Source organism: Diabrotica virgifera, chromosome 1, assembly GCF_917563875.1.
Source record: "Diabrotica virgifera virgifera chromosome 1, PGI_DIABVI_V3a".
Lineage (NCBI taxonomy): Eukaryota > Metazoa > Arthropoda > Insecta > Coleoptera > Chrysomelidae > Diabrotica > Diabrotica virgifera.
In genome coordinates this window covers 252,990,755-253,062,682 of record NC_065443.1, presented here as the reverse complement: position 1 = coordinate 253,062,682, position 71,928 = coordinate 252,990,755, and the positions used below count along the sequence as shown (strand labels likewise).

At 33.5% G+C, this 71,928-nt stretch overlaps 2 protein-coding genes across 2 annotated transcripts in view; both read right to left on the bottom strand.

Annotated features, from left to right (window-relative positions):
- LOC126883378 (musculin-like) overlaps window positions 1-13,461 on the bottom strand; it is a 32,531-nt gene extending 19,070 nt beyond the window's left edge. Inside the window, exons 1-2 of the mRNA XM_050648876.1 lie at window positions 13,314-13,461; window positions 3,848-4,139 (exon numbers count right to left, since the gene is read on the bottom strand). Of these exons, the coding sequence (XP_050504833.1) occupies window positions 3,848-4,132 (285 nt within the window). The 5' untranslated portion in view covers window positions 4,133-4,139; window positions 13,314-13,461. The remainder of the gene's footprint in view (window positions 1-3,847; window positions 4,140-13,313) is intronic.
- A 32,367-nt stretch (window positions 13,462-45,828) lies between these two features.
- On the bottom strand, window positions 45,829-70,792 carry LOC126883374 (uncharacterized). The gene is made up of 4 exons (XM_050648861.1): window positions 70,531-70,792; window positions 66,969-67,070; window positions 56,446-56,594; window positions 45,829-46,123 (listed from the first exon to the last, which is right to left on the bottom strand). Exons 1-4 carry the CDS (start codon window positions 70,705-70,707, stop codon window positions 45,901-45,903), a joined length of 651 nt encoding a protein of 216 aa, XP_050504818.1. The 5' UTR covers window positions 70,708-70,792; the 3' UTR covers window positions 45,829-45,900.
- Between the last annotated feature and the right edge of the window lie 1,136 nt (window positions 70,793-71,928).

Here is a 71,928-nt window from a genome sequence, read left to right as displayed (position 1 = left end):
TGATCTGATTTTATTTTTTTCTCTTTATTTTTTGGTGTAATGAAAATAGGTTCCTCTGTAGATGTGCTAGTTGTTGGAGAGATTTGGGATATTGTGCGTTTGTTTTGTGCTTTATCTGTGTTTATATGCATTTCCCTATTTTCTAGATCAATTTTTTGTTCGTTTGTTGTTTGAGAATCTTCTTTGGTAGGGTGTAGGTGTGGTTCTTGCTGTTGGGTATTTAGAGATTGGGTTTTTTGTTGTACGTTTTCTTCTTTCGACTGTTGTTGATGAGTGTTTGTCTGGGTTTTTTGGATTGGTGGATTAGTTGTTTTTTCAATCAGGTTTGTATTTGGAAATGTATTATTTGATGTTGGATAATCCGTTGTATTTGCAGTAGACATTGGGCAGTTTTTTGTTAAGTGGTTGGTTTGCTTACATGTTTGACAAGCTTGGTTATCTAACGATAGGAAAATCCTGTATGTCGTTTCTTCATGTGTGATAAGGAATGAATCAGGTAGGGTCTGGTTAATTACTGGAGATATGTATATTTGGCGTCTGAAACTCAAAATATGCTGGAATTGTGGTGTTGATGTGCCTATTCTTAGGAATGTTAAGGGTGACAGAAGATTCAATCCATGTGATTTTAATGCAGATGTTAGGACTGAGTGTGGGATTGAGGGGCAGACACCGGACAATATCAACCGTTGACTAGGGCTAATCAGTCTACGAGCCTGTAGGAGTTGTTGGTTTATTTGAATTTTTTCATTTTTGTTTATAAAATCCTCAACTAGTTTTTCGTTTGCTAAATATATACATACTCTATTATTTGATAATTTTGAACAGAAGATAATGTGGGTTGGTTGTATATGAAGACTCAGAGCGGATAGGTAATCTTCTATTTTGGTATTTTCAATTGAATCGAATATAATTGCTTGTTTTCTTGATGGGAACATATTGGTTTGTGGTGCTTGATTGGCTATGGAAGAATATGTAGGTGATCCATTTAATTGATTTTGTGGAGGAGTTGTTTGGTATATTATTATCTGTAGGATTTTCATAGTGACTTGAATCATCCATTTTTAATAATCATTATTTGTGTACAGTTAATTGGAGTACGGTCCTGGCAAACCTCCGTAGACCGCTGTGGCGGTTTCGGAACAAGTTTACCAACTGGTTCTAGAGCTTTTGTAGGTTATCTGTTTATGTTTGAATATAGTATTGATAAAACTAAAAATTGTTATCGTTTAAAATAACTTACTGTTTTGCTGTTTAGTTTTTGGTACTACACTACTTTATATCACTATTTATTGAAATAATATTTAGTATTTCACTAGTTATTTAATTTATTGTCGCAGCTCGATTTTAAAACAGTATTCGCTACTATGTTCAGAGTCGGCCTCCAAGAATTTCTTTATATTAGCAAAAGTAATGATTTCAACAATTATTTTGAAGGTTTAGAATGCATATTTTTGAAAAACACTTATAATTTAAAAAAATCAGAAATTCTAAAATTTTTATTCTCTTTTGATACTCCAAAAATACTCAGTATACGTAAAAAGTGATATATGTATAACAAAATTTTAGTTTTTTCTGTATCAAATACTTATTTTATTTTAAATATTTTACCTTTTTACTATTTCTTTATGGTAAAAAATAACCGAGATAGAAACGTGTAAATCTTAAATTTTGCTGCGAGAACCATGTAACCGGGGCCTTTTATTTAAAAAAAAGTAAGGGGTTTAAAAGATTAGGTGGTTTAATAACCATTAAAATTAAGTTTCAAATGTTTTTAGGCAAACCTGATATCGTAAAAATTAACGTAGGTAATTAAAAAAACAATAACTTTTTTGTAAAAATTTTTAAAAGATAAATTCTGAAAAATATTTTCTGTATAAATTTTAATCCTATCAACTTGTCCGGAGGCTCATTTAATAGATATTTCTAAGTACTTTGACAAATGTTTAAGAAGTTTATGTAATAAAATGCATAATTTTCCCGTTATTTAAGCTTGAATACTTAGATTTGGGTACTCACCGAAAAAAATATACATTCAGTTACCTATGGCTATAACTCACTTTTAGTTAACATTAAAAGGTTTTTCCACTAAGGAGTTTATTTCGTTTTTTTATTAGCTTCAATTTTGGTAATAATAATTTTTTTGCAAAATCTTATAGTTTTTGAGTTATTTATGAAAAATCGGTTAAAAACATGCATTTTTCTCACGAAAAATGAAAATCTTTGATCTTGAATCACTCAAAAAGTTTTAAATTATTTTAATAACTTTATGAATGATGTATCTTAGTCGTCTTTATTTTGTATCAGATTTTCAGCTTGTTTAATAATTTCTTCATTGCTTCATTTTGGCAAATATGTTAATAACACGAAAACGTTGATAAATAAGTCGATAAGATTCCAGACGTCTACTCAGGTCTCTTATCCGAGTGTCGATTTTAATATAGAATGTGTGGATCTTCATCGGATCAGTAGTTGAAAAGTTTGGTTCATCATCGGCCCCCTCGTCAAATTGAATTTTTCTTTTTCGCTTTCTTATTTCTTTATATGTTTTATTTGAGCACAATTTTTTTGGCTTCCTTGCGGTAAAGTAATTTGAAAGAGCTTCATACTGTTTAATGACAGAACCCAGATCCATAATTTTTATATAAAAATATTTTTTTGTACAGTATTTTTGCCACCCTCTCATAATGTGCCGCCCTAGGCAACTGCCTATATTGCCTAATGGATAAAGCAGCCCTGCTCGTTCATCTTCAATACCATATTCAACATTATCGTGATAGTTTTGAAGATATCATGTAGTTTTGAAGCGCACTTCTTTATTTGACTATCACTCAGTTTTGGAAAACACACAGGACACCATATACTGAGTTCACTGACTCATACGCTGTCAACCGACGGTTGAGCTCATTAATCAGCTTATCCAAAATTGGTACATATTTTGAAATTAGCATTATCAAAATGTAGTTTTCTTGCTAGCTTTCTCTCGTCGGAATATTCAGAGTATTGTAGATCGCAGACTTTCTGCTTGTAGTAAGAAAAATAATTTCTTTGCGATTTTAAGAACTCAAAAAGGGAATTTAGAAGCTGAACTGCAGTTTGAAGGTCAATCTCTTTTCTCTGTAATGACTTATTGACAGCTTTCATGCGTTATGAAATTGTTGCCCAAAAGTAATTCATTATGAATGTTTCTTTTTTGACATTTGTTTCAACAAACACTTATCCCCATGAACTGTTTCAGATTTCTGATTAGTGTCTTCACTAATTAAGCGAGAGAGTGCGGCACAACGAATGCAAATTACAAGTTTGTTCTTAAAAAAATGAGCCTGGAGACCATTGAATTTGCCTGACATGTTTGTTGCATTGTCGTGTGATTCTACTCTCATTTAAAATCGGTCATTCTCTTCCAAAGAACAAAACCAAACTAAGAAGAAATAAAGGGCTAAATAATAAATTCCGTTGAAAACTAGAGCGAAAGGTATGGGTGTGTTCGTAGTTCTCTGGTACTCTTCTTTCTACAAAACGGCGTTCATTAGCGACTTCACAAGAATAGAAAGGCTTTCTATTCTCTATCACTTTTATGGAATTGCGCGATATTTGAATTCTTCAACATATGATTTATAATTTTTATTTAATTGTAATTATTATTTTTTCATTTTGGGCCCTGCGAGGCCCCCCTTGGCACCGAGGCCCCTAGGCAACTGCCTACTTTGCCTAATGATTAATCCGGCACTGATTATGAAGACAGATAGAGATAAATCAATCAGAAAATGAGACCTACATCGAGATTGGGATATAAAGAGCCACAAAGTAGAGTAATCAGTGTACTATCATTTTTATAAAATAAACTTACCAGAGTGAGGGGATGTTTTGGGAGATTATCACCGGAGACTGGTTCATCCATCAGTATCGCTCTAAGGTGAGCAATATAACTAGTAGCAAGTCGCAAAGTGTCCAGTTTTGACAATTTTGTATCCGCTGGTACCCACGGTAAAGTGGTTTTCAAACGGCAAAAGGCTTTACTAAGTACGCGCATGCGCGCCCTCTCGCGTTCATTGGCAGCGTTGCGTTGAGGACGTCTCGAATCGTCGTGTTCATCTTCAGAATCTGTGTCTTGCGAGCGACGCTTACGTGGCATCCTACATCTAGAAAATACAGAAATGGTGTAAAATTTTATGAGCAAGATGAGAAGAAGAAGAAAACAAAACTACAAACAACAATAAATTAACTCAATTGCCTAAGAGTAAAGGAACAAGGGTATAAACTCTAAGATAAAATAATAATTATAAAACAAATATGGTTCGAAAACTATTTTCTTGTTGCATTTCTGTTATTTACTATGAGAATAAATTTTAATTTTAAAATACGATACGTTTCACGTTTTGACGTTTTTCATTTTCATATCGGAAGTCGTTCTCAATATACGGTATTCACAGGTACGTAGCTAGGAAAAGTGCTTGAGGGGGGGGGGTACAAACTCAACTCAATTTTTTTGTTAGATTAGAATTAGAGGATTTTAGAATAAATTTTAGATATATATGCAAATTTGAAAAAAAAACTATTTTAATATTTTAAAAATTGTTTTTTGTTATTTTCTCATTTAATTAAAAAAGATTTTTAAATTTAATAAAATATTTTAACCATGTAAAACTTATATTTTAACAATTTTTTTCAAATTACTTTTACCAAGTTTTTATACCTACTACTCTACAATCTCACCCTAGTAAGTTATTTTTTTATCCTAATTTCACACATCTTTCATGTATCTTTAATATCATTTTAGCGTCCCTGATGATGTTATTGACTACTAACGAAATATAGGATTCCGTAGAAAAGACTACACCTGGTCTTCTATTCAGCCAATAAAATGTTCGTTTCCCATCTTGTTTCCGGGTAGTTTTCACTTAGATAACGAAATTGAAAATGGTTATTCATTTTTGATTTACATGTTTACTCTGATTGGAGTACGAAGGGAACCATTCTCGTTGCAACTTTACCGCGCTGAGCAGATGGTACGTGAATTATAAATTGTAAAATTCCGTCATCTTCCTTAGTCTCAGCATCCGTTATGGCTTGCAAATTGTAGAAGCCTCGGAGGTGTTACCAGAGAAGGTTCCCGTTGTTTTCAGTCTGGTAGGATGTAGAATAGCATTTATAAATGTTGTTTTATGTGCTGTTAGATTGAAAACTTAATTTTTTAATTAAATAACCTTTCAAATGAGTTACAACACGACCCCTATATTCTCATTTAAAGAAATCATCGATGACGTCATCACGCCCAGATGGATGACGTCACTCATATAATATGTACCTATGCAAAAATATCATAATTTAAAAATAAAAATTGACCTATTTCGGAATTTTTCCTTAAAGTCGCCGGTTTACGAAATAACGAATTTATTCGTTTCATTTGCACCATACTGTATGTAAAAGTAAGGAGGTATATAATAACACAAAGAATGTATTAGATAGGTGACTGAAACATTATAAGAGTTACTTTACACCATTAGAACCTCCTTTAATCCAAGAAGTACTGGATAGAATAAACCATCTACAACATGACAAAACTCCAGAAAGTGACAGTATACGTGCAGAACTTATTAAATTTGGGGGCGATAGTCTCACTATCCAGATACATAAAATAGCAGTAAGAGCTTGGAATGAGGAAAAAATCCAGGAAGAGTGGTGTACTTGAATTGTTTGTCCGTTACACAAAAAGGTTAATCAATTGGAATGCAGAAGCTATAGGGGTATAACCCTTCTTAACACAGTAGGTACCTATACAAAATATTTTTGAGTATCTTTTGGTCGCCTAAGTGCATATTTACAGGAGCTTCTTGACGAATATCAAAGTGGTTTTAGGTCTGGTCGATCAACAATGGACCCGATTTTTGTGCTGAGACAGATACTAAAAAAAAACAACCAATTCAATATCGATACCTCCCACCTCTTCATATATTTTAAATCAGCCTATGATAGTGTGCTACGAAGTAAATTGTATGAAATCATGAACGAATTGTTGTTTGCAGGAAGATGCGATGTCGTGCCTCCTTTTCAAAATAGTCTTGGAAAAGGCGCTTAGAGATGCCAGAATTGAAAACAGCTGAAAATTTTTTAATAAATCCTCACACATTATGGTTAATGTATACGATCTAGACCTAATTGCTGGCACAACAGCCAATATAGAAAAATGTACACCACTTTCTAAAGTGCCTCAAAGAATATGGGTCTACAAATAAATAAAGAAAAAAACAAAATGTTGGCATCAACAACCAATAACAGAGACAGAAACCTCGATCCCCAATTCACCACTGGTGAAGCGTCCATGTAACCACTGTTACCATTGGTAACAGTTAAAAATCTTGCAAATAAATATTTTATGACGATGAATTTTATTTATTTACTATTTAACTATTTACCAATATTTTTACCAATCTTCTTCTTCTTTAGGTGCCATGTCTGTATTCAGACGTTGGCCGTCATCATGTTTACAATTTCTTGAAATCTCTCTCTATCGGCTGCTGCGCGAAATAATTCTTCTACTGTGCAGCCACACCATTGTCTAATATTACGTAGCGATGAAAGTTTCTTTCGACAAATCCGTCTCTCTCCCTCCACTTTTCCTTGTATTATAAGGCGAAGCAGATGGTATTTAGGTCCTCTAATTATATGGCCGAATTATTCTGTTTTTCTCCTCTTTATGATGCTTATGAGCAGACGTTCTGAATTCAGCATTTGAAGAACATCTTCATTGGAAGTGTGCGAAATCCACGATATCTTTAGGATTCGTCGATAGCACCACAATTCGAATGCTTCTATTTTGTTTAGCATTGTGGTTTTTAACGTCCATGTCTCACAACTATACAATAGGATAGACCACACATAACATTTCAGCACCTTCTTTCGAATATTCATCGACAGGTTTCTGTTACATAAAACTGGTTTCCAGGTTTTTACCAATATAAATATATTATTATATTATGTGGTAATAGTACCTAACTCAGTAAATAGCCAACTACTCGTAGACACGAAAATATTGGCGAGTTTATGTGACTCAGTTGCATTTTATTATACTCTGTTACCAGACTCATTTCTGGTTACAATGGTAATATACCCACGCTGGCGCTCGGGACCGGCCAGTGACTGAAAATTTTGAAGAAGCGACGGCATAAGCGCGCTGTGTATCAGTAGCGCTGTTACCAGATTTAAAATTGGTGACAGTACCTATAAAAAGTGTGCGTGCAGTTAACCATGGATGAGTGTCGCTTCTTAATCGATCAACTACTTGAAAAGTAATTCTCCTTGTATAATTTTGAAGAAAAACATGAGATTAAAAATGAAAGACCTATTCTATACAATTTAAAAAAGGAATCAATAAAAGTAGTTTGATATTTTAAATTTAGTTGGTACAGTGAAAATTCTTGGTTATATTATGGTTGCAAGAAATATATACTGTATTGTTGGCCATGTCTTCTGGTTTCTACAGAAAAATGGGTGGACCAGGTTCACGATTTAAATAGTGTTAGATTTTTAAAAAGGAGACATGAGGCCGTTACCTACATGTAATATGTATACCCAATTTGATTTAGTTTGGCAAAACAAAAATCAAAAGTTCTCTTAACCAAGCTTTTAAAGCAAATATTGCTTAACATAATGAGTTTGTTAAAACAATAGATAGGTATATCCTTAGCACACTTATAATAGATACTGTATGTTTTTGGGCCAAACAAGAACTAGCGTTTCGTGGTCATTTTGAGTGCGACGACTCTGACAATCCAGGCAATTACAGGGAATTGTTAACATTAATTGCCAAAAAAGATCAAAAATTTTGTCAACATCTAGAAACATCTGTTTTTTTGAGAGTTTCAAGTGATATGCAAAATGATATTATTGAAGCTACACTAACCGGCACAAAATTCGGCCACCCAAAATTTTTTATTAAGTTTCACAATTTATATCATTATTATTTGTGCTCCGATTTTCAAGATTCTTACAGCAGTTTGTAGGTACATTTATTCATATTGTTTGGTATTATTCCGGTAACAAAAATTTTTGCTTGCATGTCATTGTATAGGGGTGAAAGGAAGCGTTGTATTTTCTCCCAATTTTAAAAAATTCTGTGGAAAAATGGAATAGCTGATTTTGTTTCATAGTTCTGTCATATTTTCCCGGAGGCATCACCAACATTTTGTTTTTTGAATTATCCGAATATCTTTTTTCTTGTTAGAGCTGTACCATTTTTTGTAAATAAAAACATTGATTGACTCATACAATTGAGGTTGGATTGATAAGATTAGAATGGCCCGCATGCAGCCCAGATCTCAATCATATTGAGCATTTATGGGATGAATAAAAAAGCTATTTGCCGTCATCCTAGGCCTCCAGAAAATTTGGTACAGTTATGGCCCCGGTAGAGGAATATCGGGCTATTCCCCAGGCAAGGAACAGATTGCGAGCAGTCGTTGGTGCAAGAGGTGGACATAACCGCTATTGATTTGTTTTTTTTGTTGTTAAATTTGTTTTGTTTTGTTAATTTTAGTGCGTTTGATATTTTTAATTAAATAAACCTTCAAAGCAGTGTTTTTAATTACAGCTCTTACAAGAAAAGAGATATTCAAATAATTCAAAAAACAAGACCTTAGTAATATCTCCAGAATAATACAAAAGGAGTATGAAATAAAATCAGCCCTCCAATTTTTCCACAGAATTTTTTAAAGTTAGGAGAAAAAACAACGCTTACATTCACCCCCGTATAATGCCATCTAAGCAAAAATTTTTTGTTACCGGAATAATAGCAATTGACATCAATATATGTACCTACAAACTCGTGCAAGAATCTTTAAAATCGAAGTACAAATAATAAAGTTATAGATTGTCAAACTTAATCAAAAATTTTGGGTGGCGGAATTTTGTGCCGGTGAGTGGTTATATACATTTAGCCATATTTTCATTTTTTTTAAATAAGATTTTTTGCATCTGGTTTTGGTAACACTTCAGAAAAAGTCACGCGTCGCCACTGCAATTCACTGTTAATAACTTTACTTTTAAAGTGGTGGACAAATTCATATACTTAGCTCACTGATCACCAATGACAACTCCATAACGAAAGATATCAGATGGAGAATAATTCTGCCAAACAAGAGCTATTTTGGGCTGCATAAACACATGAAAAATAGAAATAGTCAAAAAACAAAAATTACAATAAACAAAACCTTTATACTGCCAGTGCTGCCATATAGATCGGAAACATGGATCATCTCCAAAATAGGTGAAAATTTCTTGCTCATATTAGAACGAAGAATCTTGAGAGAAATATTCGATGGTATTTGTGAAAAAGGTATTTGGAGAAGGAGGTACAACTATCTAAATCTTAGATGGAAGAATAGTGTAGATAAAAATGCCAAAGAAAAAGGTGCAGAAAACTGGCAACGATTGGGAGTGGATAGAGCTGACTGGTGAAATAGACTTGGGAAGGTCAGGGTTACACTAATAGGGCTGTAGCACCAAAGATGATGATATCCTAAGCGTTAACGGTAAATTAGAGAAAATCTTAACACTATTTCAGTGAATATCTGAATACACAAAAACTGACCAAAAATAAAAGTACTTACAAAAGAAAATAAATAGTCAACTCTTAGTCAATAGTCAATAGTCAAGGTTTGTTCTAGCAAACAGTTAAACTAGTCAGAAACCGTCAGCAAACAGTTGGTCAGTGAGAGAACATAATACACACCAGTGCTATACCCTCTACTCCCGCTGGTCCGCTATTCGCTGATGGTTTCAAACCGTTTGAAACTGATGCTAGAACAAACCTAATATATTGTTCAATTTCTAAGATATTCACGATATTCACGTTCAATTTTAAACGAAGAAAGTTTAACTAGTGTGTCAGTCCTTTAAATACGTAGCCGAAACTCCAAACAGAAAAAGGAACACTGACAGACATTACAAGACTTAAATAAACTTATGCGGGGCATGGGGCACGGTTGCGGAATGGGAAATGGACAAAAGAAAATTTTGAAATAAAGGCCAAGTAGTGAAAAATGCAGCAGAATTAGATTGCAACAGCACAAAATAGAAATGGTGTGCACTGTATAATGATGACGGTGAGATAATCCTGAGAAAACCAATAAATATTCTTGAAAAATTTAAACGCAGAATGAAAGAATTCCGAGGGCCGAAAGACCCTTAGAATAAACAAAAAGTTTCTTTTTAATAAGATATTTAAAATTATAAATCACACTAAAAATAATTATCCCTTTTATTATAATAAATCCTTTTCTGCAACCAAAATTTATAGAATCCGGTGAATTATCAGTGTCCTTGTATACAAGTGACCATTTAATAAAAATAAAAATTTTAACTGAAAAACTAGTGAATACCACATAGCCTTTCTGGTAACATTGATCTACTTCGCGAAAGCTTTTGTTAGCATAAAGCACTTGGCGTTTAAAAGCGCTTTAAAGATAGGCAGAAAACCAATAACCGTATAAGAACAGTTAAATATATGAAAGACAAATACACAAGTAAACATAACTATTAGAATGTAACAACACATAATAACAAAGGTCAAGGTCAATAACTAGGTATTATTTTCTGGACAACTAATCAAAATAATCAAACAAAATCAAACTGCATACAAAGACAAACATAGGTTGCGTGGGTGGTGTGTATGATAAATGGGGTTATACTCTTAACATAAAAAAAAGCAATACTATAAACAAAAGACGGGTACATTTTAGAACAGGTCAACAAGTTTAAGTACCTGGGATGTTGGATCAATAGCTGCCTAAATCCTGATTTTGAAATCAGAGAGTAGAACGGGTCAAAAAATTAGACTGAAAATTAGAGATTTTTCGAAAAAATTAGACTGTTATGTTAATTAACTAGTTTTGATGCGGAATTAGTCACAATTTTACTGAAAAAATGCTTTTATTAACGTTTCGACGCCCAAATCGGGTGTCGTTGTCAAAATACAAAAAATATTTTTTGTATTTTGACAACGACACCCGATGTTGGCGTCGAAACGTTAATAAAATCATTTTTTTAGTAAAATTGTGGCTTATTTCCCATCAAAACTATTTAATTGCAAAAATGCCACAAGAAAAAGCTTCAGAACAACATGTTATGTTAATCTCGAATAAAACTTGATATTCGATTTAGTGCAGTCACTGAAGGTTTTCACCTCCGATTTCGTTGAACCTGCATTGATTTTCATGAAAGTTGGTGAGTAATTAGAGGATACCTCAAGGAACAAAGGTGACATGATGCCAACTTGCGCTTTTACCCTGGGGGTGGATGCCACCCCTTCTCGGGGGTGAAAATTATTTTATTAAAAATAATACCATAAGTCCATAGAGGGACAAATTATAAGCAAAATTTGTTATATAAAGTTATTAAAATAAATCAACACTTTTTGAGTTATTAAAGACCAAAAATTTTATTTTTTCGTAAAAAAATGCATGTTTTAAATCAGTTTTTCACGTATAAATCAAAAACTATAAGCTTTTACAAAAAAGTTATTATTACTGAAATTGAAGATAATAAAAAATTGAATACATTCCTTACATAAAAAACTAAACTAATGTTAGTTCAAAGTGAGTTATTGGCAATTGAATGTTAATTTTTTTCGACGAGTACTCAAACTATTCAAGCTTAAATAACGGGAAAACGATTCAATGTATAAAATATTCCTGCTTAACATTTGTCAAAGTACTTCGGAATACCTACCAAATGAGCTTCAGAACAAGGTAATAGCGTCAAAATAAGGCAAGTTATAATGAAAATAAAAGAACCGTTTCGAATTTTTTAGGAAAAAGTGAAAAATTAAACATACGCCATTTCCACAAAAATTAAAATTTATAGTAATCCTTACAAGAACTTTTTTTTATTAGCATAAGTAATGTTTTTGATAATTTTGACCGCTTTAGAATGTATATTTTTGAAAAAAAGATATAATTTAAAAGAATCATAATTTTTAAAATTCTTGTAATTCTCATATTCTTTTGATAATAACTCCAAAAATACTCGATATACGTAAAAAATTATATAAACTAAATTTTAGTTCTTTCTGTGCCAAATATTTTACCTGTTTTACTATTTCGATAGGGTAAAAAATCACCGAGATAGAAACGCTTAAATCTTAAATTTTGCTGTGGGAACCATGCAACCGGGGTCATTTAACCTTCTATTTTTAAAAAAGTAAGGAGTCTAAAAGATTAGGTTTAACGTGCTTAAATAGTACTTGGAATTAACTTTCAAACAGTTTTTAGAAGAACCTAATATCTTAACAAGGAACGGAGTTATTAAAAAAAAAACAATAACATTTTTTGGAAAAATTTTTAAAAGATAAATTTTGAAAACAGAGTTTTTTACTCGGCGAAAAAAATATACATTCAATTACCTATAACTCACTTTCAGTTAACACTAAAAGGTTTTTGTAGTAAGGGGTTTATTTCCTTTTTTATTAGCTTCAATTTTAATAATCATACCTTTTTTGTAAAAACTTACACTTTTTAAGTTATTGATGAAAAATTGGTTAAAAACATGCATTTTTCTCAAGAAAAATTAAAATCTTTGATCTTTAATAACTCAAAAAGTTTTGATTTATTTTAATAACTTTAAATAACAAATTTTGCTTGAAATTTGTCCCTCTATCGAATTATGGGGATATTTTTAATAGAATAATTTTCACCCGGCAAAATTTCGAGCCAATGCTTTTTAAATGCATTTATTTTTTTCGAATCCTGAGAAAATTAATACTTAAGTATTTTTGAAAAATTTAGATGCAGAATGAAAGATTACATTATTACGAAAGGCCGAAAGTCCCTGAAAACTTCTACGTCCATTTTAATAAGTTAGAGGGCCGAAAAGAAGAGAAGTGTGATTTTTAATTTTAAATATTTTATTAAAAAGAAACTTTTTGTTTGTTATAATGGACTTTCGGCCCTCTGTAAGAAATGTAACCTTTCATTCTGCGTTTAAATTTTTCAAACATAATTTTCAGGAGTTTTCTCAGGAGTCGAAAAAATAAATGCATTTAAAAAGCACTGGTCAGAAAAATGTTCACTACATAACATCAGATATGAAGATGAAAAGAGGAGTAATCTAATTGTGGAAAGGACAAAAAGACACGGATGCGATGGAAAAACGACCTCCAAAACATCGCAGGTGCAAATCATTAGAGGAGGCTCATTAGAGGAGCTTATATTGGGAGAATGAATTTGACGTAGATAGATATTTAGATTTCAATGAAGACACAATCGGAAAAAAATAAAATAATGATACAATATATACATTTTTATTAATGAGCTACTTACCGGGAAATCACTCACTTCACCCACAAAAACAAATCACAACATCCACTACAGCCTCATTAAACATCAATTAGTGTTTGTCTCTTGACAAATTGGGCGTTAAGTCCCGAAAACCCCCGGGGCGTGTGTGCTTATCATGTCCCGCCCATTTCTTCAGGAATTTCGGGAACACCAATCGCAGCTTTTCGAATTAAGTGTGTTTCGAATTCAGGACTGGAATGTTGTGTATTTTGGAACATATTCAGGATATTTGCGTTGAATTAAAGAATAAGGAGTTTAATATCAGATTTTTAAATCGATATTTTGAGATGTTTTTATTTTTTTAAAATAGGTTTTTAAACCTTTTAAAAAAAGTTAGGGTTAAATAGGGATAAATAAACAAAAATAAAAACATCGTTTACAAACAATTCTGACTTTATATTTGAGATTTCAAGTTTTAGTTCAAACCGAGCCGACGCCAACAATAGTTACACTGCAAGGCATAAGTTAGAGATATAGAAAATTACGCTAATTTTTTTTATTATTTTACATTTTTCTTTATTATTTACACAGTTGTGCAAAGGTTTACTCAAACTCTTTCTTTTGTACTTATACTGGGTGGAAGAAAATACATGTTAAGTCTGCGACACCCAGTAAGGAGAACGAGATACAAATATGACTATACATCGGAATCATATTAGTAGTCTTCTGTTTTGTGAATATTTTGTTTTCAACTGGAATTGGGAATTGAATCTCCCTGATATCTTTGGAAACAAAGAAAATATTTGGTTTTACTCTTTAACATGTGTGTTTTAACTGAAACAAAATTAAATTAACAATAAAAATAACAGTTAACAAAACTTTAAAAACAGAAAGGCACATAACGTAAAAGGCTGTTCTTATCGACAACTATAGAGTTATTTGTCTAACAGTAAGATGTATGCTCAGCGCAACATAAGAGAGACGAGATTGTTTAATGGAGGCTCTGTGATGTTTTGGGATGGAATTTCTTTGAGAGTAAGTACGGATTTGGTGTCTACATGGAGGCTCTTTAAATAGCGAGAGGTACATTACACATATTTTTTTCTTTGAACACTCTGTTGGAGATAATTTCATCTTAGTGGTATGATGAGACATGGCCTCCTCACGTATCGAATGCCGTCAGTTAAAACACATATTAAAGAATATAACCGTCTAGTTTCTCTGTTATTAAAGATACGTAGAGAGATTAAAAAATTAAAATGTTCACAAAATATAAGACTACAACATAATATCGATGTCTACCCACCTTTGTATCTTTCCCTCCCTACAGGGTGTCTCAAACTTTTGTTTCGGTTAAAACACAATGTTAAAGCACAAAAACGTAAAATTTCATTATTTCTAAAGATATCAGGGATATTCAAAAAACAAAATGTTCACAGAACATAAGACTACAATAGGATTTCGATCTATACTCACATTTTTACCTCGTCGTCCGTAGAGTGTGTCTCAAACTTAACATAATGACGTTTCTTTATTTCCACTCGGTATCAGTACAAAAAAGAAAATAATGAGATGAAATGAAAAATAGAATACAAAGTGTATTTTAATGTGTTAATTTACAAATTCTTCGTAGAGTAAGTATCTCATTCAATGATCGTTTTTAAGCGTGCATAAATGTGCTAGGAGGTAATTTTAAACACCTTATGTGATTAGATATTAAAAATATTTTATTAAAAGTAGCTTCTAATTTTTTCAAACATGTTTTTTTTTGCAAAATGTACTACTGATAAATTATTTTTCGTTCTTTATTTGTTACATTGTTACATTTACTTACAAAAGTAGTGTTTAATTGCCTTCACAAAATGTTGTATTTTGTGTTTGTGGGTTTTTTTGTAAAATTTATTACTAATTTTCTTTCTTTATTTGTTACATTTACATCAAAAAGTAGTTTTTATTGTTTCAAAAATGTTGCATGTTATGGTTGTGTTTTTCTTGTAAAATGTAATACTAATAAATTATTTTTATTTCTTTATTTGCTACATTGTTACATTGATTACCGGATTGATAATAATTAGTAATCGTCAATTGTCAATTCAATCATGGCTTACTTAAAATTTAGATAAATTTAGACACTTAAAATAGTTTGCTCTGAAAAATGAAAATATTTCGAAAACTAATAAATTTGGACATAGGCAATGTTATATAAAAATTAAGGTACGGTAATGTTACTTTTCAAAAATGATATAAAATGTAGGGTGTTCCATTTAACATAACTGAGAAAATAATGTACCTGCGTTTTGACTCACCCTGTATTTGATATAAAGAAAATTAGCAATGTTAATAATTCTTCAAAATTTTGACAATAAATAAAAAATATGGCATTAATAAACCATTGCTGTTGTGCTTATATTTATTTCTACAGGGAGTTGAACTTGTTACGATTTTCGTACAAAATTGGTTACTTTGTAAATACCTCGTATAACATAACAAACCTTTATATTTTTGTGATGGAGAAGTTAGCATGATTTGGAATATAAAATAAAATATAGGGTGTTCCATTTAAAAAAACATAAGTTTGGTTTGCCACTGTGTTATCGAACAACCTGTAACATTCTAACTAATTTTGTAATGTGAAGCTCAAATGTGGCTAAAATTTTTGTTATTAACTTTTATTGCTATCTATTACTATAGCGGATCTATTATTGAGCTTTACCCCACTAATCAATCACCCTGTAGAGTAGATTGTAAAAATGCAGTGTATCAAATAAAAAAAAATTACTTTTAAGTCGATTTTTTTGCTCGCAAGTGTATATCTCACTATATTTTCTTTTCCGGATAGAGGTTCTAACTCTTTGTGGTGTCTGCACCTCCGTTCGTTTATCACGCTATCTCTGCAAGAGTCATATTTTACACGTTCGCATGCTTTCGACTAGGGCTCTTTCTGCTGCCTCTGTAATACTTCTTTTTATGGAGTGCTATTGCTGATTTACATCTTCACTTTCATTTCAATTTATTTCCAAAACCTAACACCTATTTTTTATTTTTAGTTGATATTGTTGTAGGGTCGTAGGAAAATAAGTAGGATGGAAGGAAGAAATACGTGAAGCAACTAATAATCAAAAACGGCTTCAAGATGAATGAATTTTCTCTTTAAAAAAATATTCTATGGAAACAATCGGATATATGTATATTATAAATACATATGTAGAGTCAAAATGATCTACCAATTGTAACAAGATGAAAAAAAAGTGTGTGTACTTTGTACGAACGTAAGAAGTTATACTTCTGTTATTATGATTTCAACGAAATACATTTATTTTAAACAGTTTAATTGTATTTTTATTTACATAGCCTCATGTAGCCTTTCTGCAATTACTTTTCCCTTTATGAATCGTAGAAAATCTAAAAAACGCAAGATTTTTTACACAATTTTTTACTTTTCTTTTCATCATATTTTAATACTAAGTATCCTATTTCGAATGAAGACAAATCGAGAGACACATAATTATAATAAATATATTTACTAAAACACCAATATATTTTTTCATATTTTAGTTACATTGATACATACCTACGCAACTTGAAAATTTAGCAACTAACTTCATACTGTCGTTATGAGCGTACTTACTTCATATAGACGGAGGGGCAGCGCTGAAAAATCTATTTGAATTTACTGAGGCTAGATTTTTCACAGTTGATTACTGTGAGTGTGTAGAGAAACATACTGCGGTCGGTCAACCGAAACGTAGAACAGGGGTTACTGAGAGGGTATCAAAGTTTCTTTCCTACGAAGGTAATTATTTCCAAAAGACTAAGTTTTCACTCTAATGGCATATAACATATCCCACCAGAATGAAAACAATGGGAACCTTCTCTGGTTACACCTCCGAGACTTCTACAATTTGCAAGCCATACGGATGCTGAGACTAAGGAAGATGAGGGAATTCTACAATTTACAATTCACGTCACATCTGCTCAGCGCGGTAAAGTTCCAACGAGACTGGTTCCCTTCATACTCCACACAGAGTAAATGTAAATCAAAAATGAATAACCATTTTGAAAATGGTTATTCATTTTTGTAATTATTTCCATTTACTAAGGCTGAAAATCAGTACACACATTATAAATTAAATATAAATAAAAGCTATTATAGTCGGTCAGCTGTATGACGGGACAGAGCAGGTCGGTCGGCCCTAATAGTCGATTGAGAAAATAAAGCATTTTGGCTCGTAATTTTTTCGTCCAGCATCGATTTACTTGAAACTTTCACAGAAGGTAGGGAATAGTCCAAGGACCATTTTCTATATCATGACCCTATCATACGCTAAAACCTTGGGGGTGGTTGCCACCCCATCTCGGGGGTGAGAATTTTTTATTACATTTTAACTATGTAATTCGATGCAAAAAGTGATTCTAAGAAAAAAATGTTTTTCACATTTTCTTCGTAAAACTAATATTTTTCGAGTTATTCGCGCTTGAAAATAACAGTTTTTCGACGAAAAAATCGACTTTTTTAGAGGGTTTTTTAAGAATACCTCGAAAAATATGCATTTAATAAAAAAAAACTGTAGATATCAAAATTGTATCTTTTAGTAACACAAATCAAATTCTTTTCCAATAATATCTTTAAAGACCAATACAAACCGAGATACGCATGTTAAAGGTTAGCTTTTTTTTCGTCAAATAATAATAATAATAATAATAATAATAACCTGTGGGAGTTTCTTGTCAGTTCTTCTATCAGGCGCGGCCCCCTGCGAATGGGGGATGCTTTCTGGGTATTCGTAGCGCCAATACCCAGAGAGTAGCAGGGATACTTGCCGTGGAACAAAAACTGACACCTGGCAGTAGGTATAAAATGCACACCCATGAGAATGGAGAATCATAATTTATGTTTAGGATCGCTGCCTGGGGATCGCCAGGGCACGTCTGGAGCCGGCGCTGGACGTGACAGCATGCGGGACGTCGGTGGCAGGGTGTTGAGGAGGCGGGCCCCTGTCATACAATCAGCTACAGCCCAACCACAACCACAACCACAAGCGAGCCAAACAACAACAAGAGCTCCACCCGCCGAAGGTGCTGCGCTGGATCATCAGCCGGCGCTCACTCAAGCGGGACGACCGAGGCAGCGCATGAAATGGACTGTGTCCATCAATGAGAACATTTTGCGCTTCTACTACAAGGTGACAAACCTCGGTCAAGAAACAATCGGCTACCGACAACAGCTGTATGCCGAATTTTGCAGGACGTACCCAGATATTCAAGTATCGGAGCAACGAGTATCAGACCAATACCGGGTAATTATAAGAAACAACCTTATCCCAGAGACTAGACGCAATATCATCAGAAGCGAAGTCGAACGGGAGATTCATAACGATGTTGTAATTGAAGATCAAGTCCCCAATGAAGTGCATGAGCAGATTCCTGAGCTTGCCATACAAGAAACTCAACCTGACAATACAGAGCAGGAAAACAACGAGCTACATGATAAACTAGTAAGCGAAATGGCACGTTCTGTACAAGAGTTTAATGGAACAAACCCACTTAGCAGACCACCGCTACCACGAATAAACTCTTGTAAGAGACTAGGTGTGCTGTTACAAATTGTGAACACTGAAGTCCTACCCAATTATGTCGTAGAAGCCCACACATTAGAGTATCTGCACATGCTAATCTACTGTGCAGCAACAGCAATTGCTAATGTAATGGGCATTAAGATCAGAACACGACGCGGTTCTAATAACGGAAGGACTGGTAACAGAATTGCACCCTGGGAAAAAAGACTGCTCGGAAAGATTGAATTGCTGCGTAGGGATATTGGTCGAGTCACAGAATATATACGAGGTGTAAGAAGTACAAGAGTCATCAGGAGAGCTGAAGAAATAATACGGAATACTGCAAGACACTCAAGATACGATCCAGAAAACAACACAGCCCAACAGTGCCTGGATACGTTAAAACAAAGACTCTCAGTTTATTCAGGACGACTAAGAAGGTACAAAGTGAGTAACAACCGAAAATCCGACAATGCCCTTTTTGAGACTGCTGAGAAGGCGTTCTATCGAAAACTCAATTCCACCGTAGAAAATCTCGATAAGTCTTATCCAAGCCAAGAAGAAATTCATGAGTTTTGGGGAAATCAACTTTCCACACCAGCTGCTCTTAACAACAATGCTGGATGGATAGAAGATACGGCACAGAACTGCCAACACTACACTACTACTCTCTACGAACCCTTCACCACTGAAGAAGTCTCAAATATCATCAAAGAGCTTCATAACTGGAAATCTCCTGGACCAGACGGAGTTCAAAACTTTTGGCTCAAGAAGTTTTGGAGTGCTCATGAATGCTTATCAACACTAATTAATTATGTTATTTCTAATCCGCAGGATATACCATCATTCCTAACTCAGGGAACCACTTATTTAATACCGAAGGATCAAAATAACACCCAAGATCCAGCAAAATACCGCCCAATTACTTGTCTTCCAACTTTGTATAAATTGGTCACATCCTGTGTAGCCCGGCGTATCTACCAACACTGTGCGCTGAACAATATCATAGAGCCTCAACAGAAAGGATGCGCTAAGGGTTCCATGGGCTGCAAAGAACAACTTATCATCGACTCAGTCATTTCTAATCAAGCATATTCCAAAAAGAGGAACCTATTTACTGCTTTTATTGATTACAAGAAGGCCTTTGATTCAGTGCCGCATGAATGGCTTATAGATATATTGAGAATATATAAAGTCGATGATAATATAGTGACCTTTTTACAACATATAATGACAGAGTGGAAAACTAGAATTCACCTTCAAATACCTGGTGAAAGTAACATCGAAACTGAAAATATCGCAATCAGCCGGGGCCTGTTTCAAGGAGATTCGTTGAGTCCTCTGTGGTTCTGTCTAGCTATGAACCCACTATCTCAGCTATTGAACTCCACAGATGCAGGTTTTAGCATCAAAAATAACAACAATGTGGTGGCGAAGCTTAATCATTTATTGTACATGGATGATTTGAAATTAATGGCTTCCACTCGAAACCAACTCGACGAGATGCTAAAAACTGTATTCTTTTTCTCATGATCATCTTTCAGTGCGTCACAGTTTTTCGATTTCTTTCTAAAGCATTAAATTGTATGTGACAGAAAAAAAGGCACGTCGGCGATTACTTTTAGTTCTGTGATTATTCTAGTTGTCGATAGATGGCGCCATAATTAAAAAAAATATTTTTTTTAAATTAGATAATAATATTACAAATATAATCTGTATAATTTATAAGACTATACAAATCAAAGAAAATACCATTTTATAAATGCAAGAAACACATTTGATCTGTTTTTATTCTAAATTGAAAATAAAATGTGACAACTGTCAGATTTAACTAAAATGTCATGTTAGAATAAATGTCATAAATGTGTATTATCACGGACTTACCCTTTTTCCTATCATTTGTGACGCACTGAAAAATGATCATGAAAAGGACAATAGAAACTTTTTCTAATGATATTAGTATGCACTTCGGACTAGACAAGTGCCGTATTTTAAATATAGTCAGAGGAAAAGTACAGCCCGGAGGATTCGATATGCAAAATGGCCAGAACATCGAGGCCATGGGTGAAAACGATATGTACAAATATCTTGGAGTAAAGCAAGCGCGGAAAATTGACCATAAACAAATGAAAACAGAGATAACTACTGAGTTTATACGAAGGGTAAAACAGCTGCTTCGCTCACACCTTAACAGTAGAAATTTGTTTAAGGCACTAAACACCTACGCATGTTCCGCGCTTAGCTACTCATTTGGTATTGTTAAGTGGACAAAAACAGATATAGAAGCTCTTCAGCGAAAAGTGCGAACACACCTCACAAAGGCACAAAAACACCATCCTAAAAGTGCAGTAGAAAGAACGACATTACCCCGGTATTTAGGAGGAAGAGGACTTATGGATATAGGTGAGCAATTAGATAAACAAATTGCTAATTTAAGAACTTATTTTCAGATGCAGGCTGAAACATCTACTCTACATCGCGCTATCTGCGCAGTAGATGACACAACACCGATCAAACTGAGGGAACCAGAAATGCGCATAAACCACCTTACTAAGGACGAAAAAGTGCGCGCCTGGATGGGTAAACCTCTGCACGGGCGACATCCCAATGAGGTCAGCCAAGACTATGTCGACAATATAGCGTCGAACTACTGGTTGACATCAGGAAAGATGTTCCCTGAAACGGAGGGTTCATTACTGGCCATTCAGGATCAGGTTATACCAACCAGAAATTACCTGAAATATATCATCAAAGACCCTCAGGTTCAAAACGACAGATGCCGATATGGATGTCAGGCCCAAGAAACCATCCAACATCTTACAGGGGGCTGCCAGGCATTTGCTGCAACTGAATACAAGGAACGGCATGATGCAGTAGCAAAAATCCTTCATCAAGAGATAGCTATCAAGCTGGGACTTCTCCAAACAGACCATCTCCCGTATTATCAATACGTCCCTGAGAGTATGCTTGAGGATGGCAACTACAAGCTATACTGGGACCGCACTGTGCTCACAGACCAAACAGTGGCACATAATAGACCAGATCTCGTACTAGTTAATAAATTAACAAGACAAACAACACTAATTGATGTGGCGATACCTAACAACAATAATCTACGTAGTAAATTTACTGAAAAGATCGCCAAATACAGAGATCTAGAAATTCAAATACGAAGGCAATGGAGAATGCAAAGTACCCAGACGATACCGATTATTATTTCTACTACTGGAGTCATTCCGAAGACCCTCCTCGAAAGCATAAAAAAGCTGGGTCTGAATGAACATCTTTATAAGACCATGCAGAAAACTGTACTACTCGCGACGGCCAGATGCGTACGAAAATTTCTGGGAGATACACCTGCATTCCAAGTCACCTAGGGCTCGATAACACGGAAAGAGTCCCACCAGAGCTCAATCCTTTTGATACCGTAGGTATCTGGGATGAGTCAATTTTCCCCTTAGAGGGAGTGTGAGCCGTATGGCTAAATCTGATAATAATAATAATAACTAATTATTACTTCCACTCGAGACCAACTCGACGAGATGCTAAAAACTGTAGAAACTTTTTCTAATGATATTAGTATGCACTTTGGACTAGACAAGTGCCGTATTTTAAATATAGTCAGAGGAAAAGTACAGCCCGGAGGATTCGATATGCAAAATGGCCAGAACATCGAGGCCATGGGTGAAAACGATATGTATAAATATCTTGGAGTAAAGCAGGCGCGGAAAATTGACCATAAACAAATGAAAACAGAGATAACTACTGAGTTTTTACGAAGGGTAAAACAGCTGCTTCGCTCACACCTTAACAGTAGAAATTTGTTTAAGGCACTAAACACCTACGCATGTTCCGCGCTTAGCTACTCATTTGGTATTGTTAAGTGGACAAAAACAGATATAGATGCTCTTCAGCGAAAAGTGCGAACACACCTCACAAAGGCACAAAAACACCATCCTAAAAGTGCAGTAGAAAGAACAACATTACCACGGAATCTAGGAGGAAGAGGACTTATGGATATAGGTGAGCAATTAGATAAACAAATTGCTAATTTAAGAACTTATTTTCAGATGCAGGCTGAGACATCTACTCTTCATCGCGCTATCTGCGCAGTAGATGACACAACACCGATCAAACTGAGGGAACCAGAAATGCGCATAAACCACCTTACTAAGGACGAAAAAGTGCGCGCCTGGATGGGTAAACCTCTGCACGGGCGGCATCCCAATGAGGTCAGCCAAGATTACGTCGACAATATAGCGTCGAACTACTGGTTGACATCAGGAAAGATGTTCCCTGAAACGGAAGGTTCATTATTGGCCATTCAAGATCAGGTTATACCAACGAGAAATTACCTGAAATATATCATCAAAGACCCTCAGGTTCAAAACGACAGATGCCGATATGGATGTCAAGCCCAAGAAACCATCCAACATCTTACAGGGGGCTGCCAGGCATTTGCTGCAACTGAATACAAGGAACGGCATGACGCAGTGGGAAAAATCCTTCATCAAGAGATAGCTATCAAGCTTGGACTTCTTCAAACGGACCATCTCCCGTATTATCAATACGTCCCTGAGAGTATGCTTGAGGATGGCAACTACAAGCTATACTGGGACCGCACTGTGCTCACAGACCAAACAGTGGCACACAATAGACCAGATCTCGTACTAGTTAATAAATTAACAAGACAAACAACACTAATTGATGTGGCGATACCTAACAACAATAATCTACGTAGTAAATTCACTGAAAAGATCGCCAAGTACAGAGATCTAGAAATTCAAATACGAAGGCAATGGAGAATGCAAAGTACCCAGACGATACCGATTATCATGTCTACTACTGGAGTCATTCCGAAGACCCTCCTCGAAAGCATAAAAAAGCTGGGTCTGAATGAACATCTTTATAAGACCATGCAGAAAGCAGTACTACTCGCAACAGCCAGATGTGTACGGAAATTTTTGGGAGATACACCTGCATACCAAGTCACCTAGGGCTCGATAACACGGAAAGAGTCCCACCAGAGCTCAATCCTTTTGATACCGTAGGTATCTGGGATGAGTCAATTTTCCCCTTAGAGGGAGTGTAAGCCGTATGGCTAAATCTGGATAATAATAACTTTCCACACCAGCTGCTCTTAACAACAATGCTGGATGGATAGAAGATACGGCACAGAACTGCCAACACTACACTACTACTCTCTATGAACCTTTCACCACTGAAGAAGTCTCAAATATCATCAAAGAGCTTCATAACTGGAAATCTCCTGGACCAGACGGAGTTCAAAACTTTTGGCTCAAGAAGCTCTCGAGTGCTCATGAATGCTTATCAACACTAATTAATCATGTTATTTCTAATCCGCAGGATATACCATCATTCCTAACTCAGGGAACCACTTATTTAATACCGAAGGATCAAAATAACACCCAAGATCCAGCAAAATACCGCCCAATTACTTGCCTTCCAACTTTGTATAAATTGGTCACATCCTGTGTAGCCCGGCGTATCTACCAACACTGTGCTCTGAACAATAGCATAGAGCCTCAACAGAAAGGATGCGCTAAGGGTTCCATGGGTTGCAAAGAACAACTTATCATCGACTCAGTCATTTCTAATCAAGCATATTCCAAAAAGAGGAATCTATTTACTGCTTTTATTGATTACAAGAAGGCCTTTGATTCAGTGCCGCATGAATGGCTTATAGATATATTGAGAATATATAAAGTCGATGATAATATAGTGACCTTTTTACAACATATAATAACAGAGTGGAAAACTAGAATTCACCTTCAAATACCTGGTGAAAGTAACATCGAAACTGAAAATATCGTAATCAGCCGGGGCCTGTTTCAAGGAGATTCGTTGAGTCCTCTGTGGTTCTGTCTAGCTATGAACCCACTATCTCAGCTATTGAACTCCTCAGATGCAGGTTTTAGCATCAAAAATAACAACAATGTGGTGGCGAAGCTTAATCATTTATTGTACATGGATGATTTGAAATTAATGGCTTCCACTCGAAACCAACTCGACGAGATGCTAAAAACTGTAGAAACTTTTTCTAATGATATTAATATGCACTTCGGACTAGATAAGTGTCGTATTTTAAATATAGTCAGAGGAAAAGTACAGCCCGGAGGATTCGATATGCAAAATGGCCAGAACATCGAGGCCATGGGTGAAAACGATATGTATAAATATCTTGGAGTAAAGCAAGCGCGGAAAATTGACCATAAACAAATGAAAACAGAGATAACTACTGAGTTTATACGAAGGGTAAAACAGCTACTTCGCTCACACCTTAACAGTAGAAATTTGTTTAAGGCACTAAACACCTACGCATGTTCCGCGCTTAGCTACTCATTTGGTATTGTTAAGTGGACAAAAACAGATATAGAAGCTCTTCAGCGAAAAGTACGAACACACCTCACAAAGGCACAAAAACACCATCCTAAAAGTGCAGTAGAAAGAACAACATTACCACGGAATCTAGGAGGAAGAGGACTTATGGATATAGGTGAGCAATTAGATAAACAAATTGCTAATTTAAGAACTTATTTTCAGATGCAGGCTGAGACATCTACTCTACATCGCGCTATCTGCGCAGTAGATGACACAACACCGATCAAACTGAGGGAACCAGAAATGCGCATAAACCACCTTACTAAGGACGAAAAAGTGCGCGCCTGGATGGGTAAACCTCTGCACGGGCGACATCCCAGTGAGGTCAGCCAAAATTATGTCGACAATATAGCGTCGAACTACTGGTTGACATCAGGAAAGATGTTCCCTGAGACGGAGGGTTCATTACTGGCCATTCAGGATCAGGTTATACCAACCAGAAATTACCTGAAATATATCATCAAAGACCCTCAGGTTCAAAACGACAGATGCCGATATGGATGTCAAGCCCAAGAAACCATCCAACATCTTACAGGGGGCTGCCAGGCATTTGCTGCAACTGAATACAAGGAACGGCATGACGCAGTGGGAAAAATCCTTCATCAAGAGATAGCTATCAAGCTGGGACTTATCCAAACAGAGCATCTCCCGTATTATCAATACGTCCCTGAGAGTATGCTTGAGGATGGCAACTACAAGCTATACTGGGACCGCACTGTGCTCACAGACCAAACAGTGGCACATAATAGACCAGATCTCGTACTAGTTAATAAATTAACAAGACAAACAACACTAATTGATGTGGCGATACCTAACAACAATAATCTACGTAGTAAATTTACTGAAAAGATCGCCAAGTACAGAGATCTAGAAATTCAAATACGAAGGCAATGGAGAATGCAAAGTACCCAGACGATACCGATTATTATTTCTACTACTGGAGTCATTCCGAAGACCCTCCTCGAAAGCATAAAAAAGCTGGGTCTGAATGAACATCTTTATAAGACCATGCAGAAAACTGTACTACTCGCGACGGCCAGATGCGTACGAAAATTTCTGGGAGATACACCTGCATTCCAAGTCACCTAGGGCTCGATAACACGGAAAGAGTCCCACCAGAGCTCAATCCTTTTGATACCGTAGGTATCTGGGATGAGTCAATTTTCCCCTTAGAGGGAGTGTGAGCCGTATGGCTAAATCTGGATAATAATAATAGCTTTATTGCCCAACAGTTTCCCATTTATAGGACAAATACAGAAAAAAAATCACATAATTCATTAGTATAACATCTACAAAGTAATAGTAGAGACCTAATCTAAGTAAAGAGAAGCCATTTTTAACAAATCATTAAGTGAGCACGAAAAAATATCACAATGATTGCAAATACTATTATAATTCTTACACATGACAAAAAGAGGCGATTTAACTAATATATTTGTTCTTGTTCTTGGACACTTAAATAAAACGTTTGATCTAGATCTAACTCGAGGAACGTTGAAATTAATTTGTGCTAATAAATCACTACAGTCAATACTGTTATGTAATAATTTATACAAAAATGTTAATGAACTAATTTCTCTCCTTAATTCTAAACTAACCATGTCAACTCTACAACATAATGTATTATTATCACATCCACGGTTAGGATAGATTCCATCAATTTTAAATATCAGATATTTTATAAGTTTTCTCTGTACTTTTTCAATATCTTTTGTATAACAATTATATATAGGATACCAAACTAAACTGCAATATTCTAATTTTGGACGTACTAGAGAATAGTATAATAATTTTATTGGTGTTATGTTGATGAAGTTTCTGCAATTCCTAATAATGAAACCGTACATTCTCATAGCTTCAGAAACTTTTTGTTCAATATGCAAATTGAAAGTTAACTTGCAGTCAAAAATGACACCTAAGTCTTTGAGGCTATTACATTTTTCCAAAACAGAGTTCTGAATTATATAGTTAAAGTTAATTGTCGTCAATTTCCTGCAAAAACTCACTACTTTACATTTTGCAGAATTTAATAGTAGTTTGTTATTAGTACACCATGTATCAATAGCAGTTAAGTTACGCTGAAGTTCTAAACAATCGCCAATAGTGTCGATCTTACAGAAAATTTTCAAGTCGTCCGCAAAACACAATTTTTTACAGTTAATTTCTTGAAACAAATCATTAATATAAAGTAAAAATAATAACGGTCCTAGATTGGAGCCTTGCGGAACACCAGACTTAGACAGAATTAAATCTGACTTAAAGCCATTATAGAATACATACTGTCTCCTTCCTATTAAATAACTACCAAAGAATTTAATTAAATTAACAGAAAATCCTAAATTTGATAACTTGGATAATAAATACGGATGAACCACCTTATCAAATGCCTTCGATAAATCTGTATATACGACATCAATTTGTCCTTGTTCATCTAATACTTCAGAAATAAATTGTGTCATCACTACCAGGTTTGTGACGGTAGATCGTTTATCTATGAATCCGTGTTGAAAAGGTGCAATATAGCCGCGAACACACGGATATATACGATTATACAGAACAATCTCGAAAATCTTTGAGAAGTTACACAACAGAGAGACAGGTCTGTAATTAGATATATCAGATTTAACTCCATTTTTAAATATAGGACATACTTTTGACTCTTTCCATATTTCAGGATATTTTCCAGTTTCCAAAGACAAGTTAAACAGTTTTTGAAGCGGTTTGACAAATATTCGTGTACAATCTTTAACTAGAAATGCTGGAATCTTATCTGGACCAGTCGTCATTTTATTTTTTAATCTTTTAAAAGCTTCCAGAATTTCATTTTCTTCAAATTTCAAAAAATTAATGGTTGGTAAATTAAAACCCTGAACGCTGATGTCCTCTGGTTCATTATTGTCAGTAGATACATATACTTTTTTAAAAAATGTTTTAAAAGCGTTGACAATATCCTGGGGATTATCAAAAGTATTTCCCTCATAGCACATTTCACCTGGAATTCGCGATGACTTATTTTTAGTATGTACATAAGACCAAAATGATTTTGTTTCAATGGTAATACTGTCTTGAATGTTTTCAATGTAATTGTTATATGCAGTTTTAATTTGCTGTTTAATAACTTTGCGCAATCTTTTAAATTCTATGTGATATATTTCGTTTCCTGTTTTTCTATACTTTTGACGGTTTTTGGCTTTGAGTTTAATATTTTTAATAATATCTGAGTGATACCAATTTGGATACTTATGTTTATAATTTTTGTATACCGGAACATATCTATCAACTATTGTATACAATATATTATAAAATTGCTTTAATGCTATATTTACATCATCGTAATTATCTAAAAAGTCCCAATTAGTTTGTAATAGTTCAGAATACAGAGAAGTGAAATTTGCTTTCCGAAAATTATACATTTTCGAATTAGAATTTGGTAAAAACCTAATTTCCTTTTTTCCCAAATTATTAATCTTTATCATAAGTGCAGGATGATGACCATCTTCTTTAACCAGTGAAGAATTATCATGAATAATATCACATTTCTCTGATGACATTACTAAATCCAACAAACGACCTAAGTTATTAGGCACATTGAACTAAATTAAATAAACGTAAAAAATCTAATACAGTTGATGTTTTTTTATCTAATCTGCTTTGATCTACAAACTTGGGTACATTGAAGTCACCTAATATAACAATGGTTTCATTAAATATATCCAGTTGTTCTAAACATTCAAAAAAGTATTCGAAGTCTTCAGAACTTAACTTATCAATAATATAAAGAACTAAAACATAAAATTTTCTATAACCAACACAACATTTTACAGCTAACATATCGATTAGGGGAAACTGTAGATCGTATGTGGATACATCGATAACAGACGATTTAATCTCCGTCTTCAGCGCTAATAAGACGCCTCCCCCAGTGGTTTTATCTACAACATCAAATTTTCGATCCTTTCTATACACATCGTATTGATCAGGAAACAACTCTAGACTGGACACATCCTTGTTCAACCAGGTCTCACTTAAAGCAATAATGTCATATTCACCCTCACTTACACTAGTATAAAACTCTGAAACTTTAGAGTTAAGACCACGTACATTCTGGTAATAACATATAAGTTCACATCCTACAACACTGTCGGGCTCTATTGGTTTAAAGGCACTACCTTGGGTATACCATTCATATACTTGATTTTGAAAGATCCATTTCCACTCGCATTCATGTTGTTTAGTTCAACCTTTACATTGTTGTAATAATTAATTTGATGTCTAGTTCGATCAAATGACATTGACACATTTTTGTAGTTCCCATTTCTTAGAAATTTAGCTTGCCGTATTAAAGCAAATACATCATTTTCATCATCTAGTATGACCTTAATTGGTCGAATTCGCCCTTGGTTAACTTGCCCAAGTCTGAAGAGCTTAATGTTGGCAGTATTCACATTAGGACTTACGCTTGAGATTATTTTTTGAACTTCAGACTTATCGCTAATCTTACGATGATCCTCAGATAGTTGTTGATCCTGTTCCGGCACACCAAAGAAAATAACATTTCGTTTTCTTTTATTTCGTTCGTTGATTTCTTGTATTATTTCTTCCATTTCTAGTGGGTTCGAAGAAGATTTCAAAATCTGGTTATCATTTTTTAGGGCTTGTATTTCAGCCTGAAGTGAGAGAATTAATGATTTTAAGTCCTTAATCTGATTACCAATTTGTCTACAATTTATGCAAGACCAGTCACATCCCTTCTCTTCATCATTAATCAGTTCAAGCTCATTTGCACTAATGTTAACACAAGTATGTCTAAATACTTTAGTACACACCGAGCATTTTAACATTAAATTTGGTTTGTATGATTTGCTGCAGCAAGAACATATTAAATTTGACGGCATATTTCCGAAAATACAGCTAACGATACGCTTATGTTCCTCCAAATACTTTAAAAAACAACAAGAAACAAAAAACAGACTGGAATGTGTTACCTTACTTTATGAATTCTTGTAATTAGCAAGCAATTAAAAATTATAATATACCTGTTCCAAAACACTAATTGCAAATCACTTTTTAGACTAGTAAAAAGAAATCACAACAAATATCAAATATTAATACGTTGATTCGGTTATTAAAGAGATTCGATGTTGCTTCGATCGTGTCTCAACTACTACTGTGTCAAATGCATAATTTGAAATATTCAAAGCCAAATAATGGAAAAAATTTGCATTTTTCGAGAAAAACTTAAAAAATCTTTTTTCAAGTATACAATTAGACCTTTCAAAAAAAAAATATTAAAAAGTTTCTAGCATGAAAATTAAGCGACTTATAATCAAAAAAATGTCGGTACCTGTTTTTCTCTACGAAAAAATCAGTGAAAACAACCCCCTAACTACCTTCCTAATTCAAAATTGGTATTCACCTTTCTGTAGTTCCTTTATATTTATATTACCGATACACTCAAGGAGTTTGACCTATTTAAAATGCAAATCCACGAGGAAAAATTTCCTGTAGTTGGCTGTATACCATTACAAAAACATAAAATCCTTTATAAAAGGTATATTTATTAAAATCCCTATACAGGGCTACATCAAAGACAGAACTAGTTTTCAATCGGTTGACCGATCATCATCAGTGCAATCTTAGAATCTACATGCAAGCCACCAAAGTAAAAATAACAGGGTAAAAATGCGTATTTAAAATGCGTATTTTTGGAAAAATATTATATCTCACTGTGTACTGATTTTCAGCCTTAGTAAATGGATTTAATTACCTTCGTAGGAAAGCAACTTTGATACCCTCTAAGTAATGAGACCCTCAAAAACGATTTTGTAGCATTTTTAAAGAGCTATAAGACTGTGTAAATTAAATTCCGTAAGATGCCTTAGTTTTTAATTGGGGCGGGTTTAAAGAGCTCGAATAAGGGGGTGTTTGCTGGCAAATAGAGGCTTTAAACAGCTATATCTGGCTAACTACTCACTGTAATGAAAATATATGCACAGGGTAATTTTAGTTATTAAAAAATATACAATTTAGAGTTTATAATTTTTTTTATATCTTCAGTATTTTCGGAGGTATTTTGAAGTAAAAGGTGAAAAATACCAAATTTCAAAAAATCAATTTTTCTTTAAACTCCAAGTTGTCCAAAATTAGGCATTTTAAATAGGGCAAACTCCTTAAGTGTATTGATAATATAAATATAAAAGGAACTAAAGAAAGGTGAAGACCAATTTTGAATTAGGAAGGTAGTTAGGGGGTTGTTTTCACTGACTTTTTCGCAGAGAAAAGCAGGTACCGACATTTTTTTGTAAGTCGCTTAATTTTCAGCTAGAAACTTTCTATTATATTTTTTTAAAGGTATAATTGTATACTTAAGGATATTTAAGTAAAACAGATTATTTAAGTTTTCCTCGAAAAATGCAAATCTTTCCCAGTATTTGGTTTTGAATATTTCAAATTATGCATTTGACGAAAAAAGCTAAACTTTAACATGCCGTACCTCGGTTTGTATTGGTCTTTAAGATATTATAGGAAAAGAATTTGGTTTGTGTTACTAAAAGATACAATTTCGATATCTACAGTTTTTTTGATTAAATGCATATTTTTCGAGGTATTTTCAAAAAACCCTCTAAAAAAGTCGATTTTTTCGTCGAAAAACTATTATTTTCAAGCGCGAATAACTCGAAAAATATTAGTTTTACGAAGAAAATGTAAAAAAACATTTTTTTCTTAGAATCACCTTTTCCATCGAATTACATGGTTAAAATGTAATAAAAAATTCCAACCCCCCGAGATGGGGTGGCAACCACCCCCAAGGTTTTAGCGTATGATAGCGGCATGATATATAAAATGATCCTTGGACTATTCCCTACCTTCTGTGAAAGTTTCAAGTAAATACATGCTGGACGAAAAAATTGCGAGCCAAAATGCTTTATTTCCTCATCGACTATTGGGGCCGACCGACCGGCTCTGTCCCGTCATACAGCTGACCGACTATAATAACTTTTATTTATATTTAATTTAGAATGTGTATACTGATTTTCAGCTTTAGTAAATGGAAATAATTACCTTCGTAGGAAAGCAACTTTGATACCCTCTCAGTAACCCCTGTTCTAATTTCGCTTGACCGACCGCAGTATGTTTCTCTACACACTCACAGTAATCAACAAATCAACTGTGAAAAATCTAGCTTTAGTAAATTCAAATATATTTTTCAGCGCTGCCTCTTGGTCTAATGCTGTCGAATTCATTCTTAACATTTTTCCCAATCGGGCCTAAAGAAGTATAACTTAAAAACAGCTATTTTAAGACATTTACATTTTCTGGCTTTTAGTCATCTTTGGTGCCATAATTCCAATTAGAAAACTTTATGACAATCATAAAAACGTTACAAATTGCTACAAAAATCGCATCACGCTACATCCACACAGTTCTGCGGTTGGAAATGGAAACCAATCCTATTCTTAGCCTGGTCTGGTGTATTGTTTTTATTATGAAAATAAACACAACACCCGTGTGAATCGAAAATACTGCCTCGTCGTTGGGATTTTAAAGTATATTATTTCTACAAATCCTAAATAAACACCATGAGATTTTATTTTGATGGATTTTGAACTAATATTTTTAATTGGGTTATCTTTATTACCGTTGGAATGAGGTGGTATATCTGTCAAGAGGAATGTTTACTTTGTATTTGGGAATAAAGACTACAAATACTAATAAGTTGCAAATTATGTATGTTCAATAGACTTAATTAAATGTTATGTTAAAAAATCCTTAGGACCCTAAAGTCAACTTTACACTACATGATTTATCATATGACAAATCACACTGTGTACCTAAACATGTAAATTTCACTCCATGAGCAAATCGTATGACAAATCACATGATAAATCATGTAATGTAAAGTCGACTTTACACGGTCATTAATAATGACATTACTTTATCAGAATGATAATAATAATAATGATCGTAATAGCGAGCCGCTATAGGTGAAATTTGCTAATCATTTTAGGCACGATAAAACCCTATAACTTAAATAGTAGAACCTAAAAGAAAACGTATGAACACTGTGCCGTCACTTTTTAGTTGCACATGCGTCGACAGTGGCGCATCAAACTTTTCACTTATGGAAAGGATAAATAAATTAAAAGAATCCAAACCCTCACTCCCAGAATTCAATTTTTTTCATTTTTTAAGTTATATGTCATTATAAAATAAGACTCAGCGTAATTTTAACCCACCACCCCCTTCCCCCTTTCCCCACCATTAAAAATTTCATTTTTCGTTTTTATTTTTTTTTAGGTAGGATGCAATCAATTTTAAAATTTCAGAAAATTCATAGGCATAGTTGAGGCTTTTACAAAACACATCTATTTTTTATAGATCCGTAGGTTGGGTGTACATAACCTCAAAAAATGGTTTTATTTTTTTTGGAAAAAAGCGCATAACTTTTTTTTGGAGATGGCTAGAGGTCTAATTTTTTTCTATTTTGTGTATTTGTGTCAATTTGTGTATTTTGTATAAGAAATTTGTGTCATTAATGTATTACTAAGTTGTTATTTTTAATTATTAACAATGAGCAGTAAGATCGTACTGACGCGGCAATAAATGTGAGTGCGAGTAAGATGCAGCATTGGACTGCCGAAATGGCATTGACTCTGTCGCACTCACAATTGATATCCGCCTAATACCATGATATAATGAAACCGAAGATATGACACCACGCAGCTTCTGTCAAATGTCAAGTGACGTCAATACGTGACGATCCCGATATTTTTGTCATTTGTTGTTGTTTGTTTCTGCTATTTATATAACAGGTTAAACATTTGGAAAAACTGGTTGTCAGAAACGAGTTCAATTGCCTCTACAATATCTCCTTATAGAAAATAATTCTAAAAATGACCATCATTATACCGGGTGTCCACTTACATTTTCCCCCATTTTAACTGCCTATAACTTCTAAACGGCTCAAGATAGAAATATGCGATTTTCGGTGAAATGTTTTATTTTAGTAAAAGTTTTGTCTGAATGGATTGATTTTTTATATCACTTTCAAATACAAAAAAGAATGGCGGATTTTCGAAAGAAACGTTTTTGACTTTTTTTTAATGGAACACCCAGTATATTTTTTTGTAAGTTGAAAGAAAGGTCATTCACCTATCCAGTGATATAAAGTTTTTCAAAATCGGTTGTCAAATCACTGAGTAATTAATTTTTAAAATGAGGGGTGCAACGTGGATATCACATACCTAAATAACATAACTGAGCAAAATGATATTATGTTATGTAATTTCCACATTGCATCTCTCATTTTAAAAATTAATTGCTGTCATTTCGCAACCGATTAAAAAAATTTAATATCGCTGGATAGGTAAATGACCGTTTTTTCAAGATACAAAAAAAATATACTGGGTGTTTTAATAAAAAAAGTCAACAACGTTTTTTTTAAATCCGCCATTTTTTATTTAAAAGCGATATAAAAATGGTCACTTACCTAAAAACTTGAAAAAGCGGTCATTTATCTATCCAGCGATATAAAATTTTTTAAAATCGGTTGTCAAATGACTGAGCAATTAATTTTTAAAATGAGAGATGCAATGTGGAAATCACATAACTTGGTTAGTTATGTTATTTAGGTATGTAATATCCACGTTACACCTCTCATTTTAAAAATTAATTACTCAGTGACTTGACAACCGATTTTGAAAAACTTTATATCGCTGGATAGGTGAATGACCTTTCTTTCAATTTACAAAAAAAATACTGGGTGTTCTATTAAAAAAAAGTCAACAACGTTTTTTTTTCAAAAATCCGCTATATTTTATTTCGTATTTGAAAGCGATATAAAAAATTCAATCCATTCAGACAAAACTTTTACTAAAATAAAACATTGCAGTGAAAACCGCATATTTTTATCTTGAGCCGTTTAGAAGTTATAGGCAGTTAAAATGGGGGAAAATATAACTGGACACCCGGTATTATAGCTATTTCTCAATTAGAACAAAATGAGATCGATACTGAAATAATCTCACAGAATGGTGAAGATGACCAAAAAAGAATCGGTAGATATGGAAACAGGAAGATATAACCTAAGAAATTGTGATCAAACTAAAAAACCTTCACACAAATTTCCACTGCAGAACAAGTTTCCAACGAAAATAAGATTAACCAAGAAGGTATTAACAAGGTTTTTCTCATTGTATTCAGTGAATGTCATAATTACGTTAGTGTGATAATAATTTTAATGAAAACATCACTATTTTAAGTGCACATTTGCCTATTCTATCTTCAATAAATTCATAATTCACAAAAGTTTATATCTATTACTTTATCACTACGTTTCGTAAAAAGAAATTTAACATAAATAATCCGTAATTTTGTTACCAGAATGCTTCCACTCTTCATGTTATCATAGGTTATTTCAAATTGGCGCCGCTAACTAGTCACGTATTGACGTCATGCGCAGAACCGAACGAATTTGAAACACTTTGGTGTCATATCTCCTAAATTTATTGTATCATGGCCTAATACGTGGTACAAACAGCTTAGTAATTAAATAATGACAAACAATTTTTTCAGGATCTTTAAGGGGGGGTGGGCTTAAACTTCGATTTAATCACTTTCTGACTTTAATAATACTAACTTTTAACCGAGTTATTAAGACTTAAAAATCGTCATTTTTCGTTTTTTTCAATTTTAAATTGCTTATAACTCGAAAACGATCAACTTTAGAGAAAAATAATATCAAACTTTTTTATCCAGACTGGTTCAAAAAACCTAAAAAAATTGTCCGGGCCGAAAATATGGATTTTTGCAATCTGATTAAAAAAAATTTGGACCACTGTCAGCGTGTGCGACTTTTTGCCTTATTTTGGGATGTCTCACGAATGTGATTATGTAAAAAAATCTCATGGGAATATTTTTTCCAACGAACTCGCCGTTTTCGCCTTGTCTAAACGGGACAGAATACTGTCATTACTAATGATCTTGAACGGTGCGGTGAATCATTACCATATCATTATTCAGTACATCTGTCTGGGACAGTATGCAGTACTTATTTAAATATTCGATATCCCGGTAAAAGTAATTACACTTCTTCGTAAGAATTCGCTGTGGGAGCATACACTTATAATCAAGTTCAGCTTGGACTGAGATGTCACTAACTTTAATACCATTACTTTTTATGAGATGGGGAATAGCCTTCCATTACTCTATTAGATGGTACTAGATTAGATTCAACACGGTGCTGAATCATGGACCTTGAACGAAGATATGTGCCGGAAATTGGAAGCATTTGAGATGTGGCTATATCTGAGAATGCTTATGGTAGGGAAGCCCAAGCGGGCATTTTTGCAGTTTATCACATGGGGAGAAATCTTGTACCCTGTAAATGCAACTCTACCATATATTGGCTCTTAATATAGGGGAGTTCGTTAAGGGGGGACCGAAAAAAATATATATCCTTAGAAAAACTCGAAATTGTCAGATTAAGATAAGAAAAGTTAAGTACATGCAAAACAGTGTATATTTAAAAATCTGACGATTTGAGCGGGGCGTAAGGAAATGGGCGAGTCGCAAAGTTTCACAAAAAAAGCGAATATTTCGCGAAATGAACGTCAGATCGGAAACCTAAAAAATACTTGTTTAATGTTGTTCTGAAGCTATTTTCTTGTGGTATTTTTATAATCAAGTATATTCAAATGGGAAATAAGCCACAATTTTACCTAAAAATGATTTTATTAACGTTTCGACGCCCAAGTCGGGTGTCGTTGTCAAAATACAAAATAATACTAAATAAACAAAAATGTTGTTGCTTAGTAAAAAATTCTTCTAATAATTTATTTAATCTGACTCATTTATATCGGCAATTCAGACACGTATTATACATTTTAAAGTAGACGACTTTAAAATGATATTGCCAATATTGATGAGTTGCGTTCCTGGGACGACTTTACTAAAAGATAGTTCATTCGATTACATGAAATCAATCAAAACTCAAGAATATCCGCCACAAAAAATCATAGCATGTGATCTGTCTTTAAAAAGACAACCAAATGCAACGGTGGCACTGAAATTCTCGCGTTAGAGATTCCATAGTAAATCACGAGGGAAAACCAGGAAAAACCTCGTGATACTATCCCAACATCGTAAGTATTTGGGTTTACATTTAGTTTACTCTCAAAACTAATACCAAATTCTGACTTGATATTTTAAATTTTAAATAATACTAAAATACTAAATATGTACTAACTCGATATGTTACTGATTTACTAAATGTGGTATTTTATTTCTATTGACTTCCTCCTTTAATATGGATAACCACATCCTACTGCATTCTACCGAGGAATTTGCGACACAATTGGTTTCATTTAATAAATAAAAAAATAATAATAATTTAATAAAAATAATTTAAATAATAATAAAATTAATTAAAAAATTTAATAAATTTAATAACGTTAATAAAATCATTTTTAGGTAAAATTGTGGCTTATCTCCCATTTGAATATACTTGATTACTTGTTTAAAGTTTTTAAAATTTATCGAATGATACCAAACACTACCCCCCATGGAGAGGGGTGGAGGAAATTTAAAATTTTAAATACGAACCCCGCGATATTTCACGAAATGAACATCAGATCGAAAAACTGAAAATGATCAATATTTTTGAAAAACCTATTGAATGAAATTAAACACGACCCTCCACGGAGGTGGGGTGGGGGTTACTTTAAAATCTTAAATAGGAACCCCCATTTTTTATTACAGATTTGGATCCCTACGTAAAAATAAGTAACTTTTATTCTAGACATTTTTTCGAATTATGGAGAGATGGCGCTATAATCGGAAAAAACCATTGTTGGAAATGGAAAATTAAATTAAAAAATGGAAAGTCCCCCACTTTATGGAAAATGTTACTTACTTAACTTTTTTTGGTTTTAGAACCCAATAGGTCCTCATAACGCATAACGCAAGTAACTGCAAATTTAGCATACTTTCCTCCTCTACTATTAGAAGAATGGGGAAGAACCGAGTGGTGCTTCATCATCATAGTCATTAACATCTTAGTAGATGTGTTGAGGTTCATAATTGGGCTTCAGCAGCTCGGACAGTTTGATTGATAATATTTCTCCACTGGTCGCGGTCAACAGCATACTGTTTGTTGAGAAGCTTTTTAGTAATGTCCGCCCATCGCTGTGGAGATCTTCCGCGTTGGCGTTGAGTCTGAGGCCTTCCTTGGACCACCAACCGCTCCATTTTGTGATCACTTCGATGGATATGACCAAAGAACTTTAAAATTCTAGAGTAAACGGTACTGGAGAGACGCTGATCTGGTTTAATTTCATCCAGAACCGAGATATTTGTACGGCGAGCCGTCGATGGAATTCGAAGCAGGCGTCTCCATGTCCACATTTCAAAGGCGTCTATACGTCGTCTATCTGATTCTTTGACTGTCCATGTCTTGCATGCATAATAAAATATGGAAAAGACCAGAGTTGAAAACGAGTCTCTTTTTGTTTGTCATAGTAATGTGACGATCACGCCAGACCCCGTTTAGTTCACTCATTGCTGCTCTTGCTAGTTGAATGCGTCTTCTAATTTCGGGTTCACAACTGCCTGTGTTGTTAACTAGAGCTCCAAGATATATCATAGATGAGACTACCTCGCATCCCGCAATAGTTTGAGTTTCATGAAACTGTTGTTAAAGATCAATAACCATGATTTTGGTTTTGTTGTAGTTAAACATGAGTCCAAATTTAGCACTTTCTACCTCGAGTTTTTTTAATAATTCAGTAATTTCTTCTGGAGTAGAGGCTAGAAGTGTAGTGTCGTCTGCGAAACGCAAGTTAGATATCTTAACACCACCTAGGTTTACTCCTCCCTCCCAACCATCCAAGACTCTGCGCATTATGAACTCCGAATAGATGTTAAATAATAAGGGAGATAAAACGCATCCTTGGCGTACTCCCTTCTCCAAAGTGCATTTGTCAGACAGGTATCCGTCCATTCGAATATATGCCAGGTTATCTTGGTACAGTTTGCTAATAAGGTGAGTCAAGTGTTTAGGTACACCCATTGTCGTCAATATGCTCCATAGTTTGTCCCATCTAACATTATCAAAGGCCTTTGTATAATCGACGAAACATATAAATATCGGGATCTGGTATTCTCTGGCTTTTTCTATGATGTTTCTTACATTAAGGATTTGTTCTCTAGTACCTCTGCCCTTTACAAATCCAGCCTGCTCAGGTGCTATTTGCCAACTTATGAAGTTTTCTAGACGCCGTTGCAGTATGTAGAGGATCACCTTACTGGCGTGTGATATTAGAGCTAATAGCCTGCAGTTGTTACAATTATTTGTTGAACCTTTCTTATGAAGAGGTATGATTATGGTCTTTCTCTAATCCTCAGGCCAGACGCCTGTGTGCCATATTTCATTACACAATCGATGTAATATTTTCACTCACATTCCGGAAGATGCTTCAAGACGTCTGCAGTAATGAGATCATATCCCGCTGCTTTGTTTAACTTAAGTCTTTTTAAAGCGAATTCCACCTCGGAAAAAAGTATGTCAGGTTCAGATTCAAAACTAGTGTGGTGTGTCTCTGTTGAAGGAGAATGGAAAGTGGAGGTCTGGCAGTCAGGTACAAACGGGGTGTCCGCTGGCATCTGGTCCGTATTGGCGTATAAAGACTTACAATCCGCCCTCCAAACATCAATAACCTTGTCCAAATCCGTCTGTACATTACCTTCATCATCTTTGATAGACCAAGATTTCTGCTTGAATTTAAGTGTGAGTAGTCTGACTTTATCAAAGAGTTCTTTGGTGTTATTTGTGTCGGCATGTAGTTGAATTTCTCTGCAGATTTTCTCTATATGTTTGTTTTTGTCTCGTCTACAAGCAGCCTGAATAGCTCTAGATAGCTGTCGGTACTGGGAATTCCTGAGAGGGTTCTCGATTCCAGCAATTTTAAGTTTTCTACGTTCTTCAACGAGGTCAAAAGTATCTGCAGACATCCACACTTTTTTTGGTCCGGTTGAGACGGCATTAGACTGTGCCTCGCAGTCAGTCAAGGTCTGTATCAAGGTATTCTTAAAAGATAACCAAATCTTTTCGGAATCATGAGTGACGATAGTTGGTAAAATATTTTCGAATCTTTCATTACATTTGCTTTTAAATTGTTGTGTATCTTTTATTTTTGATATCCTCTTGTTTCGGATCCTAGCACATGCCTTGAATTTTTGCTTTAGCGTTGCAAAAAGAAGTTGGTGGTCAGAGCCGCAGTCAGCGCTAGGTCGTGTTTTAAATTGGCTAATAGATGTTTTCCAGCGATGTTTAATCATTATGTAATCGATTTGATTTCGGTGTCGTCCGTTAGGTGAGATCCAAGTGTACAATCTTCTGGGGCGGTGCTTATACATAGAGTTCATTATTGTCAAGTCATTGTCAACGCAGAACTGGATAAGGCGGTCTCCCCTTGAATTACGTTCACCTATTCCATATCTACCCACAATATTTCGTATATGTTCGTCAGCCATAGTAACTCCGATTTTTGAGTTTAAATCACCCATGATGATAGCGATTTCTTTATTTGGGATATTTTGCAGATATGATTCCAGTTCGTTGAAAAAAGATTCAGTTGTATCATCATCAGCAGTTGAGGTAGTCGCATAGACCTGAATCAAATGGACAATAAAGGGAGATCCATTTAGTTTTAAGGATACGATCACTGATAGCTTGATATCCCAGTATATAAGGAGAAAGAGATTTTGAAACCCAAAAGCCAACACCATTGATACTTTTGTTAGTGTTGCCGGAAAAGCACATGATATGTCCCAAACTAGTTATGTAGTGCCCCTCGTTACGGAAGTGAAGTTCAGAGAGCCCGGCCACAGAGATATTGGTTCGTTCCAGTTCCTTCTCCAGAATAGCTTGTTTGCCCGGTTGTAAAAGACCACGGACATTCCATGTAGCTATGTTGTATGGTTTGCGGTTATTAAGTTTTTGTTTTTCACCAGTAGCACATTTCGCATGTAAAGCCTGATGAGTCACGTCTACATGCCCGGTAACTGATTTCACACATTCCTCTTCGGACGAGAAGATGCGCCGGGTGCCATCCGGATCGCGAAGCTTATCATCCGAGGCCTCGCAGCTATTGCTCATATCATGAACTTTCGTGGGTGAAATAAAGGGGTGGTTTCCCGTTGCTTTCCCCTTTGGTTGGGAGTGCTAATAAGGAAATTTGTTTAAACAGGGTTAGTAGGAAAGGACAATGGTATCTACTGTTTGGACTTAGTAGATATACCAAGGCTCGCGTGGGCAGGGTCGCATACCTGAAGTAGGACTATCACCTATTGGGATTATAGACGAGTCTCTACCCGCTACCCTGAGAAAATTAGGAGTGTGTGAATGGGGAGAGGCGCAAGTTACGCAGTTTGTGTGTAGGGTGCGCGACATGTATATGCCACACACCCCCGCGCAAAAAGGACCTCTTCCACTCAAACACGGTCAAGAGGACTCATCCGACACTCGGGGTGTGGCTGAGATAGGTTCTTGGTAAATAAATGGGTATGGGACGAGATGGAATGTTGGGTAAGGACAGCGGTCAGCTGCTCCTGCGTTCGCCTCTTACGACCAGTAGGAGATACTGTGGGTGTATTCTTTTTAGCGGCCCGCATCCCACACGAGTGGTGCTAACCAGCATCAAATCTCGAAAGTTGCAATACTTTGTACACACTATGCGAAATGAATCTAGATATGTCCTCTTACAAGTCATCCTGCAAGGAAAAATATTTAGTTAACATCCTGGTTTAACATCCCGGTTAAACAACCTTAGAACCTGGTTCAACACAACATATTATGTGCATTTTTTCCGCGTTGCTGCAGATAAAATAAAGATTGCCATGACGATCGCCAACATTGGTCACTGATAGGCATATCAAGAAGAAGAAGAAAGATGACTCTATTAGATATTTCATTAATTGTTACTACCACGTCGTGTCTATGTTGGTTGTCCTCGATATCGGAAAAATATATTGTGACTTCATGTATTGAGAAACAACCTGAGTACCTATATTCACTGATACACAGTACATAAATATTCAACGTGTTCATTTCTTGACTAATACTGTGCCTCATATGATCATATGAGTGCAAATAATCATATCTAAAATATTGTCAGGTATAGACAACCCAACTAATGCATGAAGAATGTTCCGATTTTTTTATAGACCCATAGCTAATAAACACATTTCTTTATTTTGTTTAAATTCTTCGAAAATGCTACATATTTCTGTGTATCTACTTAGTCTGATATATTATCGTAGGATTCACTTTTGTCTGGAAGGAGTCTGCAAAGACTAGTCCACTGATTTAACATAGCAACAAAATTTGATATGACAATCTCATCTCAGAAAACTAAAACAATAGTAATCAGCAAAGAACCTATCAGATGCAAAATAAAAATTGACGGTATCAGTATTGAACAAGTAATGGGAATAAAATACCTTGAAATTACCCTGTCCAGCTATGGAGACCTGGATAAAGAAGTGAGAAATCAAGTACAATAAGCAAAGATACTGGCAGGATGCCTTAATAGTCCAGAAAAATAATAATAATAATAGGTCTCGACACTTAAGCAGCCCTGGTTGCAAATGGATTTTTGAGTATTTTATACCTAATCAGGGCCTCGCCAAGGCTTTCAAGCGCCCCGAGGCAAATAATTTTAGGCGCCCCTTTCCTCCTTCCTTTTTAAGTATTTTTTTGTAGCTTAGTGAATTGTTATACGGTATACCTACAAACTATTTTTTATGTGTTAGGAAAGTATAATCATCACCATAAACTAACCGTTATCGTCCACTGCTGAACATAGGTCTCCTCTAAGGTTCTCCATTTCTTCTTATCTTGAGCTACCAGCTATCCAGTTCCCGGCAGTTCTCTTTACATCGTCACTCCAGCGCGTTGGTGGTCGATCTCTGCTTCGTTTATACGATTGTCCGCCCGCGGTCGCTATTTCTTTTTTGCTACATGTTCTACTATGTCTTTGATTTTTGTTCTTTGCCTGATATTATTTGTTATTCTGTCTCCTTATGATTCTTAGCATGGTCCTCTGGGTAAAGGTACGATTCCGACATCGACGGCAGACGGCAGACGGCAACTGCAAACTGCAGTTACAGTTGTTACCATGACATACGTATTTACTTTGCATTAGTAACTTGTATAATTATTAGCAACTCACGTTCTGCCGGACAGCAATTGAAGTTGGATGTCGGAATCAGTCTCATACAAATTAATAGTGCAAAGTAGTGACGTCTGTCACGGCGACAACTGCAACTGCTGTCTTCAGTTGCAGTCTACCGCCTGCCGTCGATGTCGGAATCGTACCTTAACCCTTATTTTCTGCTCTTAGATTTTCAGCAGCAGGAAAGTAATATACTTACTGATAAGTTATTACGAAAAGTTATAAATATTTACAAAAAACAACGATTACATTATCAGAGAACAAATAAATTAGGTATATAATTACATATTATTATAGTCCATTTATTATTATAGCTAATTTTAACAAATAAAAAAAAATGATATTGCGTCGTCGGGGATGAAAAAATATACGTTAAAATTAAGTCCGGAAGTGGATAAACTGACTAATTCTAAGCAACTTTTGTTCCATAATAATATACAGTTTGTTCTACTAAGTCAATATTATTCCATTTATTTGCGAGTGAGCATATTGTTCATTTTTCAACATAAAAACTACAGTTTTAGACCGTTTCTCGCAACTATCACAAAAAGTGTGTATTTTATTGAAAACAATGTTCTTAGCAAAAATAGAGCTTATAAAAAAATTTAAAAAACTTGTGCACGCATGAAGTCAGTAGATCTAGTAGAAGAAGAGTTGTAGCTCGAGAAAAGTGGGTTCTTATTCGTCAAATTAGAAATCGACCATTTCAACGTAAAATAACCAAAAAATGAAGCACTTTTCGGGCAAAAATCATTACAACTTTTTTAAAATCTTTAGAAAAAGCTTTATTTTTGTTTTTTAAAAAAGTTTCTAGTAGCAAAAGTAAGCCGGTAACACTGAAAATAAAGTTGGTCCCTTCTTTTTAATAAAAAACATCGTAAACATCTCCGCTTAATTAGCATCCCAAATGAAATTAATCGTTACTGCTTTACAATTTACTTCACAATTATGTATATTTATATGATCTGGAAGTTTCACCATTTAAAAGTGCTTATTTTAAAAAAAAATTGCTTTTAAATAAACAAAAATAAATTTGAAATTTTTTGCTTTTAGAAAGAAAATGCTTTTTTTTCAAAATTTTTACTAAGAATATATTTTCGGTAAAATACTTACTTTTTGAGTAATTTGTTGGTGGAAAACGGTGGAAGACGAAAAACTGTCTAAAAACGTGGTTTTTTGTTGAAAAATGAACATATTCACTCGCAAATAACTCGAAAAGTAGATATTAACTTAAGTAATATAAAAACTTTATAGAACAACTTAACTTTATAGTTATGTACTTACAATTCGTCAGTTTATTCACTTCCGGACTTATTTTTAACGTAAGTATATTTTCCCCCGTGAAGGAGTGGTGTTCCCCTAAGACAAAAGCACACGTCGACACAATTGTTAGCTATGTGTATGCCAAATATGCTAATCGAAGCTGTTCCTTAAAATTCAGAGGTTTTGCAATATTTTACCGTGAGTGAATGGAGTAATAGTTTAGTTTAAGGGGAACTGAGAAAAATGCCGAAATTTTGACGCATGTCAAAATTTTCAATGTGTTTTAAATGTCTTCATTTTTTTCGAATCCTGAGAAAACTAATAAGTATTTTTGAAAAATTTAAAAGCAGAATGAAAGACTACCTTATTACCGAGGGCTGAAAGTCCATTAGAATCAATAAAAAGTTTCTTTTGAATGAAATATTTGCAATTAAAAATCACACTAAATTTTTCCTTTTATTTTCACCCAACTTTTCAATTTATTAAAATAAACATTATAGAAATTTTCAAGTACTTTCGGCACTCGGTAATAATGTAATCTTTCATTCTGCGTTTAAATTTTTCAAAAATATTTATTAGTTTTCTCAGGATTCGAAAAAAAAATGAATACATTTAAAACACATTGAAAATTTTGACATGCGTCAAAATTTTTTCATTTTGCTCCGTTGGTCTTTGAAAGAAATAACGGTTCGTACACTTAGGGGATCAAAGTAATATGTAATAACTGCTATTTTTATATCTACCTACGATTGGTAAATTTTCAATTTCAAAAGATAATAAAATATTATTAATATTTCTGGTAATTTCGGTATTGTCAAATTTTTTTTTCGGCACCTCCCGGCGCTTTTTCACTTGGGCGCCGGGGGGCACCGCCCCTCTCTGCCCTTATGGACTGCGCGGCCCTGTACCTAATAAATTAATACAAATGGCTTCTAAACAAACAATTAATTGACAGATTGTAATGAAACTTCACATACATTCATGTGAAGAGTGTACGAACATAAAAGAATTAGACTTGTAGCAACGCCCTCTTTTATCGAACATCAAAACTTATTGAAAAGCCTAGTGTACATACTTATGTAGTAAATAATAAAACTTGCGTGATTTGTACTTCAAAAAATAATTTATAAAATCAAGGTACAAATTTGATCGATATCCATCTTGCTTCTGTATATTTTATGTCATAGTTCCTCTTTGGACTGTCATCATAGACCTACTAATCCTCATAGCTGATACTTTTACACCACGTGCCACCGGATTGATAAAACTACTGGATATTTTCGACCGGTATGAAGCTGCAGACCGCTTGTGAGGTTGTTCCAAAATATTAGGAGGCCTTTCTAGGTATGGGATAGACGTGCCTATCTCAGTGTTATGTCTGATGTTGTCGTTAACAATCCTACAATAAACATATACAATTTACTATTTTTATTGGGAATGAGTCACAATTTTACTTTAAAATAAGTTTATTTTGACGTTTCGATTTCCACTTGGGAAATCGTTAAAACATTATCAACACAAACATAGGCCAGTAGACCAGGACGGATATGTTTTGAGGTAGATGTGAGAGGTGGCATTCGGATTTTTCCAGATAAAGTTAGGTGACAACTTCAATAATTATAATTTACTTATGCTCCTTCTTAAATATGCCCGGAACATTAATAAAAAAAAATTAAAATATTTAAATATTTCGAAAAACATTGATCTTTTTCTACTTTTATTACTTATAACTTTAAAACGATTCATTTTGGAACAAAGTCGTAGGGACATAAAATAAAGATAATTGAATTTTGTGTGATATACGACTAGTTTAAAATGTCATAAATTATTACCCCTTCTGCAAAATAGCACCAAATACAAAGTAAGTGGCGAAAAAAAGCCTGTTTTTATTCAACGTTTTTCAGCCACTTTGGTTGCACTTAGAACATCCGTAATTCGCTTAGAAAATTCTTACAACATACTTAAACCGTCCACCAAATTTCATTAAAATCGACTAAATAGATTTTGCATAATAATTTTGTGATCTAAATTTTTTTAAAAAAGTTCAAATTTTTTAAAAACTTTTTGAACAAAAATGTACCATTTAGAAGTTTACTAATATTTTTACATATAAAGAGTCTCCCCACCTATTTAATACACTTTACATAAATAAAATCGGATTATTTAAGCGGCCTCAGAACTGTTTTAAAGTTAGAAACAATTTTTGGCTTATAAACAAATACAGTGAGGACGTTTGAGTTGCAATAAATTAATTTTCTCGAGAATGGGCAACTCTGGAGATAAATCCCGAAACAGGTCAATTTTTATTTTTAATTTATAATTTTTTGGCATATAATCATACAAGTGACGTTATCCATCTGGGTGTGATGACATAATCGATGATTTTTTTAAATGAGAATAGGCGTCGTGTGATAGCTCATTCGAACGGTTATTCAATTATCTGTTCTTTAATATAAACATTAACATAATTATTTATACAGGGTGCCCAAAAAAGTTTTTTTAATTAAATTAATTGAGACAAAAAGAAGAATGTATTTAATTTATTTAATTCGAAATACATTTTACTGTTGTTCTAAAACAGACAAAAAAAATGTTTATTTGATAAATAACTATTGTTTTTCGCTTAAATTCAATATTAAAGTTGCCACCCACCACCCTCTTACAAGTTTGAACATTTAATTTAAGCGAAAAACAATGTATATTTTTCAAATTAACATTTTTTTTCTGTTTTCTGACTGCAGTAAAATGTATTTTTTATTAAATAAATTACCGACATTCTTTTTTTGTCTCAATTAATTTAATTCAAAAAAATGTTTTGGTCACCCTGTATAAATAATTATATTAACGTTTATATCAGTGAATACAAAATTGAATAGCCTTTCGAATGAGCAATCAAACGGCCCCTATTCTCATTTAAAAAAATCATCGATTACGTCATCACGCTCAGATGGATAACGTCACTAGTATGATATATATGCCAAAAAATTAGAATTTAAAAATAAAAATCGACCTGTTTCGGAATTTAACTCCACAGATGTCCACTCTCGAGTGAATTTGTTTATAAGCCAAAAAATTGTTTACAATTTTAAAACAGCTGAGGCCGCTTAAATAATCCGATTTTAATTCTGTAAAGTGTATTAGATAGGTAAAGAGCCCATTTATATGTACAAAAATTAGTAAACTTCTAAATACTCTACTTTTTGTTCAGAAAGCTTTTAAAAAAATTTAACATTAAAAAAAAATTAGATTGCAAAATTATTACGCAAAATCTATTAGGTCGATTTTAATCGAATTTGGTGGATGATTTAAGTATGTTGTAAGAATCTTCAAAGCGAATTACGAAGGTTCTAAATGCAACCAAAGTGGTTGAAAAATATTGAATAAAAACTGGCTTATTTTGCCCCCTTATTTTGTATTTATTGGTATTTTACAGAAAGGGTAATAATTTAAGACATTTTTAACCAGTCGTATATCATACAAAATTCAATTATCTTTATTTTATTTTTCTACGACCTTGTTAAAAAATGAATCGTTTTAAAGTTATAAGCAAAGAAAATAGAAAAAAAAATCGATGCTTTCCGAAATTTTTAAATATCTTAATTTTTTTATTAATGTTCCGGGCATATTTAAGGAGGAGCATAAGTCAATTATTATTACTGAAGGTGTCACCTAACTTTATCTGCAAAAATCCGAATGCCACCTCTCACAATCCAAAGATAGAGGTTTTTTCACAGATCCGCCCTGGTCTACAGTAAATGAGAGTTTCGGAGTGTAACGAAAACAATGGTGTAGGTATGTATAAAGTCTAAAGAGCCAATATAAGCAGAATTGTAACTCATAAATAGTAGGCTCTTATTCGTCAAATTCCCAATCGAATAGTTCGACGTGAGATAACCAAAAAATGAAGCACTTTTCGGGAAAAACTCATCAAAACTTTTTTAAAGTGTTTAAAAAAGCATTTTATAAAAGTTTCTCTTATCAATACTAAGCAAGTTAGGCTCAAAATAAAGTTTGTCCCTTGTTTTTTTTTTGTTAACAATATCGTGAAAATTACTCACTAATTATTACTTTTTTTTTTATAAATTACATTTTTGCAAGGAACATTTTTTGATAAAATACTTTCTTTTTGATTTATTTGCGAAGAACCGTCTAAAATCATGATTTCTTGTTGAAAAATATTTTCACTCGCAAATAACTCAAAAAGTATTGATTTAGTGAAACAACTCTATGGAACAAAAATTGCTTAGAATTAGTCAATTTATCCATTTCCGGACTTATTTTAAACGTATGTGGTGACACAGAAAACTACACGATATTGCCGCATTTCACATTCATTTACTAATCTAACAAAGATAGTTTTTATTATACTCGATTTGAAAATGCTTGCTAGGACAGTTTTTGAATGGCAGAATGGCATAACGATCTGTATATAGTCTGGGCTGATTATCGGAGAATAGGCCATTTTTGGGAAAAGTTATTTACCAGCAATTTTATTGCTGGAATCGAATCTGATGATTGTATATATTAATAATATAGGTATGCAAAGTCCGCAGATAGTGTGCTACTTTTTTTATAAACAAAATGGCGCCCGAAAATCGTGTTTTTTTCAATTTTTGCTCTATAACTCCAAAGATCGTAACTTTACACCAAAAACACTCAAATAAAAATTCACCGCAATTAAATTCTGCAGAGATGGGTTTTTTCCGATTTACTTCGACGAAAACTTTCCTCGGAAAAAGCGGGTTTTTCCAACAAAATCTTTAATTTTCAACTAAACTTTTAGATAAGTAATTGTTAATCAATAATTAAATAACTTGGTAATGTAAAAGCAAATTTTGTATACATTATAATTCCAGAAGCCGATGGCAATTCAATGAACAGTTTAACAACAATTAAATTGTTAATTAAAAATTTACGGTCGCTATAATAACGACAATAATTATGATGTATAAGAATAATTATGATTTTTGCATAAAAAGATACTATACCTATCTAATGTACTTTACAAAATTGAAATTGGACTATTTAAGCGGCCTCAGAAATATTTTAAAATTATAAACAATTTTTTGGCTTATAAACAAATAGAATATCTCGAGAAATATTAAACTAAAATAAATCGTGAAAATGGTATTCGAAAAACAGCGGCAGGACGCTTCTTTTAAAAGAAAAAACGTTTAATTACGACGAGTGGTTCATGAGATATAACCGGTGAAAATTGAACGGAATTTACGGCAAAGATATAAACAATAGGATCATAATTTTTAAACCATCACCTTTTTATTTTTGTCCTCTTTCTCCACACCAATTTTCATATCCTTAAAATACTCATAACATATATTATTATAATAAAAACTATCGATAATACGTGTGAAAATTGCCAAAAATAGCTAAATTCCAATCAAAAATTAGGTTGGAGAAAATGTAACCCTCAAAGTTCAAAATCGGTATACGTCAAAAAATGCATTTTCTCGGCTTCCCATGGAGCAATTTCCTTCATTCTTTTTTTGTTCCCAAGTAACTCGAGTAAAGCCATCGAACTAATGCATTATTAAATGTCAGACTTGCTTTTGTTTTGTTATAATAAATTAATTTATTTATTATAACACAAAATTTTAATTTGTTTAAATAAAAATTGTTTAAATAATTATACAGCTTTCAAATGAGAATATTTATGTTTTTAACTTTAAAAGGTACACTTGTAGTAAGTTTATCTAAAAAAAGCCTACAACTGGAAAAAATATGTAGTTTTCTGTTCTTATAAATAAATTATTCTATTATAACAAAACAAAAGCAAGTTTGACATTTAATAATAAGTTAGTTCGATGGCTCTACTCGAGTTATTAGGGAACAAAAAAAGAATGAAGGAAATTGCTCCATGGGAAGCCGAGAAAATGCATTTTTTGACGTATACCGATTTTGAACTTTGAGGGTTACATTTTCTCCAACCTAATTTTTGATTGGAATTTAGCTATTTTTGGCAATTTTCACACGTATTATCGATAGTTTTTATTATAATAATATATGTTATGAGTATTTTAAGGATATGAAAATTGGTGTGGAGAAAGAGGACAAAAATAAAAAGGTGATGGTTTGAAAATTATGATCCTGTTGTTTATATCTTTGCCGTAAATTCCGGTCAAATTTCACCGGTTGTATCTCAGGAATCACTCGTCTTAATTAAACGTTTTTCTTTTAAAAGAAGCGTCCTGCCGCTGTTTTTCGAATACCGTTTTCACAATTTAATTTAGTTTAATATTTCCCGAGATATTCTATTTGTTTATAAGCCAAAAAATTGTTTATAACTTTAAAATATTCCTGAGGCCGTTTAAATAGTCCAATTTCAATTCTGTAAAGTACATTAGATAGGTATAGTGTCTTTTTATAAAAAAATCATAGTTATTCTTATTCATCACAATTATTGTCATTATTATAGCGACCGTAAATTTTTAATTAACAATTCAATTGTTGCTAAACTGTTCATTCAATTTCCATCGCCTTCTGGAATTATAATCTATACAAAAAAGGCTTTTACATTACCAAGTTATTTAATTATTGATTAACAATTACCTATCTAAAATTTTAGTTGGAAATTAAAGATTTTGTTGGAAAAACTCGCTTTTTCCGGGGAAAGTTTTCGTCGAAGTGAATCGGGAAAAACACGTCTCTATGCAGAATTTAATTGCGGTGAATTTTTATTTGGGTATTTTTGGTGTAAAGTTAAAATCTTTGGAGTTATAGAGCAAAAATTGAAAAAACACGATTTTCGGGCGCCATTTTGTTTATAAAAAAAGTAGCACACTATCTGTGGACTTTGCATACCTATATTATTAATACAGTGGAACCTCGATAACTCGGATTAATCGGGACCGCGGCCGATCCGGGTTATCGAAAATCCGGGTTAGCCGGAGAATATAGTAAAAATTAATAAATAACCTCCATTATAATTACAAAAACATGAAACACATATGCACAGTACACATCTAAATTACGTATAGTTGTATAGAGTGTAGAGTTTTGTTCATTTCTTGGTAAAAAGCTCATAAAAAAGTCATACTGTAGAGATGTACCGACACCATAATATGGTAGGTCTGGATCCTGCGTACAAAAAAAAAATTGATAAATAGCAAGCTTAAAATTTGTTATTAGCTTAAGGGTGTCTAGTCGGACAAACATTAATATATGGGAACACTGGAACAGGGGAAGTTTTAACTGTGGAACAGGTTAAAAATTTGGAACGGTCAGACCACGAAAACGGCACATGTATTTTGTCCGACAGAACAGACTTAAACTCTCCGAACAGAGATTAAACTCTCATGCAAAAATCAGACTGCTATTTATCACCAAATTGGCGTTTTAATGAGTGGAACATGTAGAATATGTCAAATGACAGGAATTATGACAGGTGATAAATAGCAGTCTGATTTTTGCATGAGAGTTTAATCTCTGTTCGGAGAGTTTATGTCTGTTATGTCGGACAAAACAAATGTGCCATTTTCGTGTTCTGACCGTTCCAAATTTTTGACCTGTTCCACAATTAAAACTGCCCCTGTTCCAGTGTTCTCATATATCAAAGTTTATCCGACTAGACACCCTTAAGCTATTAATAAATTTTTAGCTTGCTATTAATCAACTTGTTTTCATACGCGGGATCCAGACCTATGGTAGCATAATATCATTATGATGCTGCAATAAATTTATTTTAAAGATTCGCCTTTATCAATCCTACCTAATGTTTCTAGTTTCTTTTCCAATGTCACAACATTTTTACGTTTTGTTACCATTACGTAGACAAAGCAAACACAATCTGAAGCACGATTACATTACAGAACGGAAGTGATTAATAGGCTGTACTACACACAATACGGTCACAAGGAACAATGTTGTTATTTAAGAACAGACAAGACCATTGTTTTAAAAAAGAATTTTTAAATAGTCACGTCTTTTTTAAACAATGCTAAGACAGTTTGACATAAATAAAGAAAAAGGAATACAGACAGGTGCCTGTTCTTTCCGATAAGCTGAGACGGTCGCTCTGGCTGCCGCCGTGTGCATGAATCATTTTTACTATTGTACTTATGTGTTCAAATTACACAAATACACATTATCTCTCAAATATTATTTGGCCTACATACATTTTTATTTGATAAAATTGTTAAATTGTTTATTTGTTAAATTTTTGTCTGATGAAAATCGGTCCGGGTTAGCCGGACTTCCGGGTTATCGGGGGCCGACTTATCGGGGTTCCACTGTACATACAATAATAAGATTCGATTCCAGCAATAAAATTGCTGGTAAATAACTTTTCCTTGTATTTTGCTAATTAGCCCAGAGTAATACAGAACTGTTAAAAATAGAAAAATTATTAATATTGATACCTTCGTGTCTCAGCTTCGTAAAAAAATGTATATAAATAATATGAGGCGCTCAGAGCAACAGTGGCCTAACCCACATCTTACAATTTTACAAAATCGCTTTTATTACATTAAAGTTATGCATGACTTAGGTATTTTTAGGTGTAGAGTGACTGACGAATTCATTGCTTGAGCTACACTGCATCTGTAAATACTTAAATAAGGGATAACTTTATAGTATATTAAGTATGGAGAACGGTAAGGGTTTTATACCGATCGAAGACAATTGTTTGGAGGAGGAGCGGAGCGACGACTCCAATTATTGTCTGAGATCGGTTACCCTTAACGTTCGACATGCTTATAACGTTTTTTGCACGATTGATACCATTATAGATTATAAAATTAAATATTTTCGTCATATTGACTAGTTTCATTCATTTTATCAAGATAGATACTTTGGTTGTTAGGTAGTAACTAGGGTGCATAACAACAATGGAGAATTGAGTTTTTATCAATGAACTGTCAACACTGATGGAATGGCCCCGTCCCATTCCAACAGTGAAGCGAGATAGGCGCCAACATACAAGAGAGAGGTTCTAGCACTTCTAGAGAGACATGAGAGAGACAGAGAATTTTCAGGTAAAATTTTGTTAAAACTACAACGTACCTGACTAGCACTGTCCGATTATCTTCCCTCCTTTACCTGATTATCTTCTATCTCATCCTGGCGCCATTAACTTCGTTTTATGGCGATTCCATCAGTGTTGACAGTTCGTTGGTTTTTATTTAGTTGTCAATAATTTTAAGTACAATTTTGATTATTATAAATTAAAATATGAGCGAAAGTGAATTTGAAGAAATTGAACGGGCTTGGAAAGAAGGGCGTTCCGCAATTATTCCCGAAAAATCCAAAATCCGTTATCAAAATACCTACCAAAGTTTTAAAAAATGGTGCGAAGGCAAGAATTTAAGAAGCGAAGAAAAGACTCTATTGGCATATTTCGTTCAAAGACATATGCAGTTGAAAGCTCCTGGAAGCCTCTGGGCAGAATATTCAATGATTAAATCCACCGTTTTTCTTTATGATGGCATCGATATTTCCAAGTTTTCAACTTTGATCGCGTATTTGAAGAGAAAAATTGTTGGCTATAGGCCTAAGAAAGCGAGCATTTTTACACGGGAGCAATTTGAAAAATTTCTGATGGAAGCACCGGATGAAGAATTTCTAGTTCACAAGGTAATATAAGCTAGTTTAGGTAAAAGAAATACTCTAATGAAGATTTTTTTATAATTTGTAGGTCGCAATAATATTGGGATTATCTGATGCCTGTAGAAGAGAAGAATTATATAATATTACTATGAATGACATCCAACAAACCGATGGTTTAATGATTGTAAAAGTACCCAATACAAAAACGAACATCCAGCGTACTTTTACAGTCGTTAATAAACCAGACGATAAAATTCCATATTTAGAAATTCTGCAAAAGTATATAAAACTTCGTCCATTACAAGTAAAATCAAATCATTTGTTCTTAAGATACGCAAAAGGAAAATGTTGTGCTCAAGTATTAGGGAAAGGGACAATCGGGGGCTGGCCTTCTCAAATTGCCAAATTCTTAAATTTGCCTAATCCCGAGAACTATACTGGCCATTCGTTCAGGAGGACATCAGCAACGCTTTTGGCTAATAAAGGTGTTGATGTCCTCGGATTAAAGCGTCATGGAGGTTGGCGTTCATCGACAGTGGCAGAAAGCTATGTAGAAGATTCTCTTCAAAATAAAATAGATTTTGCCGAAAAAATATTGTGCAATACTAGTAATACTACTAATGTATGCGATTCTGCAGGAGTTTCTGTTAGAAGTGAAACCACAGCCCAAACAAGTGGGATTTCATTAAATAATTTAACAAATTGTACCATAAGTTTCAATATTAATAAATAATTCGTTAGTTTTCTTTATTCTTTCAAAAAAAATTAAAATTAAGAGATTTTTTAACTCGACGGTAAGTGAATTACTTACCGTCTAGTTGGAGTACTTACCGTCGAGTTGGATTACTTACGTCGAGTTGCTAATAAATGTCACCTACTGACGTAAAATCTGTCACGGTAAACAGTCAAAAATGATCAATCGTGCAAAAATGTAATTAAAGCGTTTTGGTAAAATTGTAGGATGTGGGTTGGGCCGCTGTTGCTCTGATCATATCACTATTTTCAAATGGAGAATAGAAGATATTTAAAAGTTTTTATTTTTTCTTTAACTGATATTTATGTTTCAACTCTTTAGTTCTTTAGTACACTAGCTTAAGACAGTGAAGAGACGCAAGATTTGTCTGCGTAGTGGCAAAAGTCGAAAAAGTGGGGACAGCTTGTCGGTTACTTTTGCGCAGTGCTATAACGTTGTGATATTGTAGTACTTTTGACAGACTTTTAATTTATTAATGATTTTAACACTCAGTTTATTTAGTTTTTATTTTCATGTATTTACACTTATTTTGAATTTATTTGTACTTACACTATTTATATAAAATATAATTTATATAATGCATTTATCTCTTGACAATAAGATGCGTTTAGATCTGATACTTTGTTTAAATTGTGAATAAATCGTTCAATACAATTTCTCTATTTAAATACTACGGTTCGGTCCTCTAGACTTCACTAGAAAAGTTACAGGTCTTGTTTGGAATAAATAGAATTGCTACGCACATACATAGAGGCCTCTGTAGTAACTATCTACCTTCTGGTAGAAATTTCTCAATCCGAGTTCTCAATAAGTAGCGTAATATTGCCCCCTCCTTAAGAGATGATTAACGCATTTGCAGACAGCGTTTATCAATACTTACAGTATTACAATTAAACATACTCTCCGTTTTTTACAGATTTTTACGTAACGGTTTAAAAAATTTAATTTGCTTAACTCAAACTTTCCAAAACTATCTCGAAAATATATTGATACATTTTTTTCCATTCCTCACTACTATGGATGTGTAAAGTCACTTGACGTATATGAATACAACTGTCTAAATTTTACTCAACTGCACTAATAATGTCTTTGTATTTACGATTATCGATTGGTAACCAGTTTTCCAGTGAGACTAATATTATATCAATATTAATCACTCTTTCAAACTTTCACCAAAATGAACTAACAATGTTAGTCGTAACACTCTCTTTTTCACAAGAAGCGTCACGTATGTTACAGTATTTTATTAAGAATGCGTAGAAAATAATTTTTAGGCATTTAAAGGGTAATAAATTATGCACAGGATCTCTTAATAATCATACAGTATTTAAATTCTCCCGATGATAATACTGATAACAATATTTTGGAACAAAATAATAGATTGCATAATCAGATTAGCAACTTACCATGTAAAGAAGTTTGGCATTCTTTGGTTATGAAAAAGTTGCGGTATTAGTAACGCTAAAGGAAACATCGATAATATCAGCATTACGAAAAATATGCATGTGTGAGTAAGTATTTGGTTTTGAATGATCTCATCTTTTCGACAGTTCGCCTAAAATCATAACATTGGTTAATACACTAATATTCACTTATTCCTTCTTTAAAACTTATTAAATTAAACTACAGTTGTCCATATTATACAATGTTAAATATCAAATATGTATGGAAAATGCAAGTGAGGGCATAAAAATAAACGGTGAGTTAACGAACAATGTAAGATATGCCGATGACACCGTGATCCTTGCTAGTAGCATAGATGAATTACAACAGGTAATTCTTCTTCTTCAAGTGCCATCTTCGTTCCGAAGGTTGGCGATCATCAGGGCTATACGTATTTTCGAAACTGCTGACCGAAACAATTCGTTGTTGCTACAGCTATACCATTCCCGTAGATTCTTTAGCCAGGAGTTTCGGCTTCTTCCTATGGATCTTTTTCCTGCTATCTTCTCCTGCATAATTATTCGAAGCAGTTCATATCTTTCCCCTCTTGTAATGTGTCCCAAGTATTGCAGTTTTCGTTTTTTGATCGTAAATATGACTTCCTTTTCTTTATTCATTCTTCTCAAGACCTCGACGTTTGTGACTCTCTCCGTCCATGATATTCTCAAGATTCTCAATTTTTTGATATCAATCTTTTCAGCGTCCATGACTCCATTCCGCAGAACAGCACAGAAAGTACGTAACATCTCATCAGGCGAAGTTTCATTTCAAGACTCAAATCTCTTTCACAGAACACTCTCTTCATTTTAGTGAATATGGATCTGGCTTTTTCTATTCTTATTTTGATTTCTGCTGAGCTATCGTTGTCTTCATTTACAAAAGTGCCTAAATATTTGAATTTACTAACTCGATCGATAATTTCATTGTGTAAATATAAATTTTGGACATTTCGTGTTGATTTCGATATTACCATAAAAGTTTTCTTTATGTTCAAAGATAGTCCATATTCTACGCTGCAGTCTGCTATCTTATTCACCAATGTCTGTAGCTCTTCAAGTGTTTATGCGATCAGAACGGTGTCGTCGGCAAATCTCAGATTGTTTAATCTAACACCATTTATTTTAATACCTATGGATCGCTCAGAGAGTGTTCTATTCATTACGTCTTCGGAATAGAGATTAAACAGGGTTGGTGACAGTATACACCCTTGTCTCACACCTCGCTTTATTTCAATTTCTTCAGTGGTATTATTCTCTACTCTCACTACTGCTTTTTGATTGTAGTACATATTTGCTATTAGTCGGATGTCTCGTTTATCTAAATTCTTTTCTACCAGGAGTCTGATTAGATGATCATGCCGCCCTTTATCAAAGGCCTTGTATAATCTATGAAACACATGAATACATCTTGATTTATGTCAAGACATCTTTGAGACATAACGTTCAGTGCAAACAACGAAGCTCTTGTTCCGAGTCCATTTCGGAATCCAAACTGGGTATCATTGATGTCCATTTCCAGTTTTCTGTGTACTCTAGTGTGTATAATTTTCAGGAATATTTTCAGTACATGGCTCATCAAACTGATTGTACGGTAATCACTACATTGTTTGGCATTCATCTTTTTTGGTATAATAACAAAGGTGGATAAAAGCCATTCTTGTGGTATTTTTCCTGATGTATAAATGCTATTGAAAAGTTCAACTAAAATGTGGATCGAGTCTTCTTCTATCAGTTCTACAACAAGTAATGGAAAGGGTTAATTCAGTTAGTAATAGAGAACTTGCATAAATTTTTAAATTCGAAAAAAATGTTATAAATCAGAACAGAACATAATTTAAAACATGTATCAAAGATAAGAAAGTTTTGTTTGTCTTTCGTTTGGCCCCTAAAGACGATTTAAAATTCAAATTAAAACAGGCGGTCCAAAACGCGTCGTGACGTCACTTGGTTTTACGTTTACATTTTTCCAATAAAGTAAACAGAATTTTAAATTAGACGTTATAAACGTCAGTAGAAAATACATTTATGTGACGTTACAAGTGTTTTTGATCGTTTGAACTATTCATAGAAAATGTCTACTTTTACAAAATGGTTTTATTTTCAATAGTAAACCTTCGTTCCTTTCCTCCCAAAAAAAGTATAAAACTCCAATTTTAACAAACTGGTATATATTATTAAAATGACATACGATAAATGTCATTAGAATATAAATATTTTTGACTTATTCCACGACGATGAACTGGCCAAATACCCAAGTAGGTGGAGGCCAATAAACTAAAGAAGGAGAAGAAGAATATACCTAAATATAAGGTTGTGTCTAGATATACGCTAACGTGTACGCAAGTAAAAAAGTTAGAGTGTCAGTGATTTCTTATTTTTTATTTGTTTAGTGTTTGTTTTTAAATTAACTATGGAGTGTGGACAATTATTTAGTTCTTTTAATGAGTTTAAGAACATTTTAAAACAGTACGAAAAAGATAAGAGACTATAAGTTAATATATATTTTTTTAGTTATAAATGAAATAGTATTACCGTCCAAGATTAAAATAAAAGGAAGACCTAAAGCTTTCACAATAATAATTAACTTGTTCTGAAGCTATTATCTTTGTGGCATTTTTGTAATCAACTATTCTAAATGGGAACTAAGCCACAATTTAACTAAAAATTGATTTTATTAACGTTTCGACGTCTAAACCGGATGTCGTTGTCAAAATACAAAATATTATTAAATTAAACAAAAATGTTATTGCATAGTAAAAAATTTTTTCTAATAATTTATTTAATCTGACCAATTTTTGTATTTTGACAATGACATCCGATTTGGACGTCGAAACGTTAATAAAATAATTTTTTTAGTTAAATTGTGGCTTATTTTGTATTTAGAATAGTTGATTATAATAATTCACTTACGTATAAAAATTATTTTAACAATATTTTGTACCTACATGTCATGTCAACTAAATACATATAATTATTTTGCTAACCTAAATATATACTTTTATATATATACATTAATTTATTACAATTAAATTTGAAACATCTGAATAGTTCTGATTTCCTTCCCTTAACAAATATTTTTCTATTAAACAAACACTAAATATATCAAAATAGCATGTACCAAAATATATAGTCACTGCGCAAGCTAAATATTGATGTCACTGGCTTGATGCATAGGCGTAACCAGGGGGGGTTTGGGGGTTGTAACCCCCCCATTGGGATGTACTTTGAGCTCTATACGCTTAACACCATAGCCCTCAGAATACCTTCCAGTAGTTGTAACCCCCCTTTCAGGTAGCTGTAACCCCCCTTAGGATCATCCTGGTTACGCCTATGGCTTGATGAAGTTTTATTTGCGTCTACCTAACTTTTTTATTTTCGTACACGTTAGCGTGTACCCAGACACAACGAAATATAACCATAATCAAAACTAATGCAAAACTATGTGACGTCACGGGCCGTTTGAACTATTTTATACCGCAGAAGACTTTAAATATGTATTCCTAAGTTATTACGAGTTTTTGAAGCGTGAAATTTTGGAAATCTCATTTTTAAACAAAACTGAACATTATTATCTAATAAAACAAAAAATGTGCAAGTTCCCTATTAATACGGCCTGAGCCTCAACTTCAAGATGACAAAATGGATGCTGATAAGCAAAAAGCAAGAACCTGCTCGACAGTTACGGATAAACAACATACTAATAATTGACAATGTAAAATCTAATGTATACCTTGGCAACAACAGAAATTAAGGCGAGAATAGAACGAGTTAGAGCAGCATTTACCAATATGAAAAAGCTCCCCACAAGCAAGGGTTTGTCTCTTCCTCTAAAATTTCGTCTAGTTAAATACTAAATTTTTCCAATCTTACTATATGGTGTGGAGATCTGGACGCTGACAGAGACGCTCACGAAAAAACTAGAAGCATTCGAAATGTGGGTGTACCGACGCACTCTTCGTATATCCTGGACCGAACATGTCACCAACATAGAGGTAATCCACATAATGGGCAAAAAGAAGGAAATCGTGAGCACAATTAAACATAATTACACTTTTATAAAAAAGAACTTTTTTATAATAAAACCTTTTTATTATTTATAGGAAAGAATATAAAATAATTTAACGATAAACGATTTAACGATAAAATGCTTAAAATTCCAAAAATTACACTCTAATAAAAATAGTTATTATAAAACAGTTCGTGAAGTATGCTTTTTGTGAATGCACGCGATATTTAGAGCACGAGCGACAACGGAGCAAGTGCTATAAATCGCGTAAGTTCGCAATTGTACTTATACATAATATGACATAGAGTAGAAAAAGTACTTTTATAATATCACGGTTTTGTTATTGTACCGGGTGTCCCAATAAGAATGGCTCTCGGCCATATCTCAGGAACCGTTTATAGTAGAGCTTTGAAATAAAAAATTTTATAACAAAAGTTGCCTGAGGAAAAGCCTGGAAATTATTTTCATAATTGTGGGTCCACCGCTAGAGGGCGTAATTGAATATCAAAAATAAAAAAATCTAAATTTTACAAAATTTTCCTAATGAAGGGGCACTGAAAATCCGATTATTGTATTCTTCATCAAATTCTGCGCATATTTGATTTAACAAGTTTAACTCTACCTTTGCAAATAAGAGGTGGGGGTGAGTGGGAACCTTGTTATGCAAAAATGGCTGTAAGTCCGGTTCTGCTAAATCAAATTTTAAAAACTAGGTCTTGTTGAAGACAGATCTTTTTCTTCAATGTAAGCGTGATAATTTTGAACCATCCTAATAAGTAATAAGCCAGCTGGGAGGCGTTATTTAATTTTTTTCAGAAATCTAGTTTTCTTTGGAAAATATTAAATACAAGTATGCATTTTTAATAATACTTTATAAAATTAGATTAAATTAGCAATAGAATAGCGAAAACCACATGTCGATACCTTTTTTCTATCTCAAGATATCTCGAGAAACGTGTAAATTTTATACATAACTGTTACTATCACCGGTAAACTAAGTTAATGAAAAGTAGTGTGCTGTGGAAAAAAACAAAATAACATTTTCCAGATGTCAACGTATAAAAATATAATTAATTAAAACAACAATATAAAGAGAAACAATACTATTAAAATTAAATATAACACAGAACAAAAAGAACTACTTAGTGACGACCTAAATATTCAAATTGTTGCCCATCATACGCTACTCTAGAATAGATTATCCAGAGAATACTAAACGCCATTCAAAGCATATCGAGAGCAGAAATTGAGACTGCTGTTCAAACTACTCTTGAAAGAGTAAATGTTTGCAACGAAAATGATGGGCAAAAATTTGAACGTTTATGTCATCACTAAATAGTTGTTTTTATTTCTTTGTAATAGGGCTTTTCAACGCGTCTCATTTGTTTCGAGCCTCTGTAATATGCCGTATAATCCGTGTATAATATTAATATACGAGATATGAACGAGGCTCGAAACAAATGAGAAGCGCTGAAAAGACCTAATATACGTTGACAGCTGGAAAATGTTTCTTTGTTGTTTCCATAGCACACTACTTTTAATGAATTTCGTTTACCGGTGACAGTAACAGTTATGTTTTTAAATTTACACGTTTTGTAAGATATCTCGAGATAGAAAAAAGGTATTAACATGCGGTTTTCGCTATTTTGTTGCTAATTTTGTCTATTTTTGTAATATGTTATTAAAAATGCATGTTTATATTTAATATTTTCCAAGGAACACTAGATTTCTGAAAAAAATTAAATAACGCCTTCTAGCTGGCATATTACTCAGTAAGTTGGTTCGAAATCATAACTTTTACATTGACGAAAAAGATCTGTCTTCAACAAGACCAAGTTTGCAAAATTTGATTAAGCAGAACCGGACTCACAGCCAGTTTTTTATAACAAGGTTCCCACTCACCCCCACCTCTTATTTCCAAAGGTAGACCTAAACTTGTCAAATCAAGTATGCGTAGAATTTTATGAAGAATACGACGATCGGATTTCCAGTGCCCCTTCATTAGGAAAATTTTGTAAAATTTAGATTTTTTAATTTTTGATATTCAATTACGCCCTCTAGCAGTGGTCCCACAATTATGAAAATAATTTCCAGGCTTTTCCTGAAGTAACTTTTGTTATAAAATTTTTTATTTCAAAGCTCTACTATAAACGGTTCCTGAAATATGGCCGAGAGCCATTCTTATTGGGACACCCGGTACATGTATGGTTTGTTCAACAGTAATTGGTTTGACTTCAGTTAGTGCGGTCGTAAATATTATTAAATTTATCTGACCTGGCCCATTGTTAAGACCCACCCGGAGCGATAAGCCACCGAGGTAGACAGAGTTGGTCTTTTGCAATTAACACTGACTAGACGGTACTCCCATAATAAAGCCTAAAATAAATTTTACCTGAAACCGGGCCTTTTATACTATTATCGGTTAATCCGGGCTGTTTATAGTGGTAAATAATTGAACTTAACCATTTACTCTTTAACATACTATACATATATTATGTAGGACACAACATACTTGGAAAGAATAATTAACTTATAAAATATGAATTTTTAGTAGGTGTATTAACTGTTATTTATAATTATGATTCCAAAAATTACAATAGTATAAAATAGTATTTTTTAAAATACCGCTGTTGTTTAAAATGGTATATATAATTTTAAGTATATAAAGTTTTAATTATTTATTAAAACAATTAAAAAAAAGATACGCAACAGCCGGGTTCCAACTGGGGACCTCTCGATGCAGTCTAATGCCACTGAGGCATTCGATTTATTAACGTACTTTAAAATATCATTGCATTAGTCACATTGTTATAATAGTTTGAAATAAAAAAAAATCGATTTATCCATACAGTGTGATTGGTCAGTAGAGCCTTGTAGATCCGTTATAAGATTTTTTTTAAACATCCTTTATTTACTGCAATCTGTTTTTACAATTAAAAAAAACAATAAGCAATAGGTTTATCACATTAACATAGTGGAAATCCATCCAGTGATGAAAATCCTATATATATATATATATATATATATATATATATATATATATATATATATATATATATATATATATATATATATATATATATATATATATATATAGGATTAGAGAGGCTAACAGGGAGAGGGGCTAACCTCTCCTTGTTATATATATATATATATATATATATATATATATATATATATATATATATATATATATATATATTATAAGATAAGTAATAGATAGTAATAAAAGTTAATAACACAAATTGTAGCCAACTTTGATTACAGATTGATAATCAGTAATCGTAAATTGTAAGTTTTAGAAAATTATTCAGTCATGGTTTACTTAAAATTTGGAAAGATTTAGACCCGTAATTATTAATAATTTGGCTCTGAAAAATGAAAATATCTCGAAAACTAATAAATTTACACACAGGGAATGTTATACAAAAATTATAGTATGGTAATGGTACTTTTCGATAATGATATAAAATACAGGTTGTTCTATTTAAAATTACTGAGAAAATAATGTACTTGCGTTTTGACTCACCCTGTATTCAATATAAAGAAAATTAGCAAAACAAACATTTATGAAAATTTTGACAATAAATAAAAAATTATGACGTCAATAAACCATTGACCTTGTGCTTGCTTTTATTTATACAGGTAGTTAAACTTGTTACGATTTTCATATAAAATTGGTTATAACTTTGTAAAGACCCCGTATAACATACCAAACCTTTATATTTTTGTAATCGAAAAGTTACGAAGATATCGAATATATAATAAAATATAGGGTGTTCCTTTTAAAAAAACATAAGTTTGGTCTGCCACTATGTTATCGAACACCCTGTAACATTCTAACTAATTTTGTAATGTGAAGCTCAAAGGTCGCTACAATTTTTGTTATTAAGTTTTAGCGCTATACATTACTATAACGGATCTACGGAGCTTCACCCCACTAATAATTAATCACCCTGTATAATAGCAGTTAAATATTGCATTGTTAGCTACTTTTAAGCTATCCTGAAAATTTCAGGTGTCTAGATAGCCTAGAACTATTTTTAAAATGGATTACAAAATTTGCGGAGTCCGTGACACCAACCAAGCCAAGTATATAAAAAGGTTTTAAAAAAAATGACGCATATTGAGACACGATAAGTACCGTCTACTTCAATTTATTGTCCAGGGGAAAAGAGACAGTAAGCGTGGGCCAGGCAGGAGAAGACACTCGTGCCTCCAAAATCTGCGGAAGTGGTTCGGGCTCACATCGGTCGAACTATTCAGAAGTGCCGTAAGCAAGATCAGAATTGCCATGTTAATAGCTAACGTTCGCAACGGCCAGGGCACTTAAAAAAGAAGACATATCTTTCGGTAATCTAGAAAAATTAATACTCAGGGGCTATTTCAGAGTTTTACCAATCCTGATCTTCAGATATTATAATAAGAGTTCCTTTGTTCTCTATTTGGTACGAAATTCAGCATGCTTTCGTGGTTTGGGAATTCCTCTCTTTCGTTGTCTTAAAGGTTGCTACTAGAGAGCTTGTTTGAGCATTCTTCTGCTTCAATGTTAAGTAAGCTGTTTTAACTTTATGTCTTAGATGTCTTCTGTGTTCTTCTATGATGAAGTGCCCATCAGAGCTCCCGTACTGTCAAGACAAGCAAGCTTTTGCACCTTGCTTAGGTTAATGTTGATAATTATTTTCCTGTAACTTTGTCTAGTATACCACTCATTAACATGTAATTATTGGTTGTATTATCTTGTTATAAATAAAACATAACGTGCCTGGTTTTAATCCCCACGTTTGGCTAATATTAATATGGTTACTTTGGTTACTTTTGGTTATTCATTCTATCATTTCGGCTTAAATGACCCTCCTCTAAATTTCCTTTCTGGTAAATTTCATGATTTTGAACTTTTGCATGGGCCGGAGTGTTTGTTTGCTGAAATATAGTTTACCCTACAATTTCTTAACAACGAATATTTTTTATTGAAAAATAGGTCTTATATTTATTTCTAATCATATTATATTTCACGACGATAAGAAAACTATAATAACTTGCGTTCATAGAAATCCACCTACTTAAAAATTTGGTCATTTTTGATGTCTCGTATTTCCTAAACCTGTCGGTCGATTTAAGTGATTTTTTTAATGTGTTATAGCCTGATTCTTTAGCAATACCGCTGTAATAATATTGCTGCTAAACAGGTAAATTTTAATTGTATACCGGGTGTACGAATCAAACTGTGTTTCGTTTCTCAAAGTTCGCATCACCCTGTGGAATATTCTAGCATTTATAAAATACTGAAATTAATAATACTGAAACATTTTGTTTTTTGATTAATTCGCTTATGTTGGATAATAAAAAAGTTGGGTACTTTAACAACTATGGACATATTCTTCATCAATACATGGTGTTTCTAAATAAGTGCGACAAACTTTAATGGGTAATTTTGCATGAAAAAATAATGACAGTTTCCTTTATAAACGTTTGTCTGCAAATGTTTCGTTTCCGAGATAGGGGATGTTGAATTTTTTCTTACAAACTGAATTTATTTATTGCTCTAAAACCAGTTGAGATATGCAAATGAAATTTGATAAGTTTTAAGAGATAGTTGTTGCGGATTTTTTGAAATGCAATTAAGAATTTTATATTCATCATTAGCGTGCATACGGTGTATGCGCGCCAATGGTGAATATTAAATTCTTAATTGTATATGAAAAAATGTGCAATAAGTACATCTTAAAACCCACCAAATTTTATTTACATATCTCAACCGATTTTTTCGCAATACATAAATCGTCAGTTTGTAAGAAAAAATTCAACATATATCTCGGAAACGAAACATTTGTGGACATACGTTTATATAGCAAACTGTCATTATTTTTTCATGCTGAATTACCCTTTAAAGTTTGTCGCACTTATTTAGAAATACCCTGTATTGATAAAGAACATGTCTAGTTGGTAAAGTACCTAACTTTTTTATTATCCAACATAAGCAAATGAATCATAAAACAGAATGTTAAGAATACCTGAGGCTATAGTTGGGTTTTAATTTCAGTATTTTATAATTGCTAAAATATTCCACAGGGTGATGCGAACTTTGAGAAAAAAACACAGTTTGATTCGTACACCTGATATACAATGAAAATTTATCTGTTTAGCAACAATGTTATTACAGCGGTATTGTTAAAGAATCAGGCTATAACATATTAAAATAATCACTTAATTCGGCCTACAGGTTTAGGAAATATGAGACACCAAAAATAACCAAATTTTTAAGTGGGTGGACTTCTATGCACGAAAGGTTACTATAGAATCGTTAAAAAAGGTATAATATAACTTATTGCCACTCATAATTCACTTCACATGTTTCTTCTTTTGTTGGATTCGATATAACTAAGAGAAGTATCAATGAAATATAAATATGTAGTGATATGTAGTACTTAGCTGTAGCAAACTAGTAAAAGATAATTTATGATATCGTATATTTACTTACCTCTATATATTTATCCATATATTCTATAAGGAATCTTGCTAATTTTACTATAACAAGCCAAATCCTAGCGATGTAAAAATAGGCCCAGTGGAAGACTAAATTCTAAAAACAAACCAACTTTCATAGACATAATAAGAAATATCAAGCAAATATGCTAGACTGTCAAGTGTTGTCCTTTGCATATGTGAATCCATTTTATATACACGCAAAATAAATATCTTTTCTCACATTTTTTTTATTAAAGATTAAGTACGTGAGTATTGGTTGCGTGGTCCACTATTTGTGCCATAAAGGTGTATGACCACAATTATTTGTAGCTGAGTCAAAATCGCTATTTATTTTGCAGCGCATGTAAGTTATATAAGTAACTGTCACTACTTGCTAGTAGAACCGTATCATCTGCATATCCTGGCTTATTAATGGGGCACTGTTTTTATTTCAATTGTGTTGTCCCTTAATGCCTGTACAAAGATTTTTTTAAGTACAGGATAAATAGATTCAATGAGGTGGATTTTGTCTTATTCTACTGCGACCTTTTCAGATCGTCTTCGAAACTGAACCTTCCATGTCTAGGTAAAGCCGGTGTCTTTTTTTCGTCTAATGCAAAGAGCCGTACATTTACCAGGCTGTCACACTGACATAAAATGTGCTCTGCTATTTCTTCCTCTAGGACCTAGGTGACAGAATCTGCATAGGCCATTACCTGCCAATCCCATCAGCTTCAACCGCCTATTTAGCTTGCAGTGCCCTGTTAGCAGACTTACTGCTTTGACTGTTTTCCTGTATTTGCTTATTAAATCTGCGGTAAATTTTGGCGAATGTTCTATATTCTATTCCTTCACCATTCCAGAGAATTGTGAGTCACCCCCTTTTTTGGAGAGGTTCTTGGTACTGCATTTGTAACGCCGCAAAAGGGTACCGTCCAATAAATGGCAGATCAAAAATTACCAGATAATGTTCTTAAACACTTTTTTTTCTAGTTTTCATGCACGTGCCCTCTTAGGATTTTTTAATTTATTCCATGAAATTATTTTTCTACTTGACTTCTAATCTCAATCTTTGTTTTTGTATCTGGGACTCCATATAGGTATGGTTTCTGCTATAGTAGGTGTTAAATGTTCTTTGGTAGGCTGTCAGATATTTCTTAATTTGTACAGTGTTTTATATTTTTTCCAGTGATTTGTGACTAATTCTTTCAATTTCTCCTGATATTGGCTTTTGTCCATAATATCACTTGCGCTATCCTTGTCAGCTGGTAATAATATTATGGACTCATCTTCTTTTAGAGCTTTGATAGCTTTTACTCTTTATTAATGTTTGCTTTTGACTTACTGCTTTTCTTCAGTTCATTTTAGCACATTATTCTTAAAGAGGATATTCTTCCTTTTGGTGTATTTGTAGTGCTTGGCAGATTTTGCATCTGCGATAATTATTTCTAGTTTTGGAACTGACGGATCTAATTTGGTTTTCTGAATAGATTGACAACTGTTGTTCTGTTTGTAATTTGTCTTATTTGGTTTTATTAATTGTTGTTATTGATGTTTTCTAACAGGCTATTAAATTTATTAATGAGTGTGGTTTCTTATTTGTTGCATGTTTTAGTGAATATTACATGATTTTTAATTTGAAATATCTTAGTGCCATAATATTTTAAATTAAGACCATTATCTACACTCACCGGCACAAAATTCCGAAAACCAAAATTTTTGATTAAGTTTGACAATCTCTAACTTCCTTATTTGTATTCCGATTTTCAAGATTCTTGCATCAGTTTGTAGGTACTTGTATTGACGTCGTTTGTTATTGTTCTGGTATTATCAGGTGTTATTATCATTATACGGGGTGAATGAAAGCGTTGTATTTTCTTAAAATTTTAATTTTAATTTAATTTTCCCTTAATTTTAAAAAATTCTGCGGAAAAATTGGAGGCCTGATTTTGTTTCATATTTCTTTTGTATTATCCTGCAGGTATCACTAAGGTTTTATTTTTTGAATTATCCGAATATCTCTTTTCTTGTAAGAGCTGTAAATAAAAACACTGCTTTAAAAGTTTTTTAATTAAAAATACCAACGCACTAAAATCAACAAAACAAAACAAAATTAACAACAAAACAAAACAATTCAATAGCGAGTATGTCCACCTCTTGCAGCAACGACTGCTCGCAATCTGTTTGGCATCTAATAAAGATATGTTATCCTTGCCTGGGGAATAGCCCGATATTCCTCTACCAGGGCCATAACTGTACTAAATTTTCTGGAGGCCTAGGATGACGGCGAATAGCTTTTTTTAATTCATTCCATAAATGCTCAATAGGATTGAGATCTGGGCTGCATGGGGACCATTCTAATCTTATCAATCCAACCTCTATTTTATGAGTCAATCAGTGTTTTTATTGTTACAAAAAATGGTACAGCTCTTACAAGAAAAGAGATATTCGGATAATTCAAAAAACAAAATTTTAGTGATGCCTCCGGGATAGTATGACACAAAATCACCTCTTCAATTTTTCCATGGAATTTTTCCAAATTAGGAGAACATACAACGCTTCCATTCACCCCTGTATAATGCCATGCAAGCAAAATTTTTGTGTTACCGAAATAATACCAAACAATACCAATACATGTACCTACAAACTGGTGCAAGAATCTTGAAAATGGGAGCACGAATAATAAAGTTATAAATCGACAAACTTAATGAAAAATTTTGGTGGCGAAATTTTGTGCCGGTGGGTGTATATGCGCACCAATAATGAATATAAAATTCTTAATTGTATGACCGAATTGAGCAATAATTCTCCTCTTAAAACCCACCAAATTTCCTTTGCATATCTCAAACGTTTTCAGAGCAATAAATAAATCGTCAGATATGAAGAAAAGTTTCAACATCCCGTAAAAACATCACAGAGCTTGTAAGTCTAGGCTTGACAACTACATATGTATTTAGTTGTATTGGTAGAGGAGCCCAAGCGGGGATTTTTGCAGTTACTTGAGCGCGTCAGATGGGAGGAACTTTGTACCCTGTAAATGTACCTCTACCATATATTGGCTCTTATACAGGGAAGTTTGTTAAGGGGGTCCGAAAACAATATATCCTTAGAAAAACTCGAAATCGTTAGATTAAGATAAGGTAAGTTAAGTACACGCCAAACAGTGTATCTTTCAAAAATCTGACGATTTGAGTGGGGCGTAAAGAAATGGGCGAGTCACAAAGTTTCACACAAAAAGCGAATAATTCACGAAATGAACGTAAGATCGAATAACTAAAAAATACGTAGGTATTCAATATTTTTCAAAAATCTATCAAATAATACCAAACACGACCCTCCACGGAAAGGAGTGGGGGGGGGGGGGGTAAATTTAAAATACGAACCCCTATTTCGCGAAATGAACATAAGATCGAAAAACTGGAACTGACATTTTTTAGAAATATGGATAGATGGGGCTATAATGGGAAAAAATTGTTGTAGTCTTCACAACCCAATAGGACCGCATAACGCTCGAGTAACTGCAAAGTTAGCATACTTTCCTCCCCTACTATATATCAAATTTTAAGAAAACTTACATGATATATTCCCACTTGCCATTCGGAATAAGAGTACCGGCTAAAATAAATGTACATCAGTGCAAACATACTACTTAAGAAAACTACACTGGGGGCCACAGAATAAACATTGCTGTCCAATTTTAGCGAAGATACGGCCGCTTGAAGAAACTGATCATGTCTTTGATATAAATACATTATTGAGACTTGAAATGAACATGGAATTTTGATATGTACATGTGTAGGATTTTGAAGTTTCAAATATGTAAATATTTGAGATTAGTTTGACATAAATTTGATAATAAAAATATGAAAGTTGTCAATGTGACTTTGTGTGTTACGTAGTAAGAGGCTGATAAAATACAACACAGAGACATGGAGAAATGAAGTCCTACCAAATAATATTGACTGTAATACATCCAACTCCCACAGAAATCTGGAAGCACGTTGCCACTAGCGCGCTAGCGCCACTGTCTGCTTGAAGTGAAACTACGTTTTGAAAATGTAAAATTTGACGTAAACATTCAAATTTAATTTTATAAATTTTTGAATAACGAGCTAATTTTGCTAAATTAAATTAAAATAAAAATAGTTCAATTGAGTTTTAATTTCATTATTTTATATAGGTATGCTAGAATATTCCACAGAGTGTTCCGAACTTTGAGGAAAAAACACACTATGATTGTTACACCCGGTATACAATGACATTTACCTGTCTAGCAACAATATTAGGTTTGTTCTAGCATCAGTTTCAAACGGTTTGAAACCATCAGCGAATAGTGGACCAGCGCGAGTAGAGGGGATAGCACTGGTGACTGTATTATGTTTTCTCACTGACCAACTGTTTGCTGACGGTTTCTGACTAGTTTGACTGTTTGCTACAACAAACCTAATATTACGATTATTACATCAATATTGTCAAAGAATAAGGTTATAATATACTAAAGAAATCACGGACAAGATTTAGGAAATTGGAGACATCAAAAATGTTCCATGCGTGCTTTAATTTTGCTGCTTACGTATAACTATGTTCACCTTGCGCTCTCACCATTATTTCAAGAAAGCCCAGTAAGCGCATCCAACATTTTACTACATATTGTATTCTGAGGGCTGAGGAGATCAACTTTGATAGTTTGTTGCACGTGCCAATGATGTCATTGGTTGGACCTCATTATTTGTCAAGAGTATAATTGGTGTGGTTGTCAATTGGTCACGGCGATTGCACGAAATATCGTTTGCAGTGTATTGATGGAAACAGATATTGATGACATAGTGCAGTCACTGAAGGTGGAATGAGCTATTATTACCTCTGATTTCGTTGAACCTCCATCGATTTGCTGGAAAATTGGTGAGTGGTTAGAGGATATCTCAAGGAACAAAGGTGATATGGTGCCAACTTGCGGTTTTACCCTAGGGGTG

Excerpts from the sequence above, each read along its gene's own strand:
- LOC126883374 (XM_050648861.1), bottom strand. The coding sequence starts at position 70,707 with ATGTATTTATATCAAAGACATGATCAGTTTCTTCAAGCGGCCGTATCT. Across the intron at positions 56,595-66,968 it reads ATATGGATAAATATATAGAG|GCGAACTGTCGAAAAGATGA; the intron begins GTAAGTAAATAT and ends TTATGATTTTAG. Across the intron at positions 46,124-56,445 it reads ATGCCAAACTTCTTTACATG|GATTGTTAACGACAACATCA; the intron begins GTAAGTTGCTAA and ends TGTTTATTGTAG.